General features: G+C 39.2%; 2 protein-coding genes across 2 annotated transcripts; one reads left to right on the top strand and one right to left on the bottom strand.

Annotated features, from left to right (window-relative positions):
* Positions 1-56,562: 56,562 nt before the first annotated feature.
* LOC140889649 (uncharacterized) lies at positions 56,563-57,494 on the top strand. The gene is made up of 2 exons (XM_073297369.1): positions 56,563-56,589; positions 56,670-57,494. Exons 1-2 carry the CDS (start codon positions 56,563-56,565, stop codon positions 57,492-57,494), a joined length of 852 nt encoding a protein of 283 aa, XP_073153470.1.
* A 1,180-nt stretch (positions 57,495-58,674) lies between these two features.
* LOC140887662 (beta-amyrin 28-monooxygenase-like) lies at positions 58,675-60,422 on the bottom strand. Its single transcript, XM_073295067.1, has 3 exons — positions 59,430-60,422; positions 59,142-59,329; positions 58,675-59,047 (listed from the first exon to the last, which is right to left on the bottom strand). Exons 1-3 carry the CDS (start codon positions 60,379-60,381, stop codon positions 58,754-58,756), a joined length of 1,434 nt encoding a protein of 477 aa, XP_073151168.1. The 5' UTR covers positions 60,382-60,422; the 3' UTR covers positions 58,675-58,753.
* Positions 60,423-72,089: the final 11,667 nt, after the last annotated feature.

Below are 72,089 nucleotides of genomic sequence, written 5' to 3'. Positions count from 1 at the left end.
TCCTTGAGAGAAAGCTCTCTAGGTTTTCGAAATTATGACCTTGTGTTTTTTTAATTTTTGCACAGCAATAACTTATTTATAATGTGGGTTGCTAACAGCTTAGGGCCCATTAGTCATAAGTTCAAGCCTGACAAGCAAAGCCCGCATGTTCAGAAATTAATATAAAATTCATCGTGACTCAGATTGATAAACCAATTTCACCAATGTGCACAAAAACTATTTCTGCATCTTTTAAAGTCAAGATAAATTTTCTGAATCCAAATTCAGTGATTTCCAAAAATGTCCATCACTATGTCATTTTAGGAAATCTTACTCCCTCTATTCTTAAATAAGAAGTCCCACTTTTTTATTCACTAAATTTAACTCTTTAAATTTAATTATCTCAACGGGGATTAGAAATCCATTACTTATGTGACCCTCAATGGTTCAGGGATATAGCTAGCCGTGGGCTCACAACTCCTTGTGACTCGAAACAACAATTTCCGACTTACCCAACGAATCATGGTAAGAGTGCCTAGCAACATCGCCCCATGATTCCCTAGGTATCACTGATAGTGCCTGCAAGAACCAATAGATTTTGGTTAGCGTACAGTACGGTCCCTTCATCCATATATCCCGATCGAATCAACAACCATTGGTACATCGAGAGTTGTTCGAGATTCGATAACTATGCAATGCATCTTGAAGATCAAATAGTGGCATCGCATGTGCTACTAGGAAACCAAGTAACCTAAAACACATCATGTACTCTGGCCAGAGATTTGTCACACTAATATCTTCTCAGATTGCATAGGATATCCACATTCGCAAGTGTGCGGTGAATCCTTGACAACAAAGAATCGACTCCTATATGTGTCGTAACTGTACCCAATCCCGACACCTGATGACCCTAATAGATTCGGTAAACGAGTCAAAGCACAGTACTAGCATATAGAGTCTCAATGATGTTTCAAGTAATAAGGACTAATGGTGTACAACCAAAATCGTGGACTATATCCACTCGATAAGTGATAACCACTTGGAAAGTTCAAATAGGGTAGTTCGATCATTCATCATATGAATATCTATGTGCATGCTTCGAACATCTCTATGTTCCATACCAATGAAACGTGGTACTCGGCATCGCAAATGCTAGTCTCAATCTCGAGCGATCCTTATCCTTATTTGTGGACGGCTCAATTGACTAGGAACTGTTTAGAATATACAGTGAACATAAGATGTGTTTCATGACAGTGATCTCTCTATATTCACTATCTCATCTTACTTTAGTATATTCAAGGTCTTTATCAAAATAACAATAGTATATCATTATATAATAATAATAAGATAAAGTGAACGTCATTTAAAGAACGTATATTATATTAAACAAAGATTGTTTACAAAAAGAGACTCTCAAAGCCCTTAGCCACAAGTTGGCTAGCGGGGCATCAACTCTTTCAATCTTCCACTTGCCCTAAAGCCAACTAGTCATACTACATAGTCCCATTGCTTCGCGATGTTTGTCAAATAATGGTCCTGGCAAGGGCTTAGTAAGTGGATCAGCGATATTGTCTGCAGAGGCCACTCTCTCGACAGTGATGTCTCCTCTTTCCACGATCTCCCGGATGATGTGGTATTTCCTCAGTACGTGTTTGGATCTTTGATGAGACCTTGGTTCCTTTGCATGAGCAACGGCACCCGTATTGTCATGGTACACCGGGACTGGACCAACAGCTTCAGAAATAACGCCCAACTCTTGGACGAAATTCCTCATCCAAACGGCCTCTTTAGCAGCAGCTGATGACGCAATGTATTCTGTCTCAGTGGTGGAATCCGCTGTGGTGTCCTGCTTAGAACTCTTCCAAGAGACAGCACCGCCATTGAGAATGAACACAAATCCAGAGGTTGACTTCGAGTCATCCACGTCACTTTGGAAGCTAGAGTCGGTATAGCCTTCCAATTTCAGATCTCTTCCTCCATAAACCATGAATACATTCTTAGTTCTTCTCAAGTACTTAAGAATATCTTTCACGGCTTTCCAATGCATTTGATCGGGATTGGCTTGATATCTGCTCGTGACACTCAGAGCAAATGCCACATCCGGTCTGGTAGATATCATCCCATACATGATACTCCCTATGGCTGATGCATATGGTATGTGTGTCATTTTCTCTATCTCTTCGTCAGTCTTGGGACACATAGACTTGGATAGAGAGACTCCATGACACATAGGTAGATGTCCTCTCTTGGACTCATCCATTGAAAACCTTTTAATATGGTGTCGATGTAGGTTGCTTGAGTGAGTCCTATCATTTTTTTAGATCTATCTCTATAGATCTGTATTCCTAGAATATAGGATGCCTCACCTAAATCCTTCATCGAGAATCTACCTGACAACCATATCTTAGTTGACTGCAACATCCCTACATCATTCCCAATGAGTAGGATGTCATCAACATAAAGTACTAAGAATGTTACCGCATCCTAACTACTTTCTTGTACACGCATGGTTCCTCCGGGTTCTTGATGAAACCAAAATCCTTTATTGTTTCATCAAATTTCTGGTTCCAACTTCTTGATGCTTGTTTGAGACCATAAATTGATCTCTGAAGCTTGCATACCTTATGCTCGCTTTCCATGGATGTGTATCCCTCAAGCTGCATCATATAGATATCTTCCTTAATGTTTCCATTAAGAAATGCAGTCTTCACCTCCATTTGTCATATCTCATAGTCATACCAAGCTGCTATGGTAATAAGGATTCTTATGGACTTGAACATTGCGACTGGTGAAAAAGTTTCATCATAGTCAACTCCTTGTCTTTGAGTATAACCTTTTGCCACCAATCGTGCCTTGTAGGTCAGTACCTTTCCATCAGGCCCAAGTTTTCTCTTGTAGATCCATTTACACCCTATTGGAACAATTCCATCGGGAGGATCTACTAAAAACCAAACTTGGTTTGCATGCATCGAGTCTATTTCCGACTGCATAGCTTCAAGCCATAAGTTCGAATCAGCATCAAAAATTGCTTCCTTGAAGTTTTTCGGATCACATCCAATGTCGGGTTCACTTTGATCCCCTTCAAGAAGAAGACCATATCTAATAGGAGGCCTAGAAGTCCTCTCGGATCTTCTAGTAATAGGCGTGTCTTGTGATGATTCTTGAGGTATAGGATCGTTATTTTGTATCTCGGGTTCTTCTCGAATTTTTTTGAGTTCCATCATCTTGCCTTTCTTATCCAATAAGAACTCCTTCTCCAAGAAGGTGGCATTCCTTGATACAAACACTTTTGTTTCAGTAGGATGATAGAAATAATATCCGATTGAATTTTTCGGATACCCTACAAAATAACATAAGGTGGATCGACTATCCAACTTATCTCCCACTGTCTGCTTCACGTAAGCAGGAAATCCCCAAATCCTCAAGTATGAATACTTAGGAGCTTTTCCATTCCATAACTCGTATGGTGTTTTGTCCACTGCTTTAGTGTGGACGTTGTTCAACAACAATACCGCCGTTTCAAGAGCATAGCCCCAAAACGAAGGTGGGAGCTCAGTGAAGCTCATCATAGATCGAACCATGTCCAACAAGGTTCGATTGCGATGCTCCGAAACACCATTCAGCTGAGGTGTCATTGGAGGAGTCCACTGAGAGAGAATCCCATTCTCCTTTAGATAATCCAAGAACTCGGTACTTAAGTATTCTCCACCTCGATCTGATCGAAGTGCTTTAATACTCTTACCTAGTTTGTTTTCTACTTCAGCCTTGAATTCTTTGAACTTTTCAAATGATTCAGACTTATATTTCATCAAATATAAGTACCCATACCTAGAATAATCATCAGTAAAGGTAATGAAGTAGGTGTGACCAAATTTTGTACCAATACTAAATGGTCCGCAAACATCTGTATGGATCAAATCCAATAGATTTTGACTACGCTCAGGTTTTCCTTTGAAAGGAGATTTAGTCATTTTTCCTTTCAGGCAGGACTCACAAGTAGATAGAGAGTTAATATCAGATATATCAAACATGCCCTCTCCCACTAGCTTGTTCATCCTCCTTGAGGAAACATGAACTAGCCTAGCATGCCAAAGGTTTACCGGGTTTTGATTATCAATTTTCCTTTTATTTGTTGTTACCGGTTTATCAACATAATTAATTGGAACGTCTTTTAATTTTAAGTTATATAGATCGTTTTCAATTTGTCCACATCCAATTAAACATTCATTCTTGTAAATATTGAAAATCTCATTCACAAAATTGCAAGAAAAACCATCTTTATCAAGCATAAAAATAGAAATAATGTTTTTAACCAAATCTGGCACATATAAAACATCTCTAAAAAATAACTTAAAATCATTCTGCAAAATTAAAAAAATGTCTCCCACAGCTTTGGCTTCAACTCGAGAACCATTTCCGAGCCTCAGCTGGGTCTCACCCATCCTAAGCTTGCGACTTCTTGTCATCACCTGCAAATCATTGCAAATATGAGATCCACATCTGGTATCCAATACCCAAGAAGTAGTATTAAGTGAAACATTTATTTCAATATAAAACATAACCTTCGCAGTTCGCAACTGCTCGAGATATTCCTTGCAGTTACGTTTCCAATGACCGGGTTTCTTGCAGTGATGACAAACATCCTTGGATTTTTTTCACGTTTGAAGCATTTGTCTTGTTTTTCTTCTCGGGTCCGGTTTTCTTGGATGGGGCAGAACGTTTCTTACCCTTTGTACTTGGCCCCTTCTTAGCAAAAGAAGAGGAGCCCACCAAGAGAACCGGTTTATCCTTTTTTAAAGTGGCTTCATAAGTTACAAGCATATTGACCATCTCTTCAAGGGAGGCCTCTATCTTGTTCATATTAAAATTCACCACAAAACCGTAAAACGATGAAGGAAGAGAGAAAAGTAATAAGTCCACATTGAGTTCATGCTCCAATACCAATTCAAGCATTACCAACTTTTGAATGAGCCAAATCACGCGTACCCCATGATCACGGACCGAAGTCCCTTCACGCATGCGACACGTCATTAACTCTTTTACAGTATCGAACCTTTCAGCTCTCGATTGAGCCCCAAAAAGTTCCTTGAGTTGTACGTGAATGTCAGCAGCATTCACGGTATCCTCAAATCGCCTCTGGAGTTCATCAGACATCGAAGCTTGCATATAGCATTTGGCCTTGATATCATGATCCCACCATTTATCAAGTTTGGCCAACTCTTCCGGACTTATATCAGCTGGTGCTTCCTTCGGAGGAGATTTTTCTAACACGTAGAACATCTTCTCCGAGGTCAAGACAATCTTCAACTTACGAAACCATTCCATATAGTTTGCGCCAGTCAGTTTGTTTTGTTCGAAAATAGAGAATAGTGGATTGCGCGAATTCATCTTAATTAAATACTGAAAAGAAACAGACAATAATCAGTGATTGTTTAATTAATTTACTAAGACATAAAATAAGGCGAGTTTAATTTTATGAATTACACTCCCACTATTTTAACGATTCCACCACCCTCTAGTGAAAACGAGAGAATTATTTTATTTAGTGGGAACATGGAGCCCAATTGACAAAACATGGTCCCGAATAATATCAGCCAACCATGCTCTTTAAAAGGTAGAGCCCAATTGTTTCCAAAACAATCCCCATGTTATTTACCTCATGTCCAGTAAGGGCCCAATAATATGACGCCGTTTATTGTGACATGTCAAGATGACCCATCAATATTAAGTTGTGATGGACGGTCGCCATGTAGATCCCCAATAATATGAGCCAATCCCATGAGAGTTCCACCCAACTTGCAACATGTGTCGATCCAATGTACAGCTTTCCGACGAACGAGCCCCCCCAATAATATGAGACGGATCATGCCCGCGGGTAGCATCTCATACATTGATCGTTGATGGAAGGTGGGAACATTTAAACAATATTTAAATTCCCTTTTGTTTATCTTGATATCAATTTTAAATCATATTTAAAATGAGGGATTTTAATTTCGAAAAATTTGTCTCATCATTCAAATTTTGTATGCTTGCGGGATCCATACAATTTAGTCTAAACATGCATACAATAATAATATCATATATTATTTTAGGATGATCGATTCCATTACTAATTGACCCGTAGTTTTCAATCACGAGTCTAAGTCCAATCCTAGGTAATATGCAAGTATGCAATGCAATCAATCCTATTACATTGAGCTTCCAATTTACATTTCTTCGGTCTTTATTGTCTGCTGGGCCCACTTTTGTCTTCAAATCTTTATCTCCCACTGAGTTTTATAAATTTACAATAAATTTCGATGACAAGTAGGGGATACACATTTTAGGGGTGGGAACGGGCCATAAACCAAGCCCACTTATATTACATATGACAATTCATATTGGGCCATAAACCAGACCCATTAATAAAATACAACAACAATAATAAAACCAAATGTAAACAACCTAACATACACCTATAATATTGGTCATGACAATCGATCATCCTTATCCAATAATTTTAATTCCAAATTAATTCATTGGATAACATGCAATGGCAATAAAATTTAAATAGATAAAATCATATTTCATACATAAAATCTTATTTTATATATAAATCATATTTTATCTAGTTTATCCATAAAATCATATTTTACATATAAAATCCAATTTTATACATAAAATCATATTTTATTATCAATTATACCAAAATTAATAATTTAAGATTTAATTTATTGGATTAAATTTATAAATTTCCAAAATTCAAAATTTATCCAAAAATTAATTTTCATAAAAATTTTGGGCTCAAACAATTTTGACTCATTGCCTCGTGGACCAACTGAAACAATTTTCAATCGGGCCAAAAACTGGGCCCGATAACAATTAACGGGCTGAAATTCGAAATTTCAAAAAAAATTAAAATTTTAATTTTTCTGGACTGCCCGGGACGATCCCGGGCAGTCCCCGACAATCGGGCCGGGGGCCCAGCCCTTCGCTGGGCCGCTGGGCTAGGGCCACGTTTGCCCTAGCCCAGCACGCTGGGCTGCTGGGTCGCACTCTGCGCAGGGCAGTGGCCGCCCGCTGCCTTTTCGGGCAGCGGGCAGCCCCCCGGAAACTTAAAAAAAAAAATTTCTTTTTATTTTTCTGAAAAATTGAGGCTTGTACAATTGAACAATATTTTAATCGTAAAATCCGAGAACAACCTGGCTCTGATACCACTGTTGGAACACGGTCGTTCTCCGGATCGAAAAAAAAAGTGATACCCGTTGCAGCGGAAGTTTTAAAATTTTATATGGAACGATTCCATATCATGGGTATCAAATTCCTACGATTAAAATTGATAACATAAAATTTAAACAATGTAAATTTTACCTTAAAATCTCGAAGCGAGATTATGGACACCAACAGATTAATCTGCTCTTGTTGTATATCCCAGGAACTGATAGACTGATAGACTGAACTAGAAAGTCTATCAGAAGTTTCTACGATGAGATAGAACAGATATGATCTGTTAAATCAGACTGCAAATTCAAAAATTCACAGACTGATTTTCGAACACAGTAGAGGAAAGGGGGGGCGGCCGAATTCCTTGAGAGAAAGCTCTCTAGGTTTTTGAAATTATGACCTTGTGTTTTTTTAATTTCTGCACTGCAATAACTTATTTATAATGTGGGCTGCTAACAGCTTAGGGCCCATTAGTCATAAGTTCAAGCCTGACAAGCAAAGCCCGCATGTTCAGAAATTAATATAAAATTCATCGTGACTCAGATTGATAAAACAATTTCACCAATGTGCACAGAAATCATTTTTGCATCGTTTAAAGTCAAGATAAATTTTCTGAATCCAAATTCAGTGATTTCCAAAAATGTCCATCACTATGTCATTTTAGGAAATCTTACTCCCTCTATTCTTAAATAAGAAGTCCCACTTCTTTATTCACTAAATTTAACTCTTTAAATTTAATTATCTCAACGGAAATTAGAAATTCATTACTTATGTGACCCTCAATGGTTCAGGGATACAGCTAGCCGTGGGCTCACAACTCCTTGTGACTCGGAACAACAATTTCCGACTTACCCAACGAATCATGGTAAGAGCGCCTAGCAACATCGCCCCATGATTCCCTAGGTATCACTGATAGTGCCTGCAAGAACCAATAGATTTTGGTTAGCGTACAGTACGGTCCCTTCATCCATATATCCCGATCGAATCAACAACCATTGGTACATCGAGAGTCGTTCGAGATTCGATAACTATGCAATGCATCTTGAAGATCAAATAGTGGCATCGCATGTGCTACTAGGAAACCAAGTAACCTAAAACACATCATGTACTCTGGCCAGAGATTTGTCACACTAATATCTTCTCATATTGCATAGGATATCCACACTCGCAAGTGTGCAGTGAATCCTTGACAACAAAGAATCGACTCCTATATGTGTCGTAACTGTACCCAATCCCGACACCTGAGACCCTAATAGAGTCGGTAAACGAGTCAAATCACAGTACTAGCATATAGAGTCTCAATGATGTTTCAAGTAATAAGGACTAATGGTGTACAACCAAAACCACGGACTATATTCACTCGATAAGTGATAACCACTTGGAAAGTCCGAATAGGGTAGTTCGATCATTCATCATATGAATATCTATTTGCATGCTTCGAACATCTCTATGTTCCATACCAATGAAACGTGGTACTCGGCATTGCAAATGCAAGTCTCAATCTCGAGCGATCCTTATCCTTATTTGTGGACGGCTCAATTGATTAGAAACTGTTTAGAATATACAGTGAACATAAGATGTGTTTCATGACAGTGATCTCTCTATATTCACTATCTCATCTTACTTTAGTATATTCAAGGTCTTTATCAAAATAAGAATAGTATATCATTATATAATAATAAGATAAAGTGAACGTCATTTAAAGAACGTATATTATATTAAACAAAGATTGTTTACAAAAAGAGACTCTCAAAGCCCTTAGCCACAAGTTGGCTAGCGGGGCATCAACTCTTTCAGTTCACCCTACGAATTTGTGGAAGGTTGGATGCGTAAGTATTGTGTCAGATCATCGTGATGGTTGGACACATGTACTAGTATCAGGTAGGGGTGTTATCGAGCCGAGTCGAGCTCGAGTAGCACACTACTTGAGCTCATATTTTACTACTCGAGCTCGATCGAGTAGTAAAATATGAGCTCGAGCTCGGTTGTAGTTCGAGTACTCGAGCTTTTATATTATATATATATAAAAATTAAAAATATATAAATAAATAAATAAATAAAATATTATATTATATATATATTATAAAATAAATATATATATAAATATAATAAATAAAATAAAAATATATAAATATTATAAATAAATATATAAATATTATAAATAAATTAATATATAAATATAATATTATATTATATATATTATATTTATATTTATATTTATATATATTTATATTATTTTTTAATGTATATATATATATATATATATTTATATATATGTGTGGCTTATCGAGTAGCTCGCGAGCTACTCGATCACATAGTTTCAAAGCTCGACTCGAGCTCGATTGTATGCTCGAGCTACTCGAGCTCGGTCAAATCGAGCTCGAGTTGAGCTTTGACCGAGCTACTCGCGAGTTGCTCACGAATAGCTCAGCTCGTTTACACCCCTAGTATTAGGTCACCATTATCCACTGGGTATATGAGCCACCTCCTGAGGCAACGGCGTAGCGTGCTATATACCCTGGGCCCGGTCTATGAGCTTGTTTCTTGACCTGAGTGTCTTGATACCCAGTTCACTTGCATACATTCACATATAATACCGTATACTCATACTCTCGTACTGAGCATGTTAGGCTCACTTCCGGTTATTTCTTGTTGGATGGATGCCCTATTCCATGGGGCAGTTGCAGGTAGTTTCTCCCCATGACAGAGAGGTTAGGTGGTGACCAAGGCTGGAAAGCAGGGTTGATCACTAGGATTTACCTACCTGGTATTACTTTATTTTAAAGTTCCGCAGTTTGCTCTGATTAAGATTATTTAATGTTTAAATTTCATGCTTAAGTTCTGATTAGTAGGTGATCACGGTGCGAGTCACTACAATACGTCTACAAGGAAACATATTCAGGAAGGATTCTTTTGATTATAAAAAGAGAATATACACATTCAAGAGAGAGAAAGAACGAGAGAGCTTCTTGAGAGAATTGTGCGTAAAACAAAAGGTTTCTGAATACCTATTTTTGAAGCTCGATTTATAGTCTTGTTGCTATTGAAGTTTTACTGATTGCCGTTGAAGATTTGAGAGCATTGAAGATTGAAGAGTATTGCTCTCACCGTGTGTTCGGCATCAAGGATTCATCTCCTTATTTTCTTTATTCTATCTCTTATAGAATTTTTAGGAGATGCTTTAGTATTTATTTTATCACATGTTTTGAGAAAGTTGAGTTTGACAATAATTCACTAGTTTTAGGGTTTTGTAAACTTTTTGATTATTTTTCTAGTGAAAGTTTTGTCCAGAGGCGTTGCAAGAGTATTTTATACTTTTGCTTAAATATCTGAGTCTATTTATTTGGTTGCTAGTTTATTTTGTTCACTCTTTTAATTATTTTCCGCTTCATATTACTCGATGTGTTATTGAAGGTGTTGTCAACACCTTGTGACAAAACCTAAATCTGTGTATGTGCAACCAATTATCCCTTACAAGTGACATCAGAGACATATTCTTGATACACTAAGAACTGATCCTGATTTGTTTATTTTTTTACAGAAAATAATATGGACTCATCTACTATTGCAAACTCGTTTTTGAAACCTCTGGTTCTTGATGATACAAATTATGCTTTGTGGAAGACAAAGATGAGATTTACGATCAAAGCTATGGATGAACGTGCATGGCAGAGTATACTTACCGGTTGGACTGCTCCAAATATCGTGTAAAAATATGATGACTATATCATAAAGCCAAAAACCACATGGACAACCGAGGAGGCACAAATTTCAAGCTTTAATGTCAAAGCTATCCATGCTATATTCTCCAGCATGGACATGAGGATGTTTGGACTTATTGCTGATTGTGTTACTGCCATGGATGCATGAGATACCCTACAAGAGCACTGTGAAGGGTCTGAAAGTGTCAAGAGAACAAGGATGAGGCTGCTTAACTCAAAATTCAAGAATCTCCGTGTGAGACCTCGGTTCTAAACAACTAATCTCGGTATTAAACAACAATTAGGAAATCAAGAACCAAGATTAAAAGCAATAAGATTTTTTTTTTAAAATGAACAGTGCTTCGCTCGATCTGCAAGATCTTGCAGATCGAGCGAGCCAAAAATCTCAAGCCTCTGTCCGAGGCAAAACAGCCCTCGCTCGATCTAATACTGCTAACACAGGGCTCGACAACTCCAACGAATCTGTACGAATACAAGAGATGATTGATCAATAGCCACGATCAACTTTCAAGCCAAGTTCATAACTCAAAACGGTTCGAAACTCCAAAACTCAAACCGACGGCATAACGGCTATAACTGAACAAACCGGCAATGCAGACAGCAGTTCAATACCGATATCAAATCAATTCAATGCTAATATAACAACAAAAAGACAAACCCAACAAATCTCAAAACTCAAACTTTCGAAAATGGCTTCCAAAAAATCATAACAATTCCGAACGTCGCTCTATTTCAAAATCGACAGATAATAAACGATCAGAACTCCGCCAAGAACAACATACTAGAATCTAAATCGATTCTAACAACCTCCGAAAAACAAAACATATCCAATCGGAGAAATACTTACGGTATAACAGAGCTCTCACTACAGTGATCACTAATCTGCCTTCAGAAATAAATTCCAACGGCCGGATCGAGCACGGAAGAAAATCTGAAATCTCAAAACTCCAAAAGGGGCGGCTCTAATGGAGGCTCACGGTTGGAGAGGAAGATGAAGGCTTCTCCAATTAAAATCCATGTGTAGATAAAAAAATCAATATTGCGTTTTAGTCCCTGAATTTCCAAAATTTGCAAAAAGGACCCTGATCAAAAACAAACCGGCTCGAGAACTCTGTAATCTCTGATTACCTCAAATAAACTCATTTAAAATAAAAGCAGGGCGTTACAATTCTCTCCCACTAAGAAGAGATTTCGTCCTCGAAATCAACGAGAACCACAACTCATAAGATAGAATAAAGAACTAAAGACAGTAAGAAGAACTCACGTTATCCGAATAACTCTGGAAAACGCTGTCTCATGTCAGATTATGTCTCCCAAGTCGCTTCCTCAACTCCGTGATGGCTCCACTGCACTTTCACAAATGGAATCAACTTGGTTCTGAGTTGCTTCTCCTTCCGATCAAGGATCTGAATTGGTCGCTCAAAGTAGCTCAGAGTCTCGTCTAACTCGGCTTCGTCGAGCTGAAGGATATGAGAAGGATCTGGATGATACTTTCGCAGCATAGAGACGTGAAAAACGTCGTGAATACCAGATAAAGATGGAGGAAGTGCAAGTCTGTAAGCAAGATCGCCTATCTTCTCGAGAATCTCGTACGGCCCGATGAATCTTGGAGATAACTTCCCTCTCTTACCGAATCTGGCAGTGCCTCTGAACGGAGAAATCTTAAGAAAAACACGGTCTCCCTGCTCGAAACTCAGAGGTCTACGTCTGACATTCACATACTTCTCCTGTATATCTTGAGCTGACTTCATTCTGGTCTGAATGATCTTAACCTGCTCTGCCATATCTCGAAGCATTTCCAGCCCCAAATCTGGTGACTCGGACAAATCATCCCAAAACAGCAGAGATCGGCACTTCTTGCCGTACAAAGCCTCAAAAGGCTCCATACCGATACTCGCTTGGAAGCTGTTGTTGTAAGAAAACTCGACAAGAGGCAAAGAATCCTGCCAACTAATGCCAAAGTCTAGCACCACCGCTCGCAGCATATCCTCTAACGTCTGGATAGTCCGCTCTGACTGTCCATCTGTCTGAGGATGATAAGCTGTACTCAGATGCAATCGAGTACCAAGTGCCTCCTGAATACTATGCCAGAAGTGCGAAGTGAATCTAGGATCTCTATCTGAAACGATCGACTTCGGCACACCATGCAATCTCACAACATTGCTAACATACAACTCAGCCATCTGATCATGATGATACGTCATCCTGTACGGAATAAAACAAGCAGAATTCGTCAATCGGTCGATCACTACCCAAATAGCATCGCATCCTCGAACGGATGGTGGTAGCTTCATGACGAAATTCATAGAAATGTGATCTCATTTCCATTCAGGAACAGATAGGCTGTGCAAAAGACCTCCTGGTCGCTTCCGCTCTGCTTTCACCTGCTGAAAATTCAAACACCGAGATACAAACCTTGCTACGTCTCTCTTCATTCTCTTCCACCAGAACTGACTCTTCAGATCGTTGTACATCTTACGACCTCCAGGATGAATACTGAACCGACTGCAATGAGCCTCTCGGAGAATACGCTGTCTCAACTCCACAACATCAGGCACAACAATACGGTTATTCACAAACAAGACGTCATCTCTAACCTGGAATTTTGACTGATGCCCAGATCTGACTTTCTCTACTGAAACCTGAATGCTCGGCTCAGACTTCTATGCTTCTCTGATTGCAACAAACAACTCCAGTTCGGCCTGAATAGCAAACACTCTGATAGTCTCCCTATCTGTTTCAAACTCTAAACTAGAAGTGCAACAATCATCGATCAACTGAGAAACACGAATAGTAGAAAGAGATAAAGAACAAAGCTTTCGGCTCAAGGCATCTGCAACTGCATTCGACTTTCCGGGATAATACTTGATTTCGCAGTCAAAATCCTTCAACAGATCTAACCATCTTCTCTGTCTCATATTCAGCTCCACCTGTGAAAACAAGTACTTAAGGCTCTTATGGTCAGAAAAGATCTCGAAAGACTCACCATAAAGATAGTGACGCCAGATCTTCAGAGCAAAGACGATCGCAGCTAGTTCAAGATCGTGAACCGGATAACGGGTCTCGTGCGGTTTCAGCTGTCTCGATGCATACGCTATCACATGCTTATGCTGCATAAGAACACAACCCAAGCCTCGGTTAGAAGCATCACAATAGACTGTGAAACCTCCAGTACCCTTCGGAATTTAAAGAATCGGAGCACTGGTCAGTCTTCTATTTAGATCAACAAAGCTAGCCTCACAATCTGAAGTCCAAACAAAAGGCGCATTCTTTTTAGTTAGCTGGGTAATTGTCTTGGCAATAGACGAGAAACCCTCGATGAAACGACGGTAATAACCAGCTAAACCCACGAAGCTTCGGATCTCAGGTACTGATGTAGGTCTAGGCCAATTCATAACCGCTTCAATCTTGCTGGGATCGACAGAAATCCCATCTTCAGAAATAATGTGACCGAGAAAGACAACTCGATCCAACCAGAATTCACACTTAGACAGCTTGGCAAACAACTGCTCAACTCGCAAAATCTGCAGTACGGTCCTCAAGTGCTCTGCATGGTCAGTACGGTTCTTCGAGTAGATAATAATATCATCGATAAAGATAATGACAAACTCATCTAAATAACGCTGAAAGATGTGGTTCATCAAACCCATAAAAACCGCTGGAGCATTGGTCAAACCGAACGGCATGACTATAAACTCAAAGTGACCATACCTCGTCCTGAATGCGGTCTTAGGAACGTCTTCCTCTCGCACTCTCAACTGGTGATAACCTGACCTCAGATCAATCTTAGAGTAGACAGAAGAACCCTGCAGTTGATCAAAAAGGTCATTTATTCTGGGTAAAGGATACCTGTTCTTGACTGTAGCCTGATTCAATTGGCGGTAGTCAATACAGAGTCGCATAGAACCATCCTTTTTCCGAACGAATAGAACAGGAGCACCCCAAGGCGATACACTAGGTCTGATGTATCCCTTGGAAATCAAATCCTCAAGCTGCTCCTTCAACTCTCTTAATTCAACAAGTGTCATACGATAAGGAGCTTTGGAGATAGGTTGAGTACCTGGCACTAAGTCAATGCTGAATTCGATTTCTCGAATAGGCGGCAATCCAGGAACATCTTTCGGGAATACATCCGCAAATTCTCTAACCACTGGTAAATCTACCAACGCTGGGCTAGATTTCAGTACATCCACTGCATACACCAAAAATCCTTTTGCACCTCTCTGTAGCAAACGAGTCATAGATAACACTGAAATTAAAGGAATTCTAGATCGAGAACCCTTACCAAAGAATTTCCACTCGTCTGCCATTTCAGGTCTGAACCTGACAACCTTCAGAAAACAATCGACTGTTGCCCTGTACTTGGTTAAAGCATCTATACCGACAATACAATCAAAATCTAACAGTCCAAGTACAATACAGTCGAATTCTAACAAATTTCCTTCAAAACACAGTTCACAGTTCCTGACTAATCTAATAGAAACAATTCCTCCACCCAAAGGTGAAGTAACAGTTACTACTGTAGGCAACAACTCAGTAGGCAAAGCATGCAATAACACAAATTTCTCAGAGATAAAGGAATGGGAAGCACCTGTATCTATCAAGACATGAGCAGAATAACCGAAAATCAAACAGTTACCTGCTATAACATCGTCGGGTGCTGCCTGAGCCTGATTCTTTGTCAATGCAAAGACTCGTGCCTGCTGTCTCGGAGGCTGATTTGCACTAGAGTTACCTCCCTGTCTGTTCTGCTGCTGAGGCTGGAAAGAGTGCACTGCAGAAGACTGCCTCTCAGGCTGAGCTGCAGGTCTAGACGAACTCCCACTCTGAGCTCTATCTCTTTTACGCTGTGGGCACACTTTAGAGAAGTGTCCCGGTTGTTGACAGGTGTTACAATTACCAAAGACTCCCACACACTGATCCGGTGAGTGTCTTCCTCCACACTTGCTGCAGTACAAGGATGATGACCCAGAACTCGGTCCTGAACCGAATTGCTTCAAACCACTGGAACTGGACGAACTGTTCCCCTGTCTTTTGAACTGTTTACCTCTTGCCTTGTACTGATCCTTTCTTTTTCCCCCTATGTTTCCACCTTCATACCTTTGTTGTTAGTTCTGATGATGCGGTGGCTGATTTTGATACTGAGATGGTTGGTTTTGATACTGCCTCTGCTGCTGAGGTGCTACCTGATTACCTCTTTGCCTCCACAAGCCTGCTTCTGCTCCCTTTACGTGATTCATGGCGTCCGCAAAGTTGTCTGGCCTAGCAGTGTTCACCAAAGTGAAGATGTCAGGATTCAAGCCATTTATGAAGTGATCTGCCTTAGCTTCTTCATCTCCGACAATTAGTGGTGCAAAACGCAACAGACTATCAAACTTGGCAACGTACTCTTCGATGTTCAGATTCCCTTGTCTCAAATTGGCAAATTCTGCTCCCTTGTCCTTACGGTACGAGATAGGGAAAAACCGCTTATAGAATTCAGATTTAAAAAGAGTCCAAGTAACATCCGTACCTCTATTCTCTATTGCTTTCTTTGTCATGATCCACCAGCTCTTAGCAACCCCACGTAGCTGATGAATGACTAACCTGATTCCGCGGTCATCTGTGTAATCAATGGAATCAAACAGCTGATCAATATCATCCAACCAACTTTCACATTCAACTGGATTTTCTGAACCTAACAACAACAGCGGATTGAAAGAATGAAACCTCTTCAGCAAGGTTTCCATAGGCGTTGCTGAAGCATCCAACTGATCAACTTCAGTGCTAGCTTGCTCAGTTGCAGGGATAACTGGTGGTGTGTTTCTGTTTATCAATCGACGAGGACCCATCTGATAATCAAAGGTTAGGACACGAGATATCTCAATCGCTACAATCAGTGCCCTTAGAACCGCTTGGAATACCGGATACCAGTCGATAACAGAAACAGATATATCTCAAGTAGATCATGCTTTATTAATTTAAATCACACAACCATGTAATTCAAATAATGCTCAAACAATAAAGCATGCTCGCATGGAATTAAGTACACAATAAAATAATTCAAACACATGCGAGGAGCCAATACATGCAGACTCGATCTACCCGCTCACTCTAGTTCGACCAAGAATCTTAATGCTCTGATACCACTAAGATGTGAGACCTCGGTTCTAAACAACTAATCTCGGTATTAAACAACAATTAGGAAATCAAGAACCAAGATTAATAGCAATAAGATTTTTTTTTAAAAAAAATGAACAGTGCTTCGCTCGATCTGCAAGATCTTGCAGATCGAGCGAGCCAAAAATCTCAAGCCTCTGTCCGAGGCAAAACAACCCTCGCTCGATCCAATGCTGATAACACAGGACTCAACAACTCCAACGAATCTGTACGAATACAAGAGATGATTGATCAATAGCCACGATCAACTTTCAAGCCAAGTTCATAACTCAAAACGGTTCGAAACTCCAAAACTCAAACCGACGGCATAACGGCTATAACTGAACAAACCGGCAACGTAGACAGCAGTTCAATACCGATATCAACTCAATTCAATGCTAATATAAAAACAACAAGACAAACCCAACAAATCTCAAAACTCAAACTTTTGAAAATGGCTTCCAAAAAATCATAACAATTCCGAACGTCGCTCTATTTCAAAATCGACAGATAATAAACGATCAGAACTCCGCCAAGAACAACATACTAGAATCTAAATCGATTCTAACAACCTCCGAAAAACAAAACATATCCGATCGGAGAAATACTTACGGTATAATGGAGCTCTCACTGCAGTGATCACTAATCTGCCTTCAGAAATAAATTCCAACGGTCGGATCGAGCTCGGAAGAAAATCTGAAAGCTCAAAACTCCAAAAGGGGCGGCTCTAATGGAGGCTCACGGTTGGAGAGGAAGATGAAGGCTTCTCCAATTAAAATCCATGTGTAGATAATATAAAAAAATCAATATTTTCGTTTTAGTCCCTAAAATTTCCAAAATTTGCAAAAAGGACCCTGATCAAAAACAAACCGGCTCGAGAACTCTGTAATCTCTGATTAACTCAAATAAACTCATTTAAGATAAAAGCAGGGCGTTACACTCCGTATGAGCAAAGATGAAACTATTTTCGAGTATGATCAAAGACTTTGAGAGTTAGTTACTGAAACATTCAATCTAGGAGAACCAATTGCCAATGAAAGACTTGTGAACAAAATGCTTAGGTCATTACCCGAGAGATTCAATGGTAAGATTTGGGCTCTTGAAGAAGTTAAGGACACCTCGAAAATGAAGCTGGCATAATTAATGAGTATTCTTCATGTGTTTGAGATTAATACCACTGCACAGAATAAGGACAAAGGAGAATCAATAGCCTTTGAATCTTCCAATGACTCATATGAGGATTATGTTCAGTTTCGTTAAGAAGTTCTTCAATCTGATCTTGAGGATGATACAATTTCACTCATGACCAAGAAGTTCAATGATTATCTGAAGAGGATGAATGAGGTTAAGAAATCTAATAAAAAAACTTAAGGCTCCAATGTTCTCCAGCAATCCTTTGCGAATTACTGGACCATTGATGATAAAGTTTAGTTAATTACTTAGATAGTATATTTGAGATATTATTATATTTTATCATAATCTCATATCTAATTAATTTATATTCCTTGTCTTTATAGATTTGGTTTGATAAAAAAAAGGAATAGAGATCAACATGAATCAAGAATCCTACGTGTAGTATCTCGGTTCCATTTTTTTATAATTTTAAGTTGCTAATCATGTTTATATTTAATACAACATGATTAAGGGATTTGATCGGAACCAACAAAGCAGTTTGGAAACAACGTGAGAGATCGAAACGTCCGATCCTGAGATCTGAGCTTCCGATCTGCATTAGCCGGGACGTGGCATTAGGATTTGTACACGTGGGTGCATGCAGGAGATCGGAACCTCCGAAGTGCAGATCGGAGCTTCTGATCGTATCCGATGGACACGTTGCATGCATGCAAAGATCGAAGCTTCGGATCTTCGTCTATAAATAGGGGTCGGGTTTTCCTTATTTTCACTCATTTCACACCTCTCCTTGGCCCATGTTAGCAAAATTTTAAGAGCTTTTGGGTAATCTTATTTTAAGAGTTGGAGTAGGTAGTAGTTTTTTTTATAGCGGACAGTGTCCATAGTAGCGGCCAGGCGGCAGAGCTCTGGCGAGGCGTCCAGGGGTTGTAGCTAGGCTATGCCCCAAGCCCTGGGGCATACGACATTAGCTGGCTGACAACGGACGAAGGTATGGCTTTGGTTCCCATAGTAAATAGAGAGTAGGTTATAGTTTAATTAAGGCTTTTAGGGCCTCGTAGGTGATGTTTGCCATGCTAGTTAATGCATGATATTTATGCATTATAGTGCTGCATGGTAGGCTTGAACCTAGATAGGAGCTTCTAGGATCTACCTTAGTAAGGTACAAAAATATTATTCGAGATATCCAGATTGAGTATGCATGTATTATGTGTTTACATGAAATATGTGATTGAATGTTTTATATGTCTTTATATACAACATGTCATGACTGTATGTTGCATACATGAACATATTGAGTTGTTACCTTAGAGGTATCCTGTAGTAGGGTACTCACCCTATAAGTTTGTCGATGGTTGGATGCGTAAGTCTTGTGTCATGTCACCGTGATGGTTGGAAAAATGTACTAGTATCAGGTCACCATTATCCACTGGGTATATGAGTCACCTCCTGAGGTGACGGCACAGCGTGCAATATACACTGGGCCCGGTCTATGAGCTTGTTTCTTGACCTGAGTGTCTTGGTACCCAGTTCACTTGCATACATGCACATATAATATCGTATACTCATAATCTCGTACTGAGCATGTTAATTAGGCTCACTTCAGGTTATTTATTGTTGGCTGGATTCCCTATTCCATGGGGCAGTTGCAGGTAGTTTCTCCCTGGGATAGGGAGGTTAGGTGATGACCAAGACTGGAAAGCAGGGTTGATCACTAGGCTTTACCTACATGGTATTACTTTATTTTAAAGTTTTGTAGTTTGGTCTGATTAAGATTATTTGATTTTTTAAATTTTATGCTTAAGTTCTGATTAGTAGGTGATCACGGTGCGGGTCACTACACTACGTCTACAAGGAAACATATTCAAGAAAGATTTTTTTTATTATAAAAAGAGAATATACACGTTCAAGAGAGAGGATTCTTGAGAGAATTGTGCGTACAACAAAAGGTTTCTGAATACCTATTTTTGAAGCTCGATTTATATTCTTGTTGCTATTGAAGTTTTACTGATTGCCGTTGAAGATTTGAGAGAATTGAAGATTGAAGAGTGTTGCTCTCATCGTGTGTTCGGCATCAAGGATTCATCTCCTTATTTTCTTTATTGTATATCTTATAGAATTGTTAGGAGATGCTTTAGTATTTATTTTCTCTCATGTTTTGAGAAAGTTGAGTTTGACAATAATTCACTAGTTTTAGGGTTTTGTAAACTATTTGATTATTTTTATAGTGAAAGTTTTGTCCTGAGACGTTGCAAGAGTATTTTATACTCTTGCTTAAATATCTGAGTCTATTTATTTGGTTGCTAGTTTATTTTATTCACGCTTTTAATTATTTTCCGCTGCATATTACTCGAGGTGTTATTAAAGTTGTTGTCAACACCTTGTGACAACATCTAAATCTGTGTATGTGCAACCAATTATCCCTTACAAGTGGCATCAGAGACATATTCTTGATACACTAAGAACTGATCTTGATTTGTTTATTTTCTTTTACAGGGAATAATATGGACTCGTCTACTACTGCAAACTAGTTTTTGAAACCTCCGGTTCTTGATGACACGAATTATGCTTTTTGGAAGACAAGGATGAGATTTACGATCAAAGCTATGGATGAATGTGCATGGCAGAGTATACTTATCGGTAGGACTGCTCCAAAGATCTTGGAAAAAGATGGTGACTATATCATAAAGCCAGAAACCACATGGACAACCGAGGAGGCACAAATTTCAAGCTTTAACGCCAAAGCTATCAATGCTATATTCTCCAGCATGGACATGAGGATGTTTGGACTTATTGCTGATTGTTTTACTGCCAAGGATGCATGGGATACCCTACAAGAGCACTGTGAAGGGTCTGAAAGTGTTAAGAGAACAAGGATGAGGCTGCTTAACTCAAAATTAGAAAATCTCCGTATGAGCAAGATGAAACTATTTATGAGTATGATGAAAGACTTCGAGAGTTAGTTACTGAAGCATTCAATCTAGGAGAACCAATTGCCAATGAAAGACTTGTGAACAAAATGCTTAGGTCATTACCCGAGAGATTCAATGGTAAGATTTGGGCTCTTGAAGAAGTCAAGGACACCTCAAAGATGAATCTGACGTAATTATGAGTATTCTTCAAGTGTTTGAGATGAATGCCACTACACAGAATAAGGACAAAGGAAAAACAATAGCCTTTCAAGCTTCCAATGACTCATATGAGGATTATGTTCAGTTTCGTCAAGAAGTTCTTCAATCTTATCTTGAGGATAATACGATTTCACTCATGACCATGAAGTTCAATGATTATCTGAAGAGGATGAATGAGGTTAAGAAATCTGATAAAAAACTTAAGGCTCCAATGTTCTCCAACATTCCTTTGCGAATTACTGGACCAAAACAGTCACCAAAAAAGTTTACTGATCCCCTGAAACCTCGACTGATGTTGGAAAGGGAAAAAGAAACCTGTTTCAAAAGGTTGGACTCTGTTCAGTGTCATGCATGTCAAGGCTTTGGACACTATGCCAATGAGTGTGCTAATACTCTTCGAAAAAAGATGAACACATCATTGAGTGATGAATCTGAAGAACATGAAGATGAAAAAGTCACACAGCTCTTACAACTTTATTGAAAAGCAATAAGTGTTTTCAAGTCAATTTTTTAGGTGTTGCTGAAGGTGTTGCCACACCAGGCCGCAACATCTCCCAAAAGTCAGTCTGTTTAAACTTTTCTACTGTTAATGATAAGTGTAATCCTGATTCAGGTGATGGATCAATGACTCTATAAGAATCTCGTATGATGCATGAAGAGTTGTATGCTGACTGAATTGAAAGGAATAAGTTGAACAAGATTCTTGTGAAAGAAAACACTCATATGAAGGCTGCTGTTTCTAGACTTGAATGTTTGCTGAGCAAAAAGGACCAGGAGTTGTGTCAGGTAAAGGATGAACTTGTGAAAGCCAAAGCCACATTGAACAAGTTTAACTCAAGCACTAACAAGCTTGATTCTTTGCTCTTGATGGGAAGAGATGGTAAGACAGGTTTGGTTTTTTAGAACAGTAAATTTGAAGTTGGTAAGGTCATGTGTTTGTCAAAGAAAGTAGCTGTGCAGGAAGCTCAACCAAAAAGGCCACATCAACTGATCTTCCAAAACCAAAGTCACAGCCTACTATTCCTTTAAAGTCTAGAAGGAAACATAAGTATATTTGTCACAACTGTCATAGACCTGGTCATATCAAATCATATTGTTTTAAGTTGCAGGAAGACTACAGATATAGATCTGCATCTAAGGTGTTGCCTAAGGTGCTGTACAACACCTCCCACAACATCTCCAGGAACTGATCTACTGTAAGAAAGGTTTGGGTACCAAAGCTGATATTAACTGTTATATGATTTATGCTTCTTTGAAAACTAATGTTTCAGGTGCTTGGTACTTTGATAGCGATAGTTCACATCATATGACAGGTTTCAAGAAGTTTCTCACTAATTATATTGAACATCTCCAGGAAATGATCTACTGTAAGAAAGGTTTGGGTACCAAAGCTGATATTAACTATTATATGATTTATACTGCTTTGAAAACTAATGTTTCAGGTGCTTGTACTTTGATAGCGGTAGTTCACATCATATGACAGGTTCCAAGAAGTTTCTCACTAATTATATTGAACAGAAAAATGGAAAAGTAACCAATGGAAGATGTTCAAAGGGAAACATTGTTGGAAAAGGCACACTAAATGTTGCTGGTTTGCCTAAGCTTTGGAACGTGCTTCATGTAGAAGGGCTTACAACAAATCTAATAAGCATAAGTCAGCTTTGTGATGATAACTTGCATGTTCAGTTTGATAAGAAATTTTGCAAATTTTTTGATAGTTCTAACTTGTGTGTAATGACAGTACAAGGTCATCTGATAACTGTTATCAACTTGGAGAAGAGATGGCTTGTAGACACACAAAAGTAACAAAATTTAATCTATGACATCAAAATTTGGGTCATGAAAATTTCAAGACTTTAAAGAACCTAAGTAAGCTTGATGTTGTTAGAGGTATGCCTAATTTTAAATCTGGTATTACATTTGTGTGTGAAGCATGTCAAAAAGGAAAGCAATCTAGGGTGTCACACCAGGTGTTGCCAACATCTGTGACAACACGCTGCCTTGAACTTATACATATGGACTTAATGGGTCTAATGGATGTTGAAAGCGTTGGAGGTAAAAAATACTCTTTTGTTTGTGTTGATGATTTTTCGAGATATACTTGGGTAAAAATTTTGAGAGAAAAATCAGACACATTTGATGCTTTCAAGAAATTGCTCACTAAGATTGTGAATCTACAAAACTTGAAGGTAATCAGAATTCGCACTGACCATGGTAAGGAGTTCGAAAACTCTTCTTTTGCAAGTTTGTGTGATAAGAAAAGTATTTCTCATGAATTTTCTGATCCTAAAACTCCATAACAAAATGAAATTGCTGAAAGAACGAATAAAATTTTGCAAGAGATAGCAAGAGTGATGTTAAGTTCAAAGAATATTTCAAAATATTTTTGGGCAGAAGTATTGAACCTTGCATGTCATATTTCAAATAGAGTTTATTTGATGAATGATACAACTATGACATCCTATGAAACACTCATGAGAAAGAGACCAACCTTAAGTATTTTCATGTTTTTGGATGCGTATGTTACGTTTTGAATGATAGAGATCATCTTGCTAAGTTTGATGCAAAGAGTGATAAGTGTTTGTTCTTAGGATTTTCATCAAATAATCGAGCCTATATAACCTGAGAACTAGGACTATTTTTGAGTCGATTAATGTTGTGTTTGATGATTTTGCAGCTCTAAAGAAGAAAACAGCTAAAGATGAGGTTGATGATCTGCTTGACAATTCTTAAAAGTTAGATGTTGTCCAAGGTGTTACAACACCTCTGACAACACATTATGCTGAAATTTCAGAAACTAAAGATGAACAACACCTTGATGAGAATAATGATGAGGACAATGAGGTAAATGAATCTGGTAAAAATATTCTTAGGAAAATTTAGAAGAACCATCCAACCTCACAAGTCATTGAAGATGTACATGGAGACTTGCAAACTCGAAGGAAAGAGAAGGTGGACTATAGAAAAATGGTTGGTCTGATGTGCATGAGCTTTGCGTATTCTCAGGTAAAATTTTCATGTTTTTTGTCAAACATTGAACCCAAAAAAGTTGAAGAAGCTTTAAAATATGAATTTTGGGTCAATGCTATGCATGAAGAACTAGAACAATTTGTTAGGAATGATGTTTGGTATTTGGTACCGTGTCCTGATCATGGTAATGTCATAGGAACAAAGTGGATTTTCAAGAATAAAACTGATGAGTCAAGAAACATAATAAGAAATAAAGTTAGGTTGGTAGCTCAAGGGTATACACAGGTTGAGGGAGTGGATTTTGATGAAACCTTTGCTCTTGTAGCCCGCATTGAGTCAATCCGACTTTAGTTTGCAATTTCATGTTACATGGGAATGAAACTCTTTCAAAATGATGTAAAAAGTGTCTTTTTGAATAGGATCTTGAATGAAGAAGTTTATGTGAAACAACCTAAAGGGTTTGAGGATCCAAATCATCTTGATTATGTGTATAATTTGAAAAAACAACATTGTATGGATTGAAGCAAGCACCACGTGTGTAACGTCCCAAAATTTATTACTGAATTAATTGGCAATTAAAATATTTATTGAGTTGGAAAAAAATAATAATTATTACTGCCAAATGAGTTATAGAGTGTATTTACAAAATACACGTGTCAATTAGTCAATGAGTTTGATTATTTCTGAATATCTGATAATATTGGCATTTTGAGATAATTATTGAGATAATGAAATTAAAAATAATTATTTATGCCAGATAATTTAATTTAGAAGAATATTTGATCGAGTTGACTGGTAAAAGTCTTTATTGACTGGTCAAAGTCAACAATTTCAAAAAAATAGTGTTAATAGTTTTGGGGTGTGTGTACCAGAAAAATATTGGAATAGGACTAATTTTACCAGTTGGATATCAAATAAATTAGTTCGGATCAAAAAATTATTGGTTTGCTATAAATCGCAAAATACACACCGAAACACACTCAAGAAAACACAGATCAAAGATTTTCTCCCAATGTTTTTCCTCAATATTTCGAGTTTACTGTAGCAGTCCTCACGTTTGCCGTCTCCGGCCATTCTTCGGAGCACCGATCAAAAATCCGACCAGTCACTTTGTAGCCAAGATCGAGATGAGTCTATTGGTATAAAGAAATCGAAAATCCAACGGTTGGATCGCCAGAAATTGACGATGAACAGATGTGTTTGGCGAAGGTACTATTCATCGTCTTCTTCGTCTGAAAATGCGCTATTCGAGCTCGTTTTTGTTGCTTTTAAAGCTGTTAAACGATTCTATGAGATGGGTAGAACATTTCCGTAGCTTTTGGTAGCTTATTTCGACGTAAATTGTGCAGATCGGAGCAAAACCAAGTCGCCAGGAATCGGACTGTAAATCGCCGATCTGCGGTGCGTCGGACCTCCATTCCGGTCGTTGCTTATATGGTTGGAATTGTCTCGTCGAGAGCTACAAGCCTGCCAAATTTCATAATTTTTGGAGCAAGTTTGAATCATCGCCGCCGGACCGCCGCGTCGCCGCCGCTTTCTTCGATTTTTCGGCGACCTCCGATTGGTTAACCATTTTTTATCACCTCGACGTGATAGATCCGAATATCCAAGTTTCGAGTCATGATTCGAAATCGTTAAGCGGTGAGAGCGCAATAAAGTTTGGTAATTTTTGGTCAAAGTTTGACCAGAGTTGACCAAGGTTGACTTTTGACCATTGTGTGATTTTTCGCAGATCGGAAGCCTGTTGAGGATAATTAGAGGCAGAAATCAGCAGATTAGGGATTTGATCCAGAATTGGATAATTATGAGATTTCCGAGTCCCGATATGCGCAACCACAACTGTATAGGTTTTTCGTGCGTTTTAAACGCAAAGGCATGTTATACTCTTCCTTGCTCACACCGTTTAGATCAGTATATTCACTGTTTTGGTTATTAAATTGTGTTGTTGCATTTGTATGTGGATATGACAGCTCAAATTTTAACTCATGCATTATTCACGTTTTTATGTATTGTGGATGATTTTTCTGCCATGGCTAGGTCTTAGTTGTTGTTCAATGGTTGATGGTTGGATTAGGTCCTTTTGGGTGTTGGTTTAAGATGTCTTGAACTAGTGTCGGCTAGGTGAACAGTTGGATGGTTGTAAAGGTGGTCTATCTAGTGGGCAGCTCAGACAGGGCTCGGACGAGTAGGTTGTCCGGGTCGGGTCAAGTGAATTAGGGTCATATGTATGGGTCTGGGTCGGATAATTTATTTAGAAGTCTAAGTGTTTGGTTTATCCATTGGGCCAGGTTTGTTATTGGGCCTAAGATGTTTATTTGACTTTATTTATTTATTGGGTCTAAGATATTTATTGGGCTTAATCTATTTATTGGGCTTGAGTTGTTTATTTGAGCTAAAATATTATTTGGGCTTGAATGAATTGATTTAGTTATTGAGTCAAGATTATTGGGCTTAAGATAGTTATTGGGGGCTTAATTTATTAATTGGGCTAAATTTGTTAATGGGCCTAAGTTGTTTAATTTATTTGGTTGAGCTAAATTCTAAGTCAGGCTCAGTACTATTGGGCCAATCTAAGTTTGATCTGGGTCATTTTAGGTGTGATGGAGCTAGTCTAAGTATTTTTGGGTCAGTATAAATGTTAACGAACCAGTCTAAGTTTATGGGCTTTAGTTAAGGCACAACAACTCGAACTAGCCAGTGGCAAACAAAATAGTCCGTAAATATATATTTAATAGATGTATATGTATATTTTGATATAAATATGATTTTTATGGAAAAATGAATTAAATATATATTTACGGGCAAAATTTTAAGAAAATGATATTTCTAAGTTCATGATTCATGCATGTATTTTATGATGAGATAACGGACATGTAAAAAAAATATTTTTGGAAGTTGAAGTGATTTGTGACAAACACGGGACTGGAGGTCGGGATACCGGGCCCGATGACCTTTCCACTTACGATTATGAGCCTATGGATCCCCAAAGGTTGGGTGAAGTGGCATAGGGCATTGGGGGTACACCCCACAGGACGCCACTACGTACGATGGATTTAGATTGATCAATCGAATTAGGTTACACTTCACTGATATGACCCACAGAAAATGATTTTTATGTTTATGACATGTCAATGCTTATGTTATGATATAGATTATGACGCAGTTTATGCATACGATTTTACGATCATGCATGCATTAGAATCCTTAGGTTATTTTTATATACGTTATGTGCTTGCATGTGGTTTTATTTAGTAGTACTCGTTATTAAAGGTAGAGCATGCTGGGCCTTTAGGCTCACTAGATCTAAATGGTGTGCAGGTGAGTTTTATGTTATTCAGGAGGTTGTGGTCCCGACTGGTGGTGAAGACCTCTGTGCATCTGTGGCGAGCTAGCACACTCGTGACCTTCGCCAGCCCATGTTTCGGTTGATTTAGTTTATGATGAGATATTTTATGTATTGAGCTATTTTCCGCACATGTTTACTATTTTTCATTAGTTTGCATACTTTTGAGATTATAGTCGTTTGCATGGATTTTAACCTGTTCGAGTTTTTAAATTTTTAAGATGAAATCACTTTTTATTATGTATTAAATTTTATGAAAATCTATTTTAAGTATAGATGCATATATGTATGGGCATATATGTAATATTAAAAAAAAAATTCCTTCGAGTCTGGTTCGTTTAAATTTGGTATCAGAGCAAGGTCCTTGGAGGATTGGTTAGCCTGATACGTGGAGCTCAGAAGCCGCACTACCAGTCTGTGAGTTTTAAATTCTTTTAATTATGTTTTACGAATGGGTCCCATGAGTTAGTTTTCACTGAAATTCATGTTATAAGGCTTTTAAATTAAAATAAATAACTATGCACTACGGTTGCGTGAGGGATTATTGGGAATTGCAGTATGTCTCCGAGTCGCGTAGTTTGCGATGCGGGTAATCAGGATCCACCTTCGCCTCTACATTCACCTGCAGCTCTACCACTCGCAGATTTTGAGAGGGCCAGCATGGGTGTAACACCCGGTATTTTTAATACGTAAATTCGCATGCATAATTAGGGATTTTATTTATTTAGAATTTTAGATTTATGGGTTAAATAATTATGTGAAATTATTGGTGCATGTTTTAAGTTATTTTTAAGCATTTAACCCATAATTAGTGATTTTTCATGATTTATGGAAATTTAATTATTTTATCGCGTAGACGGGACCGTGGACGGACGAGATGACAAATTTCTATCCAATTTATTTCATGAGCATTTTTAGAGCCCAAAAATATTATTTTGAGTTTTATTTCCTCAAAATTTTCAGTATTTAATTTTATATAATTTTAGCAGTCCATTTTTATCCAAATTTAGCCAAAATAATGACTTTTTACTATCTTTAAAATTCCGTTAATTATATATTTCGGGATTTTATTAAAGTTATCAGATTTTAAATATTATTTAGAGTTTTTAAGTTATATATATTGTATATTTAAAACCCTTATTAATATTTTAATTATCCTAAACTTTATTTTATTCTAATTACCCTAAACCTACCCCAAAATCCTACGTTGAATCTTCTAGCCGACACCCCCTCCCTTGTTCTTCATCTTCTTCATCGGCTAGCATCTCTAAGGATTCCATAGCCACGATTTTGAAGCATCCAAGTTGTGTCATCGTCGCCTCGTCGTCCCGGAATCGTTCCACGCGCCTTCTTCTCTTCAACCTACGGTGCAAGGCATGATTCTTTCTCTAATTTTTGTGCCATATCAGTGCTTATGTGTGTGTGTGTGTATGTATAATTTTTTTTTAATTCAAGAAATTTCAGAAAAAAAAATCGAGAAGAGTTGAATGTATGCACTTGTTCACGTTTTTGGGAATCATGTTCACGTTTTTGGTTAAGGGGCATGCATGGCTGCTGGTCATGGCTATCAAGGGGTTTTTCGGGGTCCTTAGGCTAGCTTGGCTTGGTCGGTCATGGGCTAGATAGAGTCTTGGGCGAGCTGGTGCAAGAAGTAGCCATGGGGTGCGCAGGTTAGGGTTTGTGGAAGGAGGGTTCGGCCTTGGGCTAGGGTGAAGGGTTGAGGCCGAGCTAGGGCAGGTTCGAACCGCCCAGACGTGGGCTACGTCTAGGCGGCGGCGCTCCGGCCAGGGGCGGCCGGAGCAGGCCGGCAGCAGCCAAGGAATGGCTGCTGCTCACGGCCGCAGCAGGAACTAGGAAGGGGCGACGGGTTTTAGGGTTTCAGTGGTGGGTTCGGGTCGGGTTGGTGGTCCGGGTCAAGTCAGTGGGTCTTGAGTTATGTTAGTTGGGTCCGGGTCCGGGTCCGGGTCCGGGTCCGGGTCCGGGTCCGGGTCCGGGTCTGGGTCCGGGTCCGGGTTAAGTTAGTCGGGCTCGGGTATTTTATTTTTAAGTTAATTATTAAGTTAAAGTGTTTTAGTTGGGCTAAATAGATTAATTAAATTAATGGGCTACATTTAAATTTATTAATGGGCTTGAATAATTATTTTAAGTTAGCCTAATAATTTTTATGGGCTTGGGAGCCCATGAAAATTATTGGGCTAGTCTTTGGGCTTTTGGGCCCATTGGGCCAGAATAGGTTGTTATTGGGCCAGGAATATTTTAATGAGCTTGAATTTATTAATTGGGCCTAGAAATGTATTTTTGGGTTTAAGTGTATTAATGGGCCAGTCTCAGTGTTAATGGGCCAGAATTTAAGAAAAAGGGCTTGAGTGTTAGGGCCAGCAGTTCAGTACAACCCATGAGAAATTGCATGTGTCCTGAATATATATTTAATTTATTTTATGCATGGAAGTTATTTTTAATATTTATATGTTAGTATGAAATTAAGTTAAATATATATGAAGGACAAACATTTTATTTAAGTACATGCATTCATGAAATAATTTTTATGCATGATTTAATATTTGAGGTTGAGCAAAAGAAAACAATTTTATGTTGGAAGTTGAAGTAGTGTGACAATTTAAGGGGGATTCGTCCCCATATGTGAACTATTGAAGGGCAGTTTACTGCCAATTTAAGAGGTGATTCGTCACCGCCACGTACGTTGGTTTACCACGCTGATCAGTATTTAATGTATGTATGTTTACACTATGGATGCGACCTTGCGATGTTAGAAAATACTTTGCTCAACAAAGTTTATGTATTATTATGATATTCAAGTTTAATTTAAGTTTATGTTATGTTCATGATATTTTTTTAAGCATGCTCATTCATGTATATGTTATGTATTAGTATTAAAGTGATTTACATTATTTAAAACCCTTGTTATGTTAGCATGTTGGGCCTCTAGGTTCACTACATTGATATGGTGCAGGTGAGTACGTAGAGGAGGATGTAGTACCCACCGGCGGCGAGGACCTATGAGCGGACATGCAGTAACCCCGTGACCGTTGTCTGAGTCTATATGCATGTTTCGAATATTTTATCGTGTTATACCTTTTTATTTATTTTCAGTGGTGGATATTATTACTCGTCTTATTTAAATATTTTCTGTGCATGCAAATTTTATTTATTTTGCTTATGTCAGTATTTTATTAAATGTTAGACTCAGATATTTAATTTATTTAAGGTTGCATTTTTATTTAAGTTATTTATTTTTAAATCTATTTATTCTGTGCATATATGTATGGGCATGTATGTACAGATTATTATTTAGTAAGAAAATAAAAAAAAAATTCGCATATTTATTTATATTTAGAGAGTTAGGGTCGTTTCAGTTGGTATCAAAGCACGGTCCTTGGAGGGGTCATTACTGCTATACGAGCTCATAAATCCACGCTACCGGTCTGTAAGTTTTAAGTGTTTATAGAATGATTTACTTTTAAGAATTTAAGTTAGCATTAATGTTAAAACACTTAGTTATGCATGGCGATTTACGTAAAGAAATATGTGGTGATGCAGAATGCCTCCGAGACCTATGAACAGACGTGGGGAATCTCCACCTCCGCAGAACCCTTTTGCAGCATTGGAGCAGGCCAATGCTAATATGATGGCAGGGATTACTGCTCTGTTGGAGCAGCAGGCTGCACGTCTTAGACTGTCCCACGAGGAGGACGTAGCTGAGCGGTTCCAGAAGAAGGGGCCGAAGGAGTTCACTGGTACCACCGATCCATTGGTGGCTGAGGGGTGGATTCGCTCTTTGGAGTCCATCTTTGCATACATGGGGATTACTGATGTGGACAGGGTGAACTGTGCGACTTATATGATGAGGGGAGATGCAGCTCTTTGGTGGGAGGGTGCTGCCAGGGGAGTAAATCTTCCTACATTGACTTGGACGGAGTTTAGGCGTATCTTCTACGCCAAGTATTTCACGGAGGATGTGCGCAGTCGCATAATCCGGGAGTTTATGAGTCTCCGACAGGGGGACAGGTCAGTGGTTGAGTATGTGAGACAGTTCGAGAGGGGCTGTCATTTTGTGTCTCTGATTTCAGACAGTCCACCGGAAAAGATGAGGCAGTTTTTGGAGGTACTGAAGGCGGATATCAAGCATGACGTACGTATGATGGACGTCGCTACATATGAGGCGGCAGTTAGTAGAGCACTGAGGTCAGAGGAGGGTAGGAGAGAGATACAGCGAGAGCGGCAGGGGAAGAGACAGATTCAGTCTGGTTTTCAGCGACCATCTTCGCGGCCTCCTGCGAAGAAGCAGTATACTGGGCCGTCTAAAAGCCCGAACCAGCAGCAGAGGCCACAGCAGCCGAGGGGCGAGGCCCCTAATACTGGAGGTTTTCCTACTTGCCCGAAGTGTCAGAAGATGCATTCGGGACCTTGTCTTCTGGTAGCAGGAGTTTGTTTCCACTGTAGAGAGCCAGGGCACCAGATAGCTAATTTCCCGAGGAAGAAGAACACTGCTGGTAGAGTGTTCGTTATGCAGGCAGAGGAGGCAGACCCAGAAACCTCCTTGATCACCGGTATATCTTACCTCTAGTATTTTATAATTTCATCCTTTGGTTAAGAATTTTGATTTTTCATTGTGAAATAATTTATATTTGGGATTTTTCTATCTGCATGTTAGAATAAGAAGCATGTTTTACTTGTGATTAGAATTAAGGGTTATTAGTGACTTATCTTTGGGGGAAAGTTTAGTAGTGGTATTAAATTGTTGGGATTCTTCTGCGTGCAGGGAGAATTTTAGTTGGAGGCAACTCCACGTTTGCGTTGCTAGATTCAGGGGCTACGCATTCGTTTATCTCCCTGGAGTTTATCAGATGGATAGGCATCACACCTGAGATTGTTGACAGTGGTTATGATGTCACTATGCCGTCAGGACAGATTATTTCTACCTCTAGTGTCATTCGAGAACTGGAGTTGGAGCTTCAGGGGCACTCCATTCGCGCAGATGTGGTGGTTTTGCCGTTGAGTGGATTTGATTTGATATTGGGTATGGACTGGTTGACAGTCAATGGAGCTTCGATTGATTTTCGTCGGAGGACAGTGTCAGTGAAACCGCCGGGAGGCGACCCATTTACTTTTCATGCATCTCAGAGCAGTGATATTCCTCAGGTGATATCTCTTATTCAGGCGAGGAAGCTATTGAAATGGGGTTGCCAAGGTTTTCTAGCAAGTATTGTCACGGCCTCAGAACCATCTAGCAGATCATTATCAGAGATAGAGGTGGTTCGTGACTTCCCGGACGTCTTTCCGGAGGATGTTGCAGGAATTCCACCAGTGAGAAATGTGGAGTTCAGCATCGACTTAGTGCCAGACACCGTGCCTATCTCTAAGGCACCATACAGACTTGCTCCTACCGAGATGAAGGAGTTGAAGGAGCATATACAGGAGTTATTAGAGAAAGGCTTTGTTCGTCCTAGCTTTTCTCCATGGGGAGCTCCAGTATTATTTGTGAAGAAGAAGGATGGCAGTATGAGATTGTGCATCGATTATCGAGAGCTCAACAGGGTCACAGTGAAGAATAAGTACCCACTGCCGAGAATAGAGGACCTATTTAATCAGTTACAGGGAGCTTCGGTGTTCTCCAAGATCGACCTGCGATCTGGTTATCATCAGCTGCGAGTTAGAGATGCAGATGTGTCCAAGACAGCTTTCCGGACACATTATGGGCATTACGAGTTCTTAGTGATGCCATTTGGGATAACCAATGCTCCAGCGGTTTTCATGGATCTCATGAACCGGGTTTTTCAGCCGTATCTTGATCAGTTCATCATAGTCTTCATTGATGATATCTTGATCTACTCTAGGAGCGTTGAGGAGCATAGGCAGCATCTACAGACAGCCTTGCAGACTTTGAGAGAGCATCGTTTGTATGCCAAGTTCAGCAAGTGCGAGTTTTGGCTTGAGCAGGTGGCATTTCTTGGCCACATTATTTCTAGAGATGGGATTGCAGTGGATCAGTCGAAGGTTGAGGCAGTGCAGAAATGGGGTATTCCGAAGAATGCTTCGGAGATTCGCAGTTTCTTGGGTTTGGCAGGATACTATAGGAAGTTCATCAAGGGTTTTTCCTCTATTGCAGTACCCTTGACTTCCTTAACTAAGAAGAATGCGAAGTTTGTTTGGAGTCCAGACTGTCAGAGGAGCTTCGATCAGCTGAAGGAAGCACTCACTACCGCACCGGTTTTGGCGATGGCAGTACCACACGAGGAGTTAGTAGTGTACACCGACGCGTCTAAGCTAGGTTTAGGCGCATTACTTATGCAGGGTGGTAAGTTATTGCTTATGCGTCGAGGCAGTTGAAGATTCACGAGCAGAACTACCCGACACATGATTTGGAGTTAGCAGCAGTGGTCTTCGCTTTGAAAATCTGGAGGCACTATCTGTATGGCAAGAAGTGCAAGATTTTCACTGATCACAAGAGCCTCAAGTACTTCTTCACTCAGAAGGAGTTGAACATGAGGCAAATGAGATGGTTGGAGTTGGTTAAGGATTACGACTGTGACATTAGCTACCATCCAGGTAAAGCTAATGTAGTGGCCGATGCTTTGAGTCGGAAGTCGTCAGTGGTATCGTGTTTGACAGTGCAGTTACCACTGCAGAGTGAGATTCAGAGGTTTGATTTGAAGTTTTACTCGAGTGGTCATGCACCGAGCTTGTCAGTGTTGACGGTGCAGCCGATTCTATGGGATCGGATCAGAGAGGGACAGCCTACAGATGAGGAGTTGCAGCGTTGGAGACAGAGAGATGAGGCCAAGGGTAGTCTTCTGTATACAGTTGTGGATGGCATTGTTCAGTACCGTGGTAGGATGTGGGTACCGAACGTCGATCAGTTGAGAGCTGAGATTCTAGCAGAGGCTCACACATCTCCGTACTCCATTCACCCCGGAAGTACAAAGATGTACCGAGATTTGCAGCTATTGTATTGGTGGCCTGGGATGAAGAGAGACATCGGGAAAGTTGTGGCAGAGTTCTTGACTTGTCAGCAGGTCAAGGCTGAGCATCAGCGTCCAGCAGGACTTCTTAGACCTCTTCCTATTCCGGAATGGAAATGGGAGAATATTACGATGGACTTTGTAGTTGGCTTACCGAGGAGTGCCAGAGGTTGCACAGCTATTTGGGTGATCGTGGATAGACTCACCAAGTCAGCTCATTTCTTACCGGTGAGGACTACTTACTCGTTGACAAAGTATGCAGAGCTTTACATCAAGGAGATTGTTAGACTGCATGGCATACCAGTGTCGATAGTATCAGACAGAGATCCGAGATTTACGTCTGCCTTTTGGAAGAGTTTGCACACTGCATTGGGGACTAGACTTTTGTTCAGTACAGCGTTTCATCCCCAGACAGATAGTCAGTCTGAGAGAGTGATCCAGGTTCTCGAGGATCTACTGAGAGCTTGTGTCATCGACTTTTAGGGCTCGTGGGAGACTAGACTGCCATTAGTGGAGTTTACCTATAACAACAGTTTTCAGTCGTCTATAGGTACGGCTCCTTATGCAGCATTGTATGGGAGGAGATGCAGATCTCCTGTGCATTGGGATGAGGTTGGTGAGAGGATTTTACTGGGTCCTGAGATCGTGCAGCAGACAGCTGACATTGTGACTCAAATTCGGGATCGCATGAGGACTGCTCAGAGTCGTCAGAAAAGTTATGCAAATACTCGACGACGAGATTTGGAGTTCGCTGTAGGTGATCACGTATTCCTGAAGGTGTCACCTATGAAGGGAGTAGTACGATTTGGCCGGAGAGGGAAGCTTAATCCGAGGTATATAGGGCCATTCGAGATCTTGGAGAGAGTTGGCACGTTGGCCTACCGTTTAGCTCTTCCATCAGGGCTTGCAGCAGTGCACAACGTCTTCCATGTATCCATGCTTCGGAGATACATTTCGAACCCGTCACATGTGTTGGATTTTGAGCCTCTTCAGTTGACACCGGAGTTAGCATTTGAGGAGAGGCCTATACGGATCTTGGCTAGGGAGGAGCGGAGGCTTAGGACGCGTGTCATACCGATGGTCAGAGTCCAGTGGCTGAATCACTCGGAGGAGGAAGCTACTTGGGAGATCGAGGCAGATATGAGGACTCGCTACCCGGAGTTGTTCGGGTAAGTACTTTAATTTCGAGGACGAAATCCAATTTAAGGGGGGGAGAATTATAACACCCGGTATTTTTAATACGTAAATTCGCATGCATAATTAGGGATTTTATTTATTTAGAATTTTAGATTTATGGGTTAAATAATTATGTGAAATTATTGGTGCATGTTTTAAGTTATTTTTAAGCATTTAACCCATAATTAGTGATTTTTCATGATTTATGGAAATTTAATTATTTTATCGCGTAGACGGGACCGTGGACGGACGAGATGACAACTTTCTATCCAATTTATTTCATAAGCATTTTTAGAGCCCAAAAATATTATTTTGAGTTTTATTTCCTCAAAATTTTCAGTATTTAATTTTATATAATTTTAGGAGTCCATTTTTATCCAAATTTAGCCAAAATAATGACTTTTTACTATCTTTAAAATTCCCTTAATTATATATTTCGGGATTTTATTAAAGTTATCAGATTTTAAATATTATTTAGAGTTTTTAAGTTATATATATTGTATATTTAAAACCCTTATTAATATTTTAATTATCCTAAACTTTATTTTATTCTAATTACCCTAAACCTACCCCAAAATCCTACGTTGAATCTTCTAGCCGCCACCCCCTCCCTTGTTCTTCATCTTCTTCATCGGCTAGCATCCCTAAGGATTCCATAGCCACGATTTTGAAGCATCCAAGTTGTGTCATCGTCGCCTCGTCGTCCCGAAATCGTTCCACGCGCCTTCTTCTCTTCAACCTACGGTGCAAGGCATGATTCTTTCTCTAATTTTTGTGCCATATCAGTGCTTATGCATGTGTGTGTGTATGTATCGTTTTTTTTAATTCAAAAATTTCAGAAAAAAAATTGAGAAGGGTTGAATGTATGCACTTGTTCACGTTTTTGGGAATCATGTTCACGTTTTTGGTTAAGGGGCGTGCATGGCTGCTGGTCAGAGCTGTCAAGGGGTTCGTCGGGGTCCTTAAGCTAGCTTGGCTCCATCGATCATGGGCTAGATAGAGGCTTGGGCGAGCTGGTGCAAGAAGTAACCATGGGGTGCGCAGGTTAGGGTTTCTGGAAGGAGGGTTCGGCCTTGGGCTAGGGTGAAGGGTTGAGGCCGAGCTAGGGCAGGTTCAAACCGCCCAGACGTGGGCTACGTCTGGGCGGTGGCGCTCCGGCCAGGGGCGGCCGGCAGCAGCCAAGGAGTGGCTGCTGCTCACGGCCGCAGCAGGAACTAGGAAGGGGCGACGGGTTTTAGGGTTTCAGTGGTGGGTCCGGGTCGGGTTGGTGGTCCGAGTCAAGTCAGTGGGTCTTGGGTTATGTTAGTTGGGTCCGGGTCCGGGTTAAGTTAGTCGGGCTCGGGTATTTTATTTTTAAGTTAATTATTAAGTTAAAGTGTTTTAGTTGGGCTAAATATATTAATTAAATTAATGGGCTACATTTAAATTTATTAATGGGCTTGAATAATTATTTTAAGTTAGCCTAATAATTTTTATGGGCTTGGGAGCCCATGAAAATTATTGGGCCAGTCTTTGGGCTTTTGGGACTATTGGGCCAGAATAGGTTGTTATTGGGCCAGGAATGTTTTAATGGGCTTGAATTTATTAATTGGGCCTAGAAATGTATTTTTGGGTTTAAGTGTATTAATGGGCCAGTCTCAGTGTTAATGGGCCAGAATTTAAGAAAAAAGGCTTGAGTGTTAGGGCCAGCAGTTCAGTACAACCCATGAGAAATTGCATGTGTTCTGAATATATATTTAATTTATTTTTATGCATGGAAGTTATTTTTAATATTTATATGTTAGTATGAAATTAAATTAAATATATATGAAGGACACACATTTTATTTAAGTACATGAATTCATGAAATAATTTTTATGCATGATTTAATGTTTGAGGTTGAGCAAAAGAAAACAATTTTATGTTGGAAGTTGAAGTAGTGTGATAATTTTAGAGGGATTCGTCCCCATATGTGAACTATTGAAGGGCAGTTTACTGCCAACTTAAGAGGTGATTCGTCACCGCCACGTACGTTGGTTTATCACGCTGATCAGTATTTAATATATGTATGGTTATACTATGGATGCGACCTTGCGATGTTAGAAAATACTTTGCTCAACAAAGTTTATGTATTATTATGATATTCAAGTTTAATTTAAGTTTATGTTATGTTCATGATATTTTTTTAAGCATGCTCATTCATGTATATGTTATGTATTAGTATTAAAGTGATTTACATTATTTAAAACCCTTGTTATGTTAGCATGTTGGGCATCTAGGCTCACTACATTGATATGGTGCAGGTGAGTACGTAGAGGAGGATGTAGTACCCACCGGCGGCGAGGACCTATGAGCGGACATGCAGTAACCCCGTGACCGTTGTCTGAGTCTATATGCATGTTTCGAATATTTTATCGTGTTATACCTTTTTATTTATTTTCAGTGGTGGATATTATTACTCGTCTTATTTAAATATTTTCTGTGCATGCAAATTTTATTTATTTTGCTTATGTCAATATTTTATTAAATGTTAGACTCAGATATTTAATTTATTTAAGGTTGCATTTTTATTTAAGTTATTTATTTTTAAATCTATTTATTCTGTGCATATATGTATGGGCATGTATGTACAGATTATTATTTAGTAAGAAAATAAAAAAAAATTCCGCATATTTATTTATATTTAGAGAGTTAGGGTCGTTTCAATGGGCATGCTAGCTGGTATCACGAGTTTACTTGAGCATCAGGTTGGACAGCTTAGGAGCGCGCACGAGGAGGACATCACTGAGAGGTTCTGCAATCAGGGACCGAAGGATTTTGCATGGACCAGTGATCCACTTGTGGCTGAGGAGTAGAATCTAGCGTTGGAGACGATCTTTGCCTACATGGGGACCCAGGATGCCGATTGGGTCAGATGCGCAATCTACATGTTGAAGGATGATGCAACTCTCTTGTGGGAAGGCGCAGTGACTGGTCTTGATCTGGCTAGGATGATTTGAAGGGACTTCGAGACGGCTTTTTTTTAGAAGTACTTCATAGAGGATGTGTGAGGCCATCTGATTCGTGACTTCATGAACCTTCGACAGGGAGACAGGACTGTGGCCAAGTATTTGAGGAAATTCGAGCGGGAGTGTCACTTCGTGCCCTCGAATTCTACAATGGAGAGAGGCTGCAGCATTTTACTAGGAACTTGATGTCCGACATCAAGCATATGTTTCCATGGAAGACGTGACGAAGCACAAGGTAGCGGTTAGTCGAGCGTGCCAGTCTGAGAATGGAGGAAGGAGATGCAGGCTGACTCCCAGAAGCAGAGACAGTTCCAGCAGTCATCTAGAGGATATTCCTTGCAGCAACCATCATAGAAGTCTTATCTTGGGTCGTCTAAGGGCTCAGATTCTCTTAGACCACAGCAGCAGCGGCAGCATAGGCCGCAGGTCCAGCAAAGACAGCAGCATTAGGGGGCAGTTGCCCTTAGCACTGGAGGGGTACCTTCTTACAGACAGTGTCAGAGGCCTCATGCTGGAAAATGTTTGGTTGGCTCAGGCAGGTGCTACCATTGCGAGGATCCGGAACGATTTCGAGGAACTGTCACAGGGCGAGGCAGACCACAGGGCGCTTGTTTGTGGTGCATGATGAGGATGCAGATCATGATACTTCTGTTATCGCGGATAGTCTTAATTTGCGTTCTTAAATTCGGTTATTGAGATTCTTAGTTAAGATTTTCATTGGAAATTGCTTGACTGTTGTACTTGTGTTTTAGAAATGCATGTGTAGGATGAGAATTCTGAATTGTTGAAATTAGCATGCTCAGGATTGAAATTAGGATGCTAATTGGTTGCTCTAGAGGAACGGCCTATATCTGTTAGGAAATCTTTTGTGTACAGGGAAGATTAGCCTTAGAGGTATTGTTACGTTTGTGTTGCTAGATTATGGAGCTACGCATTCTTTTATCTCTCAGTAGTTTTTGAGGATTTTAGTAATTTTTTGCTATAGGTTAGATTCGAATGTTGGGTCGGAGAAAATGTTTTGAGAATTATCTTAGAGATTTGATTGATTGCTATTGAGGAATTTAGATTTTATTTTTCTCAGGAATCGTTGAGCCAAATGATTCGGGTGAAGGGTACTATTGAGAGATGAATTAGTTTGTTGAAGATATAAAATTTGGGAATTTGGTGATAGTCCTAATTGAGTAATTAAGTATTGATTGACGTTTAGTTGATTTTTTGAGGGATTGGGAAGGTGCTTTTGGGATAGAGGAAAATCAGTTACGTAAGTCATTTTATCGATTCTTTCCAAAAATATTGGAATCCTTCTAGTATTTCATGCATTCCTTGATTCGCATGACATTGTTCATTGAACATTCAGTCAATTTGGCTTCGAATGATATTTCGGTTATGAATTTCGAAAATTCATATTTTTTGAGAACTTGAATTCTAAATCTGGACATGGATATTGATTTGGGTGAGTATTGTTATTCGATTCCATTGGGATCTCGATTTTATTTTGTTGACATCGGATTACACCTTGAGATTTTATTTTATTTTCGTTGAGTGCGTGCGGATTTCTTCGTATGTAAGTCACGCTGACAACCTTGATTTTTATTTGTATTGATGGTGGACATGATGCATACTTGTCGACAGTTGATCATCTGATTTGATATTTATTGATTGGCTCGTATCCATTGTTCATGGAGTCTTGAATTGATTCGCACACCCCTTGTATTAGACTGCAAACGATTTGTTTCCTTTTTGCATATTTGTTTTCCAGATTATTTTATTTTGATATTGTTCTGAATCACGTCTCTTCGATTTTGATTTTATTATGACCCATCAAGTTATTTATTGAGCTGAGTTATACTGAACGTCGTCTTGACATTGTTTTGACTCATAACTGATAGTGATTGTTAGCACCGTTGGAATTTAGTGTTTGGCGGGCACCAGATAGAACCGTGGGACAGTCGATATCGAGGTTTTGTTGAGATCCTATTGTGATTGAATTTTAGGGCTTTTAGGAGTCGAGACTACAGTTAGTGGAGTTCACCTATAGCATCAGTTGTCAGGCGTCTATAGGTATGCTCCATACGATACTTTTTCGAAACAAGGTGTAGATCTCCCGTGCATTGGGAAGTTGTTGGCGAGAGGATTCTCTTAGGTTTTGAGTTAGTTCAGCAGACTACAGATATCGTGGTTCGAATTTGGGACAAGATGAGGGCCACACAGAGTCGTCAGAAGAGTTATGCTGATCGATGACTATGAGACCTCGAGTTTGCTATTGGAGACCATGTGTTTGTGAGGATTGCGCCCATGAAGGGCGTGATGCGTTATGGATATGAGCCTCTGCAGTTGGCGATAGACTTGTCGTCCGAGGAACGACTAGAGCAGATCTTAGCACGGGAGGAGCAGATACTTAGAACGCGAGTTTTTCCCTTGGTCAAGGTCCGGTGTTAGAATCAGTCAAAGGAGGAGGCTCTCTTGGAAGCCAAGGTCGTTATGCGGACGTATTGTCCAGAGCTTATCGGTACTTACTCCAATTTCGAGGACGAAATTCAATTTAAGGAGGGAGAGTTGTAACGTCCCAAAATTTATTACCAAATTAATTGGCAATTAAAATAATTATTGAGTTGGAAAAAAATAATAATTATTACTACCAAATGAGTTATAGAGTGTATTTACAAAATACACGTGTCAATTAGTCAATGAGTTTGATTATTTTTGAATATCTGATAATATTGGCATTTTGAGATAATTATTGAGATAATGGAATTAAAAATAATTATTTATGCCAAATAATTTAATTTAGAAGAATATTTGACCGAGTTGACTGGTAAAAGTTTTTATTGACTGGTCAAAGTCAACAATTTCAAAAAAATAGTGTTAATAGTTTTGGGGTGTGTGTACCAGAAAAATATCGGAATAGGGACTAATTTTACCAGTTAGATATCAAATAAATTAGTCCGGATCATAAAATTATTGATTTGCTATAAATCGCAAAACACACACCGAAAAACACTCAAGAAAACACAGATCAAAGATTTTCTCCCAATTTTTTTCCCCAATATTTCGTGTTTACTGTAGCAGTCCTCATGTTTGCCATCGCCGGCCATTCGTTGTAGCACCGATCAAAATCCGACCAGTCACTTTGTAGCCAAAATCGAGACGAGTCTATTGGTATAAAGAAATCGAAAATCCAACGGTTGGATCGCCGGAAATTGACGATGAACAGATGAGTTCGGCGAAGGTACTATTCATCGTCTTCTTCGTTTGAAAATGCGCTATTCGAGCTCGTTTTTGTTGTTTTTAAAGCTGTTAAACGATTCTATGAGATGGGTAGAACATTTCCCTAGCTTTTGGTAGCTTATTTCGACGTAAATTGTGCAGATCGGAGCAAAACCAAGTCGCCAGAATCGGACTGTAAATCGCCAATCTACGGCGCGTCGGACCACCATTCCGGTCGTGGCTTATATGGTTGGAATCGTCTCGTCGAGAGCTACAATCCTGCCAAATTTCATAAATTTTGGAGCACGTTTGAATCGCCGCCGCCGGACCGCCGCGTCGTCGCCGCCTCTTCGATTTTCCGGCAACCTCCGGCGAGTTAACCATTTTTTATCATCTCGACATGATAGATCCGAATATCCAAGTTTCGAGTCGAGATTCGAAAACTTTAAGCGGTGACAGCGCAATAAAGTTCGGTAATTTTTGGTCAAAGATTGACCAGAGTTGACCAAGGTTAACTTTTTACCATTGTGTGATTTTTCGCAGATCGGAAGCCCGTTGAGGATAATTAGAGGCAGAAATCAGCAGATTAGGGATTTGATCCAGAATTGGATAATTATGAGATTTCCGAGTCCCGATATGCGCAACCGCAACTATATAGGTTTTTTGTACGTTTTAAACGCAAAGGCATGTTATACTCTTCCTTGCTCATACCGTTTAGATCAGTATATTCACTGTTTTGGTTATTAAATTGTGTTGTTGCATTTGTATGTGGATATGACAGCTCAAATTTTAACTCATGCATTATTCACGTTTTTATGTATTGTGGATGATTTTTCTACCATGGCTAGGTCTTAGTTGTTGTTCAATGGTTGATAGTTGGATTAGGTCCTTTTGGGTGTTGGTTTAAGATTTCTTGAACTAGTGTCGGCTAGGTGAACAATTGGATGGCTGTAAGGGTGGTCTATCTAGCGGGCAGCTCAGACAGGGCTCAGACGAGTAGGTTGTCCGGGTCGGGTCAAGTGAATTAGGGTCATATGTATGGGTCTGGGCCGGATAATTTATTTAGAAGTCTAAGTGTTTGGTTTATCCATTGAGCCAAGTTTGTTATTGGGCCTAAGATGTTTATTTGACTTTATTTATTTATTGGGTCTAAGATGTTTATTGGGCTTAATCTATTTATTGGGCTTGAGTTGTTTATTTGAGCTAAAATATTATTTGGGCTTGAATGAATTGATTTAGTTATTGAGTCAAGCTTATTGGGCTTAAGATAGTTATTGGGGGCTTAATTTATTAATTGGGCTAAATTCGTTAATGGGCCTAAGTTGTTTAATTTATTTGGTTGAGCTAAATTCTAAGTCAGGCTCAGTACTATTGGGCCAATCTAAGTTTGATCTGGGTCATTTTAAGTATGATGGAGGTAGTCTAAGTATTTTTGGGTCAGTATAAATGTTAATGAGCCAGTCTAAGTTTATTGGCTTTAGTTAAGGGACAACAACTCGAACTGAAAGAGTGGGTGCCCGGTGAGCCAACTTGTGGCTAAGGGCTTTGATGACTCTTTGTATAAACAATCTTTTGTTTAATATAATTTACACTTTTATTAATGGCAATGACTTTATCTTTCTTCATATTGTTATATTGTGATATACTATTGTTGTTTTGATAAAGACCTTGAATATACTATAGTGTATGTAAGATGTGGTAGTACATGGGGATGACTATCATGAAACACATCTTATAGTCACTGTATATTCTAAACAGTTCCTAGTCGATTGAGCCGTCCGTTAATAAGGATAAGGATCGCTCGAGATTGAGACTAGCATTTGCGATGCCGAGTACCACGTTTCATTGGTATAGAACATAGAGATGTTCAAAGCATGCAAATGGATATTCATATGATGAATGATCGAACTACCCTATCCGGACTTTCCAAGTGGTTATCACTTATCGAGTGGATAAAATCCGCGGTTTTGGTTGTACACCATTAGTCGTTACTACTTGAAACATCATTGAGACTCTATATGCTAGTATTGTGCTTTGACTCGTTTACCGACTCTATTGGGGTCATCAGGTGTCGGGATTGGGTACAGTTACGACACATATAGGAGTCGATGCTTTGTTGTCAAGGATTCACCACATACTTGCTAGTGTGGATATCCTATGCAATCTGAGGAGATATTAGTGTGATGAATCTCTGGCCAGAGTACATGATGTGTTTTAAGAAATGGTTTCTTAGTAGCACATGCGATGTCACTATTTGATCTTCAAGAGGTATTGCATAGTTATCGAATCTCGAACGACTCTCAATTTACCAATGGTTGTTGATTCGATCGGGATATATAGATGAAGGGACCGTACTGTACGCTAACCAAAATCTATTGGTTCTTGCAGGCACTATCAGTGATACCTAGGGAATCATGGGGCGATGTTGCTAGGCGCTCTTACCATGATTCGATGGGCAAGTCGGAAATTGTTGTTCCGAGTCACAAGGAGTTGTGAGCCCACGGCTAGCTGTATCCCTGAACCATTGAGGGTCACACAGAGTAATGGATTTTTAATCCCCGTTGAGATAGTTAAATTTAAAGAGTTGAATTTAATGAACAAAGAAGTGGGACTTCTTATTTAAGAGTAGAGGAGTAAGATTTCCTAAAATGACATAGGGATGGGCATTTTTGGAAACCACTGAATTCGGATTCAGAAAATTTATCTTGACTCTAAAAGATGCAGAAATGGTTTTTGTGCACATTGGTGAAATTGGTTTATCAATCTGAGTCACGATGAATTTTATATTAATTTCTGAACATGCGGGCTTTGCTTGTCAGGCTTGAACTTATGACTAATGGGCCCTAAGCTGTTAGCAGCCCAAATTATAAATAAGTTATTGCAGTACAGAAATTAAACAACAGAGGTAACAATTTTCGAAAACCCTAGTTTTTCTCTCTAAAAGTGGCCGCTCCCCTCCCCTCTGCTCGGGAAAAATCCAGCCTGTGAATTTTGAATTTGCAGTCTGGTTTAACGGATCAAATTCGTTAATTCTCTTCGTAGAAACTTCTGATAGATTTTCTAGTGCAATCTATCAGAGGGATTAAATCTCTGTTCGTGGACCTGATTGAAGAACAGTTCGTCCATCAGTTCCTGGGATATACAACAAGAGCAGAGTAATCTGTTGGTGTCCATAATATCGATTCGAGATTGGAGGTAAAAATTTAATTGTTATTTAATTTTTACACGCACAATTTAATCGTAAAGTTTTGATACCCATTATGGAATCGTTCCATATAAAAATTTTAAACTTCCGCTGCACCGGGTAACGGCTGCCCTAGGGGCAGCGACGTGCTGCCCGGCCCGAGCCCCTTTGGGGCGCGGGCAGCCCGGGAGCGTCCCGGGCGGCCCGGGAAAAAAATTAATTTTTTTATTTTAAATTAAAATTTTAATATGTTAAAATTCTATTTTGGTCCGATCGAAAATTGTTTTTGATTGGTCCACGAGGCGTCGGATCGAATTGTTCAAGTCCGAAAATTTTAAAATTGATTTTTGGATAAATTTGAATTTTTGGAAAATTTATAGATTTTATCCGTTAAATCAGATTTTATGAAATTAATTATTTTTGTTACAATTGATGATAAGATATGATCTTATGGAAATATTGAGTAAAATATGATTTTATGTATAAAATTGGATTTTATATGTAAAATATGATTTTATTTGATAAAAAGATAAAATATGATTTTGTATGTAAAATAAGATTTTATATATGGAATATGATTTTATCCTTTTAAATTTAATTGCCATTGCATGTTATCCAATAAATTAATTTTGAATTAAATATTATTGGATAAGGATGATCGATTGCCATGACCAATTTTGTAGGTGTATGTTAGGAATTTACATTTGTTTTTATTGTTGTTGGATTTATTAATGGGCCTGGTTTATGGCCCAATATGAATTGTCATATGTAATAAAAGTGGGCCTGGTTTATGGCCCGTTCCCACCCCTTAAAATGTATCCCCTACTTGTCATGGTTATTTATTGTAAATACATTAGACTTAGTGGGAGATGAAGATTTGAAGACGGAGGTGGGCCCAGCAGACAATAAAGACTGAAGAAATGTAAATGGGAAGCTCAATGTAATAGGATTGCATTGCATACCTTCATATTACCTAGGATTGGACTTAGACTCGTGATTGGCAACCACGGGTCGATTAGAAATGGAATCGATCATCCTATATAATATATGATATTATCGTTGTATGCATGTTTTAGACTAAATTGTATGAATCCCGCAAGCATACAAATTTTTAAATGATGAGACAAATTTTCAAAATTAAAATCCCTCATTTTAAAATTGATATCAAGATAAATAAAAGAAATTTAAAATTGTTTAAATGTTCCTACCTTCCATCAACGATCAATGTATGAGATGCTACCCGCGGATACGGTCCGGCTCATATTATTGGGGGTGGCCCATTCGTCGGAAAGCTGTACATTGGATCGACACATGTTGTAAGTTGGGTGGAACTCCCATGGGATCGGCTCATATTATTGGGGGATCCACATGGCGACCGTCCATGACAACTTAATATTGATGGGTCATCTTGACATGTCACAATAAACGGCGTCATATTATTGGGCCCTTATTGGACATGAGATAAAAACGTGGAGGTTGCTTTGGAAGCAATTGGGCTCTACCTTTTGAAAATTATGGTTGGCTGATATTATTCGGGACCATAGTTTGTCAATTGGACTCCATGTTCTCACTAAGAAAAATGTTTCTCGTTTTCACTAGAGGGTGGTGAAATCGTCAAAATAGTGGGAGTGAGATTCATAAAATAAATTTCGCCTATTTTATGTCTTAGTAAATTAATTAAACAATCACTGATTATTGTCTGTTTCTTTTCAGTATTTCATTAAGATGAATTCGTGCAATCCACTATTCTCTATCCTTGAACAAAATAAACTGACTGGCGCAAACTATACGGAATGGTTCCGTAAGTTGAAGATTGTCTTGACCTCGGAGAAGATGCTCTACGTGTTGGAAAATCTCCTCCGAAGGAAGCACCAGCTGATATAAGTCCGAAAGAGTTGGCCAAACTTGATACATGGTGGGACCATGATATCAAGGCCAAATGCTATATGCAAGCCTCGATGTCTGATGAACTCCAGAGGCGATTTGAGGACACCGTGAATGCTGCTGACATTCACGTACAACTCAAGGAACTTTTTGGGGCTCAATCGAGAGCTGAAAGGTTCGCTACTATAAAAGAGCTAATGACGTGTCACATGCGTGAAGGGACTTCGGTCCGTGATCATGGGGTACGAGTGATTTGGCTCATACAGAAGTTGGTAACGCTTGATTTGGTGTTGGAGCATGAACTCAACGTGGACTTATTACTTCTCTCTCTTCCTTCTTCGTTTGACGGATTTGTGGTGAATTTCAATATGAACAAGATAGAGGCCTCCCTTGAAGAGATGGTCAATATGCTTGTAACATATGAATCCACTTTAAAGAAAGATAAACCGGCTTTCTTGGTGGGCTCCTCTTCTTCTGCTAAGAAGGGGCCAAGTACAAAGGGTAAGAAACGTTCTGCCCCACCCAAGAAAACCGGACCCGAGAAGAAGTACAAGACAAAGGCTTCAAACATGGAAAAGTCCAAGGATGTTTGCCATCACTGCAAGAAACCCGGTCATTGGAAACGTAACTGCAAGGAATATCTAGAGCAGTTGCGAACTGCGAAGGGTATGTTCTATATTGAAATAAATGTTTCACTTAATACTACTTCTTGGGTATTGGATACCGGATGTGGATCTCACATTTGCAATGATTTGCAGGTGATGACAAGAAGTCGCAAGCTTAGAATGGGTGAGACCCAGCTGAGGCTCGGAAATGGTTCTAGAGTTGAAGCTAAAGCTGTGGGAGATGTTTATTTAATTTTTCAAAACGATTTTAAGTTACTTTTGAGAGATGTTTTATTTTTTCCAGATTTGATTAAAAACATTATTTCTGTTTCTATGCTTGATAGAGATGGTTATTCTTGCAATTTTGTGAATGGGATTTGCAATATTTACAAGAATGAATGTTTGATTGGAAATGGGCAACTTAAAAACGATCTATATAACTTAAAATTAAAAGACGTTCCAATAAATTATGTTGATAAACCGGTAACAACGAACAAAAGGAAAATCGATAGTCAAAACCCGGCAAACCTTTGACATGCTAGGCTAGGTCATATTTCCTCAAGGAGGATGAACAAGCTAGTGGAAGAGGGCATGTTTGATATGTCTGATATTAACTCTCTACCTACTTGTGAGTCCTGCCTGAAAGAAAAAATGACTAAATCTCCTTTTAAGGGGAAACCTGAGCGTAGTCAAAATCTGTTGGATTTGATCCATACAGATGTTTGTGGTCCATTTAGAATTGGTACTCAATATGGCCACACCTACTTCATTACCTTTACTGATGATTATTCTAGGTATGGGTATTTATATTTAATGAAATATAAGTCTGAAGCATTTGAAAAGTTCAAAGAATTCAAGGCTGAAGTAGAAAACAAGCTAAGTAAAAGTATTAAAGCACTTCGATCGGATCGAGGTGGAGAATACTTAAGTACCGAGTTTTTGGACTATCTGAAAGAGAATGGGATTCTCTCTCAGTGGACTCCTCCTATGACACCTCAGCTGAATGGTGTATCGGAGCGTCGTAATCGAACTTTGTTGGACATGGTTCGATCCATGATGAGCTTCACTGAGCTTCCACCTTCGTTTTGGGGCTATGCGCTTGAAACGGCGGTATTGTTGTTGAACAACGTCCACACTAAAGCAGTGGATAAAACACCATACGAGTTATGGAATGGCAAAGCTCCTAAGTATTCGTACTTGAGGATTTGGGGATGTCCTGCTTACGTGAAGCAGACAGTGGGAGATAAGTTGGTTAGTCGATCCACCTTATGTTATTTTGTAGGCTATCCGAAGAATTCAATCGGATATTATTTCTATCATCCTACTGAAACAAAAGTGTTTGTTTCAAGGAATGCCACCTTCTTGGAGAAGGAGTTCTTATTGGATAAGAAAGGCAAGATGATGGAACTCGAAGAAATTCGAGAAGAACCCGAAACACAATATAATGATCCTACACCTCAGGAACCAATTATGGACACGCCTATACCTAGAAGATCCGAGAGGACTTCTAGACCTCCTATTCGATATGGTCTTCTTCTTGAAGGGGATCAAGATGAACCCGATGTTGGATGTGATCCAAGAAACTTCAAGGAAGCAATTTCTGATGCGGATTCAAATTTATGGCTTGAAGCTATGCAGTCGGAAATAGATTCGATGCATACAAACCAAGTTTGGTCTTTAGTAGATCCTCCCGATGGAATTGTTCCAATAGGGTGTAAATGGATCTACAAGAGAAAGCTTGGGCCTAATGGTAAGGTATTGACCTACAAGGCACGATTGGTGGCAAAAGGTTATACTCAAAGACAAGGAGTTGACTATGATGAAACCTTTTCACCAGTTGCAATGTTCAAGTCCATAAGAATCCTTATTTCCATAGCTGCTTGGTATGACTATGAGATATGGCAAATGGATGTGAAGACTGCATTTCTTAATTGAAACATTAAGGAAGAGATCTATATGACGCAGCCTGAGGGATACACATCCATGGGAAGCAAGCATAAGGTATGCAAGCTTCAGAGATCGATCTATGGTCTCAAACAAGCATCAAGAAGTTGGAACCAGAAATTTGATGAAACAATAAAGGATTTTGGTTTCATCAAGAACCCGGAGGAACCGTGCGTGTACAAGAAAGTAGTTAAGGATGCTGTGACATTCTTAGTACTTTATGTTGATGACATCCTACTCATTGGGAATGACGTAGGGATGTTGCAGTCAACAAAGATATGGTTATCAGGTAGATTCTCGATGAAGGATTTGGGTGAGGCATCCTATATTCTAGGGATACAGATCTATAGAGATAGATCTAAGAGAATGATAGGACTCACTAAAGCAACCTACATCGACACCATATTGAAATGGTTTTCAATGGATGGGTCCAAGAGAGGACATCTACCTATGTGTCATGGAGTTTCTCTATCCAAGTCTATGTGTCCCAAAACTGATGAAGAGATAGAGAAAATGACACATGTACCATATGCGTCAGCCATAGGTAGTATCATGTATGGGATGATATCTACCAGACCGGATGTAGCATTTGCTCTGAGTGTCACGAGCAGATATCAAGCTAATCCCGGTCAAATGCATTGGAAAGCCGTGAAGGACATTCTTAAGTACTTACGAAGGACTAAGAATATGTTCATGGTATATGGAGGAAGAGAACTGAAATTGGAAGGCTATACCGACTCTAGCTTCCAAAGTGACGTGGATGACTCGAAGTCAACCTCTGGATTTGTGTTCATGCTCAATGGCGGTGCTGTCTCTTGGAAGAGTTCCAAGCAGGACACCACAGCGGATTCCACCACTGAGGCAGAATACATTGTGGCATCAGCTGCTGCTAAAGAGGCCGTTTGGATGAGGAATTTCGTCCAAGAGTTGGGCGTCATTCCTGAAGTTGTTGGTCCAGTCCCGGTGTACTGTGACAACACGGGTGCCGTTGCTCAGGCAAAGGAACCAAGGTCTCATCAAAGATCCAAACACGTACTGGGGAAATACCACATCATCCGGGAGATCGTGGAAAGAGGAGACATCACTGTCGAAAGAGTGGTCTCTGCAGACAATATCACTGATCCACTTACTAAGCCCTTGCCAGGACCATTATTTGACAAACATCGCGAAGCAATGGGTCTACGTAGTATGACTAGTTGGCTTTAGAGCAAGTGGGAGATTGAAAGAGTGGGTGCCCGGTGAGCCAACTTGTGGCTAAGGGCTTTGATGACTCTTTGTATAAACAATCTTTTGTTTAATATAATTTACACTTTTATTAATGGCAATGACTTTATCTTTCTTCATATTGTTATATTGTGATATACTATTGTTGTTTTGATAAAGACCTTGAATATACTATAGTGTATGTAAGATGTGGTAGTACATGGGGATGACTATCATGAAACACATCTTATAGTCACTGTATATTCTAAACAGTTCCTAGTCGATTGAGCCGTCCATTAATAAGGATAAGGATCGCTCGAGATTGAGACTAGCATTTGCGATGCCGAGTACCACGTTTCATTGGTATAGAACATAGAGATGTTCAAAGCATGCAAATGGATATTCATATGATGAATGATCGAACTACCCTATCCGGACTTTCCAAGTGGTTATCACTTATCGAGTGGATAAAGTCCGCGGTTTTGGTTGTACACCATTAGTCCTTACTACTTGAAACATCATTGAGACTCTATATGCTAGTACTGTGCTTTGACTCGTTTACCGACTCTATTGGGGTCATCAGGTGTCGGGATTGGGTACAGTTACGACACATATAGGAGTCGATGCTTTGTTGTCAAGGATTCACCACATACTTGCTAGTGTGGATATCCTATGCAATCTGAGGAGATATTAGTGTGATGAATCTCTGGCCAGAGTACATGATGTGTTTTAAGAAATGGTTTCTTAGTATCACATGCGATGTCACTATTTGATCTTCAAGAGGTATTGCATAGTTATCGAATCTCGAACGACTCTCGATTTACCAATGGTTGTTGATTCGATCGGGATATATGGATGAAGGGACCATACTGTACGCTAACCAAAATCTATTGGTTCTTGCAGGCACTATCAGTGATACCTAGGGAATCATGGGGCGATGTTGCTAGGCGCTCTTACCATGATTCGATGGGCAAGTCGGAAATTGTTGTTCCGAGTCATAAGGAGTTGTGAGCCCACGGCTAGCTGTATCCCTGAACCATTGAGGGTCACACAGAGTAATGGATTTTTAATCCCCGTTGAGATAGTTAAATTTAAAGAGTTAAATTTAATGAACAAAGAAGTGGGACTTCTTATTTAAGAGTAGAGGAGTAAGATTTCCTAAAATGACATAGGGATGGGCATTTTTGGAAATCACTGAATTCGGATTCAGAAAATTTATCTTGACTCTAAAAGATGCAGAAATGGTTTTTGTGCACATTGGTGAAATTGGTTTATCAATCTGAGTCACGATGAATTTTATATTAATTTTTGAACATGCGGGCTTTGCTTGTCAGGCTTGAACTTATGACTAATGGGCCCTAAGCTGTTAGCAGCCCACATTATAAATAAGTTATTTCAGTACAGAAATTAAACAACAGAGGTCACAATTTTCGAAAACCCTAGTTTTTCTCTCTAAAAGTGGCCGCCCCCCTCCCCTCTGCTCGGGAAAAATCCAGCCTGTGAATTTTGAATTTGCAGTCTGGTTTAACGGATCAAATTCGTTAATTCTCTTCGTAGAAACTTCTGATAGATTTTCTAGTGCAATCTATCAGAGGGATTAAATCTCTGTTCGTGGACCTGATTGAAGAACAGTTCGTCCATCAGTTCCTGGGATATACAACAAGAGCAGAGTAATCTGTTGGTGTCCATAATCTCGATTCGAGATTGGAGGTAAAAATTTAATTGTTATTTAATTTTTACACGCACAATTTAATCGTAAAGTTTTGATACCCATTATGGAATCGTTCCATATAAAAATTTTAAACTTCCGCTGCACCGGGTATTAATTTTGATTGATCTGATCACCGTTCTCCAACACGAACTAGCCAGTGGCAAACAAAATAGTCCGTAAATATATATTTAATAGATGTATTTGTATATTTTGATATAAATATGATTTTTATGGAAAAATGAATTAAATATATATTTACGGGAAAAATTTTAAGAAAATGATATTTCTAAGTTTATGATTCATGCATGTATTTTATGATGAGATAACGGACATGTAAAAAAAATATTTTTGGGAAGTTGAAGTGATTTGTGACAAACACGGGACTGGAGGTCGGGATACCGGGCCCGATGACCTTTCCACTTACGATTATGAGCCTATGGATCCCCAAAGGTTGGGTGAAGTGGCATAGGGCGTTAGGGGTACACCCCACAGGCCGCCACCACGTACGATGGATTTAGATTGATCAATAGAATTAGGTTACACTTTACTGATATGACCCACAGAAAATGATTTTTATGTTTATGGCATGTCAATGCTTATGTTATGATATAGATTACGACGCAGTTTATGCATACGATTTTACGATCATGCATGCATTAGAATCCTTATGTTATTTTTATATACGTTATGTGTTTGCATGTGGTTTTATTTAGTAGTACTCGTTATTAAAGATAGAGCATGCTGGGCCTTTAGGCTCACTAGATCTAAATGGTGTGCATGTGAGTTTTATGTTATTCAGGAGGTTGTGGTCCCGACTGGTGGTGAAGACCTCTGTGCATCTGTGGCGAGCTAGCACACCCGTGACCTTCGCCAGCTCATGTTTTGGTTGATTTAGTTTATGTTAAGATATTTTATGTATTGAGCTATTTTCCGCACATGTTTACTATTTTTCATTAGTTTGTATACTTTTGAGATTATAGTCGTTTGGATGGATTTTAACCTGTTCGAGTTTTTAAATTTTTAAGATGAAATCACTTTTTATTATGTATTAAATTTTATGAAAATCTATTTTAAGTATAGATGCATATATGTATGGGCATATATGTAATATTTTAAAAAAAAATTCATTCGAGTCTGGTTCGTTTCAACGTGTATGGTATGGAAGGTTAACCGAGTACTTTCTCAATCTTGGCTTCAAAAGAGGTGAAGTTGATAAGACTTTATTTGTGAAAAAGTCTCAAGGTAATATCTTAATTTGCCAAGTTTATGTAGATGATATAATCTTTTGTGTTTCAAATGATAAACTTGTTGATGATTTTGTGACGTGCATGTCTTCTACATTTGAGATGAGCATGGTTGGTGAGTTAACTTATTTCTTGGGATTTCAAGTGAAACAAATGCATGATGGTATATTTTTATGTCAGAGTAAGTATGATAAAAATTTGGTGAAAAGGTTCTTGAATGACAACACTAAACACATGCGTACACCTATGGGGTCTAGTGAAAAACTATCGAGGGAAGATGTTGCCGAAGGTGTTGACAACACCCTCTACTGAAGCATGATTTTTAGTATTTTGTATTTGAGTGCTACTAGACCTGATATCATGTTTAGTGCTTTTTTGTGCGCTAGATACTAGTCTAACCCAAAAGTTACACATCTAAAGGCCGTAAAAAGTATACTGAAATATGTGGCGGGTACTTTGAATTTGGGTTTGTGGTACACTAAAGAAACCAACTCGAATTTGGTAGGGTTTAGTGATGCTGATTGGGTTGAGGATCTACATGAGAGAAAGAGCACTTCGGGAGGATGTTTCTACTTGAGAAATAACTTAGTGTCATGGTATAGTAAGAAACAAAACTGTGTGTCTCTTTCAACTGCAGAATCTGAATATGTTGTTGTAGGTAGTTGTTGCTTACAACTCCTATGGATGAATAAAATGTTGAATGATTATGAAATTAAGAGTGATACTCCTATTATGTACTGTGATAATTCTAGTGCCATTGATATATCCAAAAATCCAGTATAACACTCTCGAACCAAACACATTGACATTATACATCACTTCATTCGAGATTTGGTTAGAAAAGCATGATCTTTATTGAGTTTGTTGGGACTAATAACCAATTAGCTGATATATTCACAAAAGCTTTGGATTTTGATGGATTCTCCAGTCTATGGAAGTTTTTCAGAATGTGTGCATTATAAACAGAACTGAAATGTTGTCTGGAGTGTTTCCAACACCCTAAGACAACACCTTTTCATGCATGTTCATCTTTAGGATCATTAGGCATGTTGCATTCATGCATTCATTCTGTTTTGTGAAGTATTTGATACTTTGTAACCATTGACCAGTTTACACTCAGGATTTCTTGAAAAAGTGTTTTACAATTTAATGAGGATTAATCGATAAAGAGTTCTGACTAAATCACAAAGTAGTGGATGGATATTCGTGTATTTCATGATATTGTCCCAAGTGAAAAGTGATTTCTCAAATTCAGAAACTCAAAATAACAATATGATAAAACGTGATAAATTCAATCATCAAATTTGATTCAAAAATCAGAAGCAAATGAAAAAAGCTATCTAAAGGGGTCCGTTGAAGATCGTTCCTTTAGTGTGCAGGCTACCACTTCTGTAATAATGAATTTGATAACAAATTTTTTTGAGAATCCTGAAGTGTTGCTGGAAGATGTTGCCAACATCGGGGATAACACCTCAATTGTCAACATATATTTTGCATGTGATCGAATTTTATTTTTATGTCACATTTTGTATTCGACATATTTAGGATATGCATATTTATTTTTGTGTGAATATATCTGGCTGAGAAGTTTGAAGTTTTAATTAAACAAAAATTTTGAATTTTTGCCCTATCCTCTGAAATTTTGATTTTTATTATGATCGATTTTGTTTCAATGGTGTTATATATCGATGATGAGTTTAAATATGAAAATATTTGGTGAAATAATTGGGCCTAGAGAATTGACGAGTATAACTGATTTAGTTTCCTAATTTAAATTGGATTTGTTACCGTTTTGGATTATTACAGTTAGGGATTTTGCTACCGTTGGGGTCTACTGTAAATCCGAGTGAGTAGGAAAGATTGAGTGTTTTGATATATATTGGGTGCTTATCTATTCTAGGAACATAATCTTCCTGCCTTCGTGTTTCCTCTGATCACTCATCGTCCCTAATTCTTTTTGCCCTAAATTTCCCTCTGTTTTTTTATCTCGCAATTTTAATGGCATGAAAATGATTTGATTCTCACGACATTCGCACTGAGATGAGATTTTCAAGAGATGTTGCTCAAGGTGTGACAACACCTCCATCACCACACCCTCTGATCGAGCATGCCATTGTTCCAGTTGCAGAGGAACCTGTGTCCCTGGATTTGATTTCTCCAGAAAAGAGTGGTAATAAAATAGATAATCTACCGGATATTTCTACAATCAACAAGGTGTTTCCACCGAAACCCTTGACTTGCCGATCCAAGCGACAAGCCGGATACAATCCTGACTACAATGCTTCGAAGAGATACCGTGGGAAGGGTCAACCATAGAGACCTTCTCTGGTGGACACCGAATTCTCATCTGGTGATGCGAGCTCCGATGAATATTACAAGATTGTGCATCGTAAGAGGGGAAAATCCAGTGTGATGAAACCAACGGGTAAAGCCATTCCTGTGCCTTTTGCTGCTGAGAATGAATCAACTGGTGATTCATCTTCTGCAAGTGAATCTTCTTCACAGAGACTCAAATTTCCACTTCTATTGCGGATGATAAAGATGCATCTGCATCTGTTCCTATTGTTGATGAGACATCCACCACTGCTCCTCTTGTTTTTTTAGATGATGAGGAAGCGTCTATAGCCAAATTCATGGCTGGTTTGAAGCAAGAAAAAGTACAGAAATCAGTTGTATCCCCTTACGAATCAGATGATGAACCTGACGAGGAGATGATACAAGAGTATGCTGACAATCATCCCAATCAATCTGATAGCTCCAGTTCTAAATCGAGTGAAGATTCTGATGCTGAGAATGAGTTGGAAGAATAGTCAGACACTAATGATTCTGAGGAAGATGTTGAGGAAGGTGTTGCTGACACCTTGGACAACACCTTAGGAGAAGACTATCGGGTAAACCAGTCTTACTCATCCTCATTTTATTCTAAGGATATTGCAGATAACTGGGAACAGTATGCCAATCCTGAGTTCCTTGAAGAACATAATATTGATCTGGAGAGTTATGGAGCTCAGAATATGGTTCAATTTTTTGAGGTGAGAAATATGCTTGCTACTGTTACTGCTGCTGCTCCGTATTGTAGGGAACTTGTGCTGGAATTCTACTGCAATCTTACTGAAGCAGTGAAGGATCCAAGATTTGTGAATTATGGGAAAGTGTACATGAGAGAACAAATTTTTCAGTTTAGTCCGGCAGTTATTAATGGCTTCCTGTGGACATCTTCTGTTGATGATGCTATTTTACCCTCCTTGGATGTGATGACCTCTGTCATTACAGGTGGTCAAGTCACAACATTCCCAGCTCATCCTAAGAATCTCCCAGCTGCCAAGTTTACATCTCTATACTCTGTCTTGCACAAGACTTCGGTGAAGACCTGGACTCCCTCCGGGAACTCTACTGTCCTCACTAAACATCAAGCTCTAGTATTGTATGCCATTGGAATAGGAGCTAATTTTAACTATGGTCGACTGGTGTTCGACACAGTTATGGCATTTGCATATTGTGCTCAGCCTACACTCAAGCTTCCATATCCTTCCTTGATCTATTCTATAACGATATCTCAAGAAATTGAGAAGGATGGTGATGAATCTCTTACTGAGCCTGGAGAAGTGTTGAAGATTGCACCTGCACTACTTAGAAGAAATAGAAAGTTTGATCTACCTTGGTCAGAATCAGGTGCTGTTGAAGATGTTGTGGAATATGTTGCCAACACCCCACTGTCAATTGCCATATTTGTTCCACCCTCCGCAGCTTAATCCATGGATACAACTTTCATTCAAGCTCAACTATTTTATGCTGAGCAGAAGATCATTCAAGCCAAAGCAGATCTTGCCTACTATGAGGCATTGAAAGCTCACTACCACAACCTCCTTGGAGTAGGTACCTCTTCTGAACAAAAAGGGGGTGAAGGTGAAGCTCACGGAGAAGAAGGAGAAGAAACTGTTGCTGATGATAATGATGGCTCTTCGGAGAGCAATCAATTCTAGTTTTGGTTTTTGGTTTTTGGTTTAGCTAGTTTTGGGTTTCTTTTTTGATTTATTTTGTTGTGTTGTATGCTCTGTGTATAATCAATGCTTATCTTAAGTCTCTCTGTTATATTTATCATTCGTTGACATATTTTTTTTTCTCTACTCTATTCATTATGATCTTAAGTGCTGTTGAAAGATGTTGCCAACATCTCTGTCAATACCTTGTTTAGATATGGACTCATCTACTACTGCAAACTCGTTTTTTAAACCTCCGGTTTTTGATGACATGAATTATGCTTTGTGAAAGACAATGATGAGATTTACGATCAAAGCTATAGATGAGTGTGCGATTGGATGATAAAACTCCTAAAAATTGTGTGTTTGGGTTTATGATTGAGGATGAATTATTTAGAAAATTGTGGATTTTAAACTTGTGATGTACCTAGAAGTGGTAGACGGGATAGAAATGAACTCATTTTCTGAGTTCATAACTAGAGAGGCTTTAATTATGACTTTTATATGAAAATCGATGACTCTTGATGGTAACAAAGGTGTTGGTTCTTTGAAATTTGTTATGCAACAAATATACACCTCATACACAGATCGATACATGATAAGTTAATTGGAATAAAACTATTGAAACATTGGTTAATGAGATCCTACACTTAGGATAGTACCCAAATCATATATCTGGTGGTTTACATATGAACATATATGCATAATTAATATTATAGTGCTGACATGACAAATCATGAATCGTTAGATCTACTGTTAAAGTAATACTTTTAAGATAAGTTGAAATAAATTATCCTGAAAGACGATACAAAAGGCTCAAGCTTTAATTAGGGGAAAAACTTTCTTGCTTCACAATTAATAGAGTATATTATACATGTATTGTAAAATAAAATTTCAAAAATCACAATATCCTATTTACATCTATATATGTAGATACACGTATATATATATATGCTAGCTCAAATAAACTTTATAGTATAGTTCAATTATTATTAAGAAACATATAAAATATAATATAATAATCCTCAAGCTTAATGAGGGAACAGTCGAACTGGAAGACCTTTAGCAGGAATTGGCATGGGATCAACAACTATTTTCTCGTCTGCAATAACTTTCTCCCATTTGAATCTCTTCACAAGATGATGCATGAACACGAGTATCTCTAAACGGGCGTACTCTTTTCCGGGGCACATTCTCGGGCCACCGCCGAATGGCACGAACGTGTACGGGGCGGGTCCCGATCCTTCAAATCGAGACGGGTCGAACTTCTGCGGCTCCGGGAAGAATTCCGGGTTTTTGTGTGTCGAGTTGGCACTCCAATACAGCTGCAGTTCGATTATTCCAATATGAATCAACTATATATACTTTTATATTAATAAAATATAATTGATTTTTAAAAAAAAATTTAAATTTTTTTACCTTCCAACCCTTTGGAATAGAGAATCCATTGAAGACGAAATCAGAAATGGCTTCTCTAAAAGCACCTTGGAGTGGTGGTGCCAGCCTCAACACTTCACACGCAACATTCCATGAATATTTCATCTTCTGGATATCATCCCAAGTCAACAATTCGCCTGGAGCTTTTGATTTCGCAATCTCCATTTGTTCTGAATTTTTGTAATTCACGGTAAATTTAATGAGAATATGCGAAAAATAACGTCAGAAAACATGCATGTATATATATATATATATGATATATGATTTTACCTTTATAAACTCCGTCATAGATTTCGGGCAACTCCGCAAGATATTTGACGATGAAAGTGCATGCAGAGCTAGCAGTATCGTGGCCACCAATGAGCAGACCCAAAATCTTATCAGCGATATCTAATTCATTCATAAATTTCCCATTTTCATCGCTCGTAAGCAGCATGTGCGACAGGATGTCTTGTGTAGCGGTGGCTTTTCCCTCGGCTAGATCGATTTTTCGCCGTTTGATGATGGAGATGAGCTCTTTCCTTATGAAATTCGACGCCTTGATGGCCTTGTTAAACGGCGTTCCGGGCAAGTCTATTGGGATGGAGATCAAACCAGAAGCCAAGAGATTGAAAGGATCGGCGAATTTGGCTACGTGCTGTGGATCCTCGATGCTCACAAAGAGCCTGCATGCAAGCCAGAAAGTGTAGTTCTTGGCAAGAGGGAACACAACTATTTCTTCCTTGTTTTCCCATCCATCCGCAAAGTGTCGTCTCGCTATATGATCCATTATCCCCACGTACCGCTGCAACGCCTCGGGTTTGAAGAAATTGGGGAGCATTTTCCTCATCTTGATAGCCTCTTCTTTGGAAGAAGATTGGTTGGAAGATGGGAAAACTTTGTCCACGGAACTAGGCCACCATGCTTGAACAAGCTTGTTCTCATTGGAAAACAAGAACTTGTTGCCACTCGCGCCGCAGAAAACTGCGGCCTGTTCGCCTAAGAGGTGAGTCCTGAAGACATAGGATGAGTACTTGGAGATCCTGTCGAAGATGAACTTCTCTGGATGACCCTTCCATCCGGTGGAGAGGAATTCGAGGCTTTCGCCGATGACCGGCCAACCGGTTCTGCCCGGAGGTAGCGTGCCGGAGCCGGCGGGTTTGGTCTTGTAAAAGAGAAGGTTAAGGAAGAGGAATACAAAGGAGACAAATATGCAAAGAAGAGAGACATAAAAGAACTCCATGCTTTGTACTTTTGAGTTGGTTGGTTTTAGTTTGAATGCATAGGACAAGTATATATAGGAGAAATTGTGGGTTGATAAATATGCTTGACTTTGTAAATTTGGGGAAGAGTTAGGAGTGGGAATATATTGAAAAAAATACAAGTGGGTGTGTGTGGCCTTTTTAGGTGGCTCGTTATAATTAATATTAATAATACATATAAATATTATACTAATTAAAGTTGTGCCTTTTTTCACCCGCGTTTAGCTAGCTAGCTTTTGTTAAGTGTGAAACCCTTTATTTGGTGTGTTGAATGGGAAAATTAAATATCAAAACAATATTTTAGTTTTATCGTTTATTGTATGACTGACATGACTTAGGATTATGCTATGTCGTTCATTTAATTTTAATAAATAAACAACGGATGGAAATAACTATAAAGTTGAAAAGCTAGCATTTTGGCACTAAGGTTTTCTTTATAGTCAAATGAAAACAGCTGGGCCTGGAGGAAAAAAAGTGGGAACGTGGGAAATACGGAGACTACATCATTCATATATATTTCGCTCAAATGAAGATATTATATTTATATATAATTTTAACGAGTTTCAAATTAAATTTGCAATAGTGAAATTATGTATAACATGAGGGATACATTAATTTAACCTAGCAAGGGTGGTGATTTTGATTGGGGATATCGATATTTCACGTTGTTTTTATTCACAAATGTACGAGAAATTTTGAATTATTTTTTACGTTGAAACGTGAACAATAATATTACTACTTGTGTCTCAATTATATGAGTTTGTTTATTTTTTTCACATATATTAAGAGATTCATTGAAAATATCAATTATGCTAACAACTTTTTAATTTTAATCTTATTTAGCTAGTGCTTATATAAATGGTTTATTGTATTTTCAAAAGTTAGTTAGTTACAAAACCCTAGGTATATATATATTAGGGGGCCGGGGAAAAATAAATATTGAATAATATGATGACATTAATTGGTGGATAATAACATTTTAAGATAAACATTCATTAATTAAATTAGACATGTGTGACCCCTATTGTAAATTGTTAATCCCATGATAGGGCCATGAAGGTAAAATCTCAATTTCCATCCTAAAAATACATAAGTAGGCTATAGGCGGTAAGTCTCTATTTTTTGTCTAAGTAATTATCATTTTGGCATTTTAATTTTCCTTCACCGCTCTGAATATATAGTGCTGAATTGGACGTGGAAGATTTTCGTCGGACATGATCTTGTGACAATCCACTATTTTTTTTTTAAGATCTGCACAAGTGATGTCTGCATGTGTAGACCTGACTCTCCCACGTCTCCTCGACATTGTCTGCTTCAGGTGACATTATTTTGACTACATCTATTACAAGTTTATATACTTAGGACAAACGAAAAATAAAAGGAGATCTATATATATAATTAAAATTTAAAACAAAGGCACTACTATATATATTATATGATATCTATTACATATATAAATATGCGAGTTTATTTGTGAATTTAATTGACTATTTTTTTTATTAATACTACATAATTAATGTGTTTTTTAAATTATTTATTTATGTGACTCTTCAATTAAATAATTTATTTAAAAAAGTATATCATGCACTATTGTTGTGAAAAATACTCGCAAGCGTACGAGTGTCAAGTTTTAGTATAGTGAAAGAGAGAGTGTCGATCCCACGAAGAGTAATTTGAAAATATTCAATACTTGTAATTAAAATAGTCTTAATTTTATCTAGAAAATCAAACTTTGGAAATTTGCTTAAAACTTAAATAAGTAATGAAGAATTATCAAGCTCACGCACACACAAATTTTGAGAAATTATCAATCAGAGAAAAAATAGTCCAGAGGTTTTGATTTCACTTGGTCTCAACAATATTCAATCCTAATCAATCTATTTTATGAATTTCTTTCGATTAATAACCAAGAACACTTAGATTATTATATTCCCCTCTCCCGAGCAATAAATAGAGTGTATCAACTACAGTTCGATTTTAATATCCCTATTAAAAATCTAGATGTAGTGATATGTGTAAAACGATGTTCATTAAAGGTTCTATTATAGCTATATACTCTCCCGAGCTATATAAACAATTAATAGTGTAGTTCCTATTGATCCTACTCAAAATCCCAGCAACGATTCTAAGTAAATATAACAACTCAATTTATGGCCAGTAAATTAAGAAGACATTCAATTCTAGAAACACAATTAATCTATAGAAATTCAATGCATTAAAATCAACGATTCATGAATATGTCTTAACCAAGCTACGTCAACCTCTAGACTAGAAAAGTTTAGTTCATGCTCAAATTCAATAAAAACCAAATCATGTTTAATATCTCAAACATAATTCAACAATCAAAAAAAATAAAAAGAAGTAACAAAGCCGTAGTTTTTCTTCCGTATCCGGTTGAAAATCTTCGTCTTCGTTCCAAGAAATCTTCAATTCTTGATCCCAAAAACTCACAAAAGTGCTCTCAAGAATATTGTGCGTATTGGCGGCTGATAGATAGCTTAATGACTCAGAAAAATCTCTTAAATATGACCTATAAATCGTCCAAACATAATACCAAAGATATCCCCAAAGTTTTCATAAACAGTCGGACTCTTTATTTTCTCACAGACGACGGCGCGGGCGCGCAGGGAACAGGGCGGGCACGCCCCCACTTCGCAAAACACACTTCAAAATTTTCTTCAACAGCGCGGGCGCGCGGATGGTCAGTGCGGGGGCGCCTTCAGCTCGACTTTCCTGCCTAATTCTTCAATAACAGCGCGGGCGCGCCATCAGTTGGCGCGGACGTGCCTTGACCTCGATTTTTGCCTTTTTCTTCTCTTTTTCAGCTCTTGATTCTTCCTTTAATTTTCATCTTTTAGGCTCAAATCCTTTAAATACTCATCAAGGTCCATAACTACCTACAAACACAAAAACAACAACAATTTCACGCAATATCTACCAATAAATATCAAAAGTCAAGTAAAACCATATGCAAATTACGTGCACAAAATGCACTTATCAAATTCCCCCAAACTTGAACTTTTGTTCGTCTCGAGCAAAACTAACACAACTCACCACAAATGCATGAACAATAACCATCAAGAATTACTATGGATCAATGACCTCAGTTTGGGATTCCAAAACAATTTAAATCCAATCAAATCTATCCTACTAACACTTGAAAAATAAGTTAACCAGAAAAATAATTCAACCTCATAAACTAAGAAACCCCGCAACTCACAATTCAAAATACTCTTCTCTTAACTCAATTCAAACATTCACAAATCATGAGGACTTTCATGGTAGCACAGGATCAAATTCAAGGAGGTATCATCAAAAACACTCACAATCAGTGTAATTCAAAGAATAATAGTGTGTGCATGTTTCGATCAAGAATTCATAATCATTAAGAGTTTCAATCAACAGTCCATAGGCTAAATTCTCGCAACCCCTCTCCACTAGTATATTGGGTAACTGTGACTCGGTTAATAGTACTTAATCAGCTTATAATGTCAGGTCTGGCTCATAGCTACAATTGAAGGATAAGAATTCAAAATAAGGAGTAATTTATATTCATGCTCAATTTAACTTCAACTCTTTTTCTTTCACCGTTTCACACTTTTATTTTTCTTCACTTCAATGATCTTTCATCTATTTCCAAACTTCTTTCACAACCACATTTTTTTTTTCAACTTTTTCAAACCCCTTTTCAACTTTCATATATTTTTTCTTTCTTTCTTTTCTACTACCTCTTTTCATCTTTTCAATTTATCCACCACACCATTCCTTTTTTCACAAATATCAACTAGGAGTATATAACAATTTAACATTCAAATTACTCCCTTAAAGGTAGGAAATAGTGTATAAGCTATTCAGGTAGTCAATGTAGGACCTTGAAATAATGACGAATGGGGGTTTATCACACGTTTACACGGATGCCATTCGATTTTCAAATAAAGCTCAAACACGGTACTAGGGATACATGCATTACAAGGTAGCTTGAAAGGCTCAAACGATTTCAGAAAAATTGTCTAAATCATTCCTAATCACAGTTATGCCCGTATTTCGCCTCAAGGAGTGTTTGAACTAGTTCTAGACAAGTCTCAATCCACAATTAAATCATATGAATTCCAATTAGTGCAGGAAAGAATAATCATCAGCAGTAAACGATGATTTTCACAACAATTCAGATTTTGCAGTACCTCAATGTACTAATAAACGTGTAGGCTCAACTGGGCAACTAAGGATACATTGATTCAATAAAATCAGGCCCAAAAAATTCAAACAATGTCTTAATCATTTTTATGTTTGTTTGTCTCAAGATTCAGAGTCAAGCAAAATCCCAGAGTATATAGGAGTTCAATTGTTCACTTGGTTCCGTTTATTTCAAAATTTTGTCAGCTAGGCAGATAGTCATGGATTTCAGTTACAAAACAAAAAAGTTAACATCATTGGTCATCAATCCATTTCATTCATGACTTCTCAACATCATTCACCAAAAACACAATTACTCAAATTCAGCCACACACCAACACAACACAACGCCTAAGAAACAAACAACTAAAAGAAAACACAAAACAAAATAAAAGCAAAAGCAAAAGCAAAAGCAAAAGCAAAAACACCAAATGTCAAAAAGGACACAATCCCCCCAAACTTAGTACATTCATTGTCCTCAAGGAATTAAAACAAGAAAGCATAAAGGATATGTACCACAAACGACGACCGTTAGTGGTCGTCGCCATCACTAGCAACATCATCATGGGCAGGACCGGAAGGGCCAAAAGTAGGCGGCCACTATGGATACGGAGGAAACAGATGAGTCGAACTAGCAGCCTGTGGAAACTGATGTCGCAAATCATCTGTAAAATCCATCATGTAGTCCATAAAGACACCAGTATTCTGCTGAAACGTCCGAAACTCTTGACGGTGCAATCGCAATTCATCCTCCAGAATAGCAACACGATCAGGCGCAACTGGGGGAACCTGAGGTCGGGTGGCAGGGCCGCTTCGTGCAACTGCTCTCTCATTAAAATCTCGCCTCTCAGCACGCGTTCTCTGCTCAGAAGTCGACACCATACGGAATTGAGCATGACAAGAAATAGGAGAAGTAGCTTTCAGAAATTCTTCATTCTGGCTCCACTCTACTCCCGCCTGTTCACAAAGGTCAGTGATAAGTGCCGGCAATGCAAACCCGCCGGTCGTCTTACATGCCTCCGCGCCTTGAATCTTTGCTTGACAAATCTGTCCCAAATCAATTTCTTTGCCCTCCAAAATACAATAAACAAGAATCGCTCATTCTCATGTCACCTCATGCTCGTGGTCAGTTGGTTTAAGGCGAGCACACACAAAGTTATACCACAGCTTAGCATCAAGAATTAGCTCTGTCTTCTTTAATTTGGAGGGCAAATGATCACGGCCCATGTGCCATTCCGCGCCCGGAACACATATATGGCTCAGAATCTCCGCGTAATCCATGTCATTAGCTCGGTATTCCTCGTACTCATCGTGAAACACTGGCGGGAGGTTGTACATGGTGTTAATAGTGTGAGCATCAAAAGGCACCAGCTGGCCGCGGACAAGCACTGTAAACTGCATGTGCTTTACTTTCAAGTTCGCATAAAATTCACGAACTACTGGGACGACTGCATCCTGAGGTGGCTTAACAAAATTTAACCATTGACGCCCAGCCACAGCCCGACCAATTGTACTCAAAAACTCATCATTCTCAAATCCCGATGTCGTATCAAACCCACGCTCCGGTAGTATCGTTTTCCCTAGACAGAGTTGGTAATGCTCTTCGGCACTCTCATTCCAAAAACGCTGCGGTTCAGGCTCCGGAGCGGCAGTAGAAGAGGATGCAACAGATTTTTGTTTCTTCTTTGGTGCCATTAATCAAACACTTAGTATGCACCCCAAGTAACACAACAATTAACCAATTTGCAACAATCACAACTCCCCCAAACTTGAATAGAATTCTCAATCCACAAACAACAGCGAACACTTCAACTACAATCCAATAGAATCCACACTCCACAGATTGATTAACCACACAAGACTTCAATATCCACACACCGCAATAGATAGAATTTCTGAATACTCTTCACCCAAATCAAGTTTATGATCAGAAGATGATGAACTTACGCGAGATGAGTCCGATAAGAGTAGAGAATCAAAAGTTTCCCGTTGTAGAACCGATAGAATTCCGAATCGAGGCGCGCCTTCTTTGAATGTGATACACCGACCCGCTTCGAAAAGTTGATGAGAAAAGAAATTAGAGGGTGTATGTTGGAGATTAGTAGATAGAATCGCCGAGTTGTGAAGTGTGAGAATGGAAGGTGGCGTGAGGATGGAGGCGTCTAGGAAGATTAGGGAAAAGATTTGAAGAAAGAATAGAAGGGAAAGTCGGATATATTGAATAACAGAGGCGGGGCGGGCACTCGGCGTGATAGGGTGGGCGCGCCTCTTGCTCGGTTGTTTTCGATTTTAAGAATGCAGGGGCGGGGCGGGCGCGCCTCTTGCTCGGAAAAAAAATAGCATGCAGTCGGGGCGGGCGCGCGGATGGATAGGGCGCGCGCGCCTTAGGCTCGAAAAAAATTCACAGATATAACTCAGGAGAGGCGCGGGCGCGCTGCTTATTGGGGCTGGCGCGCCTTGAGATCGAACTTGGGCTCCAAAATCCTGAAAAAAACATAGAAAAAAAACCAAATTACTTCCAAAGAATACAAAAATAATAGTAAAAACTAAAAAGCAAAAATACAACGAGAAAATAAGGAAAAATAAAGACATAAACTAAAAGGTTTGGGTTGCCTCCCAAAAAGCGCTTGGTTTAAAGTCATCAGCCCGACTTGCACCAGTTTTTAGTTGGGATCATCAAGCAATGCGCTGGATGCGGGTGGTACTTCGTTTCCAAAGTAGTGCTTGACTCTCTGCCCATTAACCTTGAAAGTTCTTCCATCTGTACACCGCAATTCAATGGCACCATGTGGATAAACGGTCTCCATGAGAAACGGCCCAGACCATCGCGATTTCAACTTCCCTGGAAATAATTTCAAACGAGAGTTAAATAACAAAACTTTCTGACCCGTTTCGAATTCCCTATGTACAATGTTTTTATCATGCCACTTCTTTGTTTGCTCTTTGTATAGCTTGGCATTCTCATATGCTTCACTTCAAAACTCGTCCAATTCCGTCAATTGTAATTTACGTAACTCCCCAGATGCTTCGAGATCCATGTTTAGCTTCTTGATAGCCCAAAATGCCTTGTGCTCCAACTTCAAAGGTAAATGGCATGCCTTACCAAAAACCAGCTTGTAGGGAGACATCCCAATGGGTGTTTTGAATGCAGTGCGGTAGGCCCAAATGGCGTCATCTAGCTTGATTGCCCAATCTTTCCGATTTGTCTTAACCGTTTTCTCCAAGATTTGCTTGATTTCCCGGTTATAGATCTCCGCCTGGCCATTGGTTTGAGGATGGTATGTGCACGCTACCTTATGCCTGACACCATACTTAGTGAGCAAGGTATTAAAAATCTTATTGCAAAAGTGCGTACCTTCATCACTGATTATTGCTCGTGGAGTTCCAAACCTCGTAAAGATATTCTTTTGCAGAAATTTTACTACAACACGAGCATCATTAGTAGAGGTGGCAATGGCTTCCACCCATTTCAAAACATAATCAACTGCTAATAAAATATAAGTGTACCTGAAAGAATGGGGAAAGGGACCCATAAAATCAATACCCCACACATCAAACAATTCCACTTCTAAAATATTTGTGAGGGGTAATTCATGCCTTCTAGAAATAGTTCCCGTTCTTTGACACTTATCGCATTATTTCACTAAGGTATAACTATCTTTAAATAATGTAGGCCAATAAAAATCAGATTGTAGTACCTTAGCAGCAGTTCGTGTGGCTCCAAAATGTCCTCCATAGGGTGAGGAATGGCATTGTTCCAAAATTTCATTTGCCTCTTGCCCCGCCACACATCTCCGAATCACTTGATCGGCATAACGTTTGAAAACATAGGGATCATCCCACAAGTAGAACTTAACGTCATGGAAAAATTTATTTTTCTGATGTCGGTTCAATTTCGGAGGCATAGCACCACAAGACAAAAAATTAGTGAAATCAGCAAACCATGGAATAGAAGAACTTACCTGAAAGATCTGTTCATCCGGAAATAATTCCTTTATGCTCTCCTCCTCCTTAACGTCCTCTAACTCCAATCTCGACAAATTATCAGCAACCTGATTTTTGCTACCCTTCTTATCCTTGATCTCAAAATCAAACTCTTGTAAAAGTAGAATCCACCTTATCAAGCGTGTCTTAGCATCCTTTTTGGCAAACAAGTAGCGAATCGCTGCATGGTCAGTGTAAACAACTACTTTAGTACCAATTAAATAAGGACGAAATTTATCAAAAGCAAAAACTACTGCAAGCATCTCTTTTTCTGTAGTAGTAGTTTTGCTGCGCGGCATCCATGGTGCGACTGGCGTAATAGATTGCTCTGAAAATCTTATCTCTCCTCTGGCCTAATACAGCACCCACTGCATAGTCACTAGCATTGCACATAAGCTCAAAGGGCTCCTTCCAATCCGGCACAATCATGATGGGTGCGGTGGTCAACGCCGTCTTGATCTTTTCAAAGGCCTACAAACAATCATCATCAAAAATGAATGTAGAATCTTTTTCAAGTAAATTACACAAGGGTTTTGTGATTTTAGAAAAATCCTTGATGAAACGCCGATGAAACCCTGCATGGCCTAAAAAACTTCTGATGCCCTTGATATTCTTCGAAGGTGGAAGCTTCTCAATTGCAGCCACTTTGAATCGATCCACCTCTAATCCATTGGATGACACTTTATCTCCAAGGACAATGCCCTATTGAACCATAAAGTGACACTTCTCCCAGTTAAGAACTAAATTCTTTTCCTGGCACCTCTGCAAAACAAGAGACAGATTATGCAAGCAATGATCAAAAGAGGTACCAAATACTGAAAAGTCATCCATAAAAACTTCCATCACTTCCTCCACCATATCTTCAAAAATCGCCATCATACACCGCTGAAAAGTTGCAGGTGCATTACACAATCCAAATGGCATCCTCCTAAAAGCAAACGTGCCATAGGGACACGTAAAAGTAGTCTTCTCCTAATCCTCGGGTGCGATAGCAATTTGATTATAACCTGAATAACCATCTAAGAAGCAGTAATAGCAATAACCAGCAAGTCTATCAAGCATTTGATCTGTAGTGACCCTTACCCAGATCACCTACTAAACAGAACTTAGGCATGCAATTAACTTAATAAAACAGATATCAGAATAAAACTGCGGAAACCAATAACATTATACAATCCCAAGTAAAGGAATCTGTAATTATCCAATAATATACAACCAAATCGAATAGCTGTATAAACCCAAACAACAGTAATAAAGCCTAGACGAAGCTCCAGCTGGCCAACCACTGACTAGCCCCTCCTGGATCCACCCTCCTCGTCCAATCGCAAACCTGCCCCATGGAATAGGGTGTCCAGAAAATACAGAGTACGAGACGTGAGCATAAAACGCTCAGTGCGAGAGTATGAGTATACATGCATGCAAAGTGAACTCCCTATAGACTCGAGGTCAAGGATCAGATAACAGAGACAGACCGGGCCCTGGTATGTAGCACGCTGTGCCGTCGCTTCAGGAGGTGGCTCCCATACCGAGATAACCGTGGAAACACCGGACCCAAATCGATGGAAGTCCATCCACTAACAGGATAGGGTACAACCCTACTAACAGACATCTCGAAGGAGATACAGCAAGATGCAAATGAATGCAGCATAATATCATGGCATATAAATCATGCAGTCACATAATACATGCATACTCAGTCAGGATATCTCGAACAGTACTTTCGTACCTCAAATACCAGGTAGGCACTACCAGCTCTAAGTCCAAGCCTAAAGTCCGCCTACACAGCGAAATGATACTACTATCATTACAGTGCTCTAAAAGCCTTAACTAAGCTATTGCATACTCCTAAATATTTATAGGAAGCAAAAGCTATACCTTCGTCCGTCGTTAGCCCTTTGATGTCGATGCCTCCAGAATTTGGGCACAACTCCGCTACGACTATCGAATGCCTCTTCGACCTCCGGACCAAGCCTAAGAAGACTAGAACAGCTCGAATATGACTAGAAATAGAGAGGAAATCCGGAATTGGCAAGGAGAAATGAAGTCTCGGCCTTCTATTTATAGACAACGATCGGAACTTCCGATCCTTGATCGGAACGTCCGAACCTCGATCGGAACGTCCGATCCTGCCATCGGAGCTTCCGAAGATCCTGATCTGCCACGTGTCAAAATATCACTTGTTGACTCCAGATAGGGGTGATCGGAACGTCCGATCCTGATCGGAGCTTCCGATCCAGCCACACGTCATGGATGGCGTAATATCATCGGTGCCTCCGATCCCGATCGGAGCTTCCGATCGTCCCTTCGGAGCTTCCGATCCGTCCAATCCCCAATTTATTTAATTAGCATTAATCCTTTAATTACTCAATTAGGGTTCGGGCTACTACATTCTCCCCCACTTAAGATATTTCGTCCTCGAAATCAGATCTTAAGTACCGAATGCAAATACAGAAATCAGAAACATTCTTTATTCAAATCAAACGTTTACAGAGTTTGCAACTGAATACAACTTAAAGAATGAAATCAAAACAACTCAGGATGGTCTTTACGCATCCTGTCCTCAAGCTCCCAAGTAGCTTCCTCAGTGCCTCGGCGCTGCCACTGAACTAAAACCAAAGGAATGACTTTGTTCCGTAAAACCTTATCCTTATAATCCAGGATACGAAGAGGTTTCTCAACATAAGTCAAATCCTTGTCTACCTGAACCTCGGACCGCTGCAGAATATGAGATTCATCCGCCACATACCGTCGCAACAGAGATACGTGGAACACGTCGTGAATGCTGGATAGATGCGGTGGCAAAGCTAGTCGATAAGCCAAATCGCCAATGCTCTCCAAGATCTCAAACGGACCGATAAATCTGGGAGACAACTTGCCCTTAAGGCCAAATCTGAGAATCTTGCGGAAAGGTGACACTCTCAGAAACACTTTCTCCCCGACCTCGAACTGCAAAGGCCTACGCTTGATATTAGCATAACTGGCCTGACGATCCTGTGCAGTCTTAATCCGTTTCTTGATCTGATCAACAATGTCTATCGCCTGCTGGATAAACTCCGGTCCCTCAGCCTGTCTCTCCCCCACTTCTTCCCAGAAGAGTGGAGTACGACAACGTCGCCCATACAACGCCTCAAAAGGTGTCATCCCAATACTAGTGTGATAGCTGTTGTTGTAAGCGAACTCGATCAACGGCAAATGATCCTGCCAGGCTGAACCAAAATCCAAGACGCACGCTCTAAGCATATCCTCTAACGTACGGATAGTGCGCTCTGACTGACCATCAGTCTCCGGATGATAGGCTGTACTCAAACTGAGAGTAGTACCCATCACACGCTGAACACTCCCCCAGAACCTAGAAGTAAACCTGGGGTCCCGATCGCTGACAATGCTCACAGGCACTCCATGAAGTCGAACGATCTCCTGAATGTACATCCGTGCCATGCGATCCACAGAGTACTCTCGGCTATAGGCAATGAAATGCGCTGACTTGGTGAGTCGGTCCACCACAACCCAGATAGCATCACAGTTCCTCGGG

The sequence above is a fragment of the Henckelia pumila genome, chromosome 3 (assembly GCF_033568475.1).
Source record: "Henckelia pumila isolate YLH828 chromosome 3, ASM3356847v2, whole genome shotgun sequence".
In the NCBI taxonomy this organism is placed as follows: domain Eukaryota; kingdom Viridiplantae; phylum Streptophyta; class Magnoliopsida; order Lamiales; family Gesneriaceae; genus Henckelia; species Henckelia pumila.
This window is presented reverse-complemented; position numbering and strand designations above follow the sequence as displayed.

Coding starts and splice junctions, on each gene's coding strand:
- LOC140889649 (XM_073297369.1), top strand. CDS start 56,563: ATGATTCTGAGGAAGATGTTGAGGAAG. Junction 56,590..56,669: donor TGAGGAAGATGTTGAGGAAG/GTGTTGCTGACA, acceptor TTTTATTCTAAG/GATATTGCAGATAACTGGGA.
- LOC140887662 (XM_073295067.1), bottom strand. CDS start 60,381: ATGGAGTTCTTTTATGTCTCTCTTCTTTGCATATTTGTCTCCTTTGTA. Junction 59,330..59,429: donor CTATGACGGAGTTTATAAAG/GTAAAATCATAT, acceptor ACAAAAATTCAG/AACAAATGGAGATTGCGAAA. Junction 59,048..59,141: donor CTATTCCAAAGGGTTGGAAG/GTAAAAAAATTT, acceptor ATCGAACTGCAG/CTGTATTGGAGTGCCAACTC.